The sequence below is a fragment of the Abramis brama genome, assembly GCF_963993115.1.
Source record: "Abramis brama genome assembly, chromosome: 17".
In the NCBI taxonomy this organism is placed as follows: Eukaryota; Metazoa; Chordata; class Actinopteri; order Cypriniformes; family Leuciscidae; genus Abramis; species Abramis brama.
The window spans coordinates 11,038,544-11,110,632 of record NC_139979.1 but is presented as its reverse complement, the minus strand read 5'-3'; the positions used below and the strand labels follow the sequence as shown (position 1 = coordinate 11,110,632).

The window sequence follows — 72,089 nt, the reverse complement described above, 5'->3', positions numbered from 1 at the left end:
TAAAACTCATGGCATAAACTCTGAACGATAGAGTCAGCGACGGGATATCCCGAAGGAAGCCATGCACGCTCGATATGCAACGCTTTGGGATACTATGGAATTCTCTAGGATTTGGCTTATTCTCAGCATGGAAACGCTGGTGTTGGTATGCGGTCAAAAGGGTAAGATTGTGCATACTACTAGTACATTAAGGAAGGTATTACATACATAATTAAAACATGTTTTTAAAAAGTATCATTTATACAATATTATAATAAACAATATTTTATAAACATTTTAGAATATTAATAAAGTCAACAAAACAATGAAATAGGCTAACACAAATGGACGCAGTAAACAATTTTAAACAAAACAAAAACCTTGATTTTAAAACTATTCTTATATTTTAGATTCTTCAAAGTAACCGCACTTTTTTTAAATTACAGTTCTGAATACTGTCGAAACAAACTTTAAGATGTAATGGGATGCTACATTTTTTAAGTTTAGTTCCCATGATGTAGTCTATGCTGAGCACTTATTGGCTGTTTTTCCTTCACTCTGTGGTCATCTTGCCCGTTTAAAAATATGAACTTATAACTAGGATCATGAGCAACAGGTCATGGAAACCTGAAAATATCTGGTGCAAAAAGAAAAATTCATGCGATAGTAATTGGTAGGGAGTTCAATTTATATTATGCTAAGCTCAACAATATTTCAGAATATATCAGCTAGAAATCACCCTTGACTGCATTCTCTAAAAATTATTTTGAGAAATATACACAAAGAATAAAGTGTGCATGTTTATAGTAATATTTGTCCATATAAGATCGCAATCATATCAGCATCCAGACTGCTGGACCAGAAGATGTCCTCAAGCTCTGCCTGTGTTTAGAGAGTCTGTTAGGAAGGATGACTTTGTTTATGGTATTTCTCAATATGTGTGGGGTCAGCATGAATCACTACAGCCGGAGTCATAGACTATGAGGACTAAGGAAAATGTTTTCCAGTCAAACGTCTACCCCCAGAACTACGTGTACAATACTTCCATTCCGATGAGCCAGATGGGATGCTGACTGTTTTTTGGGATGTTATTGTAGCAGAGTGGAAGCTTACATGTTTTTGAGATTGTACTATAGAAGAGTGTCCAGGATTTGCCAGAACACAAAAGAGCAGGAAAAAACAGCTTGTCCACAAATATTTTTGAGTTTACAGTTGTAATATATGATTGATGTAGAGGAATTGTGATGTGACAATCTAAACAGCCGAACATCCTGTCTGCCATGGGCTTAGGCCTGCTGGGACGTGCCTGCAAATCTCATGACGAGAAAATAAAATTACATGCTGCCTGATAGTGTAGCGCTGATGATGGATTGGTATCCATGGTCCAGTGCATTCATAGTAGCTCAGCTGTAAGGAATGTTATATTGTGTGTCAGCAAGTGCCTTAATTATACCCAGTCTATGCATCCTCAATCACTGCATGTTTTAAACACCTTGCTGTAAACTCAACTCGCAGACAGCGCACAGATGTCATCAAAGTGTCTGCCTGCTGTTAAATAAGGTCTACAGATTGCCTCAGGCTGTGCTTCATGAGGTGTTCATTGTGAATTTTTGAGCTGTGGTTACAAAAAAAAACTGGCCTTGTTAAACTGTGGCCAACCACTGCGTCTAATTTCTGAACACTAGCACCACCAAATGGAATTGCAGAAATTATTGTTTTCACACAGGTTTTTCTACACACTCACCCTGCCTGCCATTGGTCAAATAAAACAGATAGCCCCACCCCAAACTCGCATCATTGGTTGAGCCAGTGTTGCTGGGTTGGGCTGGATCAAACAACAAGCAATGTTTTGATAGAAGTGACAGTATTTGCACTTATCAGGGCAAATTAACCTATAAAAATGGATTACTTGTAGTTGTTTTGGAGAAATCACGCACTCAGGGCCAGAGCACACAGAACACGTTTTTGCTGTTAAAAATGTGAGATGCAGGTCAGTGGAACGAAAAAAAAGTGCAAGGTCTAGACTAGAGAAGCGTTTTTTTTTTTTTCTTGTTTCTTTTTAAGTTGCTTATTTTAACTTAACAAAATGCAAGATGCGAGCGCAATGGTTAAAGACGTCCATCTAGCGCGTTTACAAAGAAAAACAATGGAAAGGTAGCTTAGTGGAATGGAAAAACGCATTCTGCCTGAACGGCCCATTAAGCTTTAAATATTAAAACGTCATCACTTTTTCACAATTTATAGGCAGAATCCATCTTTTTAATGAATTTATTTTCTATCTGTTTTGTACATTTCTGTTTCTTAACATTGTTTTTTTTTTTTTTGTATTGCATAAAAATTTTTCAGTGCTGTAAAATAAATTGCCCTTTGGGGATACTTCAAATTGATTTGATAATTAATTAATTATTTAAATTTATCAACATAATATATTGTGTTATTATTTGGTCTCCAAACTTTAACCAAACAGATTACACACAAGATAACAACGTGATTCGTACACTGTTGATCAATCTGATTATGCCCCATTGATGGGTAGGTTTAGGAATAGGTTTTTCAAAAAAATTATAATTCCATAGAAATCACACTGTATGAATTCATACAAAAACGCCACCTTGTAAAATAGTTACGTTTTTGGATGAGATTGGGTTGAAATAACATCTAATTGCAAGAAACTGCTTCATCCACAAATCTTAGCTGGGGTTAAATACTGACTGAAATGTATCTGAAAATGTATAAAGAGTGATTTGTAAATCAAATCATTCTCACCCAAGTCAAAAAGTCAACTCTTTAACCACACTGAGTGAATTGTTTGAGCATTACCAGTTAACAGCCTGACCACAAATCATGTTTGTTTTCCTATGCAATGATTAAGATTGTTCATAGCAACAAGAGGTTCAGTAGATTTGGAGATAAATTGCACCTAAAGTGGAAAGAAGGGGGCAGAGAAGCTTTAACCCCAATGAATCAGAGGTGACTGAGAAATTAGGAATGAAAGACGGACGATGGACTCAGACCGCTCTACTTTGTCACACAGCGTCTAGACAATAAATGGAGCAGGAGACTCAAAAACATTAGATACATTTGGCAATTCATGTTGACTCTGGGATTTAGTTGAGCTCCAAACTAGTTGCCAATTGTTTTGGGGTTATGTTGCGCCGATGATGTTTTGTTAATGAACTTGGTAGGGCATGACTGTGGAAGCTACCCTATAACACAGCATTGCCACCAACTAAACCCTACTGTAATTATGGCTTAAATGAACATCAGTTATGGAAAGCCCCTCAAGTGTGACTAAAACTGATATTGGCAAGACCCCTTGCCACACAAGCTTTAGCGATCCACTCTTCAATACGCAGCCAGCGACCTGCCAATACCCACAATTCTCATACTACTGTAAATGTGCCCCGTCTCATTTTCCCATGGGCTAGAAACATGCCAAGAGTGAAACTAATTAGCACATTTGATGATTAATGGAAGTTAAATGAAAGATAAAATGTCTGGTTTAATTATGTGTGGAAACAGACCACAAAACCACAACATGAACCGAAGATAAAATGCCTTTTCAACTACTTTCGCATTAATATCATTTTGATCTTTGATTTTTTCCCTTTAGGCAATGGGTGTGGACACACAGTCCTCAGTCCCACCAGTGGCACACTGACCTCGCTGAACTTCCCGGGAACCTACCCTAACCACACCCTGTGTGAGTGGAGCCTAAGGGTAGCGAAGGGCCAGACTCTGCTCTTGACCTTTGGGGACTTTGACTTGGAGTGGAGCCAAGACTGCATATCTGGCTCTCTTACCATCACAGACACCAGTGGAGCCACTAGAGTGGGTATGACCCTCTTCACACAGACGTTATGGAATGACAGATTCTAGCCCAGTTGCCTGTATGCACCAGTAGTATGACAAAAAAAAATGACAAAAAACTTCAAGATTTACTTTTTACATGCTATGGATTTCAAATAAATTATTTAAAATTATTTAAAAAAAAAAATATATATAAAAAAAAAAAAAAAAAAAAAATATATATATATATATATATATATATATATATATATATATATATATATATATATATATATATATATATATATATATATATATATATATATATATATATATAATAATAATAATAATAATAATAATAATAATAATAATATATATATATATATATAATTAAATCTAATTTAATATTATAATATAAATACATATCAATTGTTTTTATAATGATATTAAAAGTATATTGATATTAAAAACTCATCTAGGATTTATTTTCTCATATGCAATGGAATGGATGTCATACATTTTAGTTGTTTTTTTTATAATTATGAATTATAGAATAAGTTAATAACATAATTCAATATAATTGAATAAAATAAAATAACTAAGTATGAATTAAATCATTTATATTAAATATGTCACAGATTTAAGTTCTTAAATGCTATGAATATCATATAAATGATATAAAATATTTAAAATTATACATTTCAAAATAAATAATATAAATCAATATAGTTTAATAAAACAATATAATTAAACAAATTAAATGATATCAAATATCATCCAAGATTGAATTTCTTAAATGCTATCATATAAATTATAATGAAAAACAGAATACTAATAATTATTAGATTATATTATATTAGATTATATAATTTTAATTAAAAAAAAGTGCATTTAAAATAAATAATTGATACTAAATATCCATCTTTAATTTACTTATATCAATTATATTAAATATTTAAAATTGTAAATGAAAAATTAAATATAATTATGATAAAGTTAAATATGAATTAAATCATTTATATTAAATACCTTCTCATCCACAAAAGGCAACATTACAAGGGAATTTACAGTTTTTCACCACCTTCAACTATTGTAATTTAATAGCCACCTCATTTACAGTATGTTGTTATTGAGAAATTCCAGAGAGCCAACCTCATGCTGTTCTTTAGTGCCTTGAAGTCATGTGACCATAAGCATGACTCTAGCTTGTATGCTGCATTCCACTCTGCTGTAGCATGACAGTTTCGTAGTCACGTAAGTCTGCATGAACATGTCAGCCTTTTATGGCAGTGAAGGTGTGCAGGATTGTGTTGCATTAAATCTGCTGTGCTTATATTATGTGGTCTGTGTTTCACAGGTCCTCTGTGTGGGCAGTTGTCCGCCACAAACAGGAATATATCTGTGAGTACTAATGAAGTAACAGTGCGTTTCATCTCCGGCACTCACCGTTCAGGACGGGGCTTTGTCATGTCCTATTCAACCAATCAGCACTCAGGTAATGGCTCATGTCCTGCAACACAACACTTCCCGCTCCATCCCACGTCACCTATAAACAGTAGAAAAAAAAACAAAAAAAAACGTATCTATCAACAAAATAAAAGCTAATGGCTACATGTTTTTTTTTGCTCTGAGCATGTTGTATATGATCAGAGTAAACACACCAAGGACTGTTTGTACAGCTTACTCCGTAAACAGGACTTCATCTGACTCTGGGAGTGGAAGTAGTTACCATCCTAATCTCAACTACTGTTTACACCCGTTTCCAACAAATGTAAATTGTTCTACCGGAGGTCGCACACAAATCGCTAAATAAACACCCTTACATGTGTCAATGTGGTAAACTACACTAAAATAATGTCTTTAAGTGTCCGTCTTTACTTATGTTAGTAAAAATGTTTCCTATTCCCTGTTTTTGATATATTTTTATAGTGGGACCCATTGTGTACACTCCTGGGTAAAAAAAAAGGGCCAAGCCTAAAATGGCTAAACACTAAGCTTTTAATTGTCTTCACCACAAATTATTGGTCAGAAAATGTGCTAAATTAAGCAAATGCACTACTTAATAAGCCATTGCTGTCTCAGAAAAACATCAGAGACACTAAGACAGAATTACGTTTTTGGCAGAATATGGGAAGATGTGTGTGGAGTGATGAATCACAATGAAACATGAGTGGCATGGTGATGCTCCAGAGTGGTGTCTTCAGAAATCTGCTGAGAAATATAATAATAAATGCATCTTTGACACAATGAAGCATGAAGGAAGAGGTGTTGTTGTGTGCCTTTTTAGCTGCTGGGATTGGTGAGCTACTGTGAAAAGTCTCATTTTAATGTTTTGGAGTACAGGAGAATATTGCAGAATGGCTTGTTTCCCACGAATGAAAAGTTGTTATCTAAAGAGGAATGATCAGATGTTATTTTCAACAAGACAATGCTCCTGCCCAAATTGCACAGACAGCAAAGAAGTAGTCTCAGACGTTACACCCACAGACTGCTGGCTGAACGTCTGATGCACACTTTTCGAAGTCGTCATTTGATTGGTTGAATTCTACAGGATGTCCTCGTGTGTCGCATTCTTTAACGGTACGCCTGGAAATAAAGATGCCATGATGCCAAATCCCCTCATGGAAGAAGAACGCCGTCGTGTTTACAAGTGTGACAATGAGCGCTTATCAGGATCAACTCAATTCTGGATTTTCAAAAGTATGTGAAGTATGTAAAGTTTGTGGCATAGAGTCTTTAAAATACGTCCGAGAGTTTTCCTGGTCTGTTATTGTAGGGACATCGACGTTACATGTTCACACCTCTAAACATGATGTGGAAAAAAACTAACTGTGATTGGTTGCTTTATGCCAAGTTCACACTACAGGATTTTAAGCCCGATTTAAGCCTATTTGCAAGTCAACGAGTTTCGACAAAAGATCGGGCTGTGATCGGGGGGTGATCAGCGCTTATCAGTCTTTATGTGTGAACTACTCAACAACGCATCAAAGAGGCTCGCTGACACCTCGCCGACGCCTCATCGACGCCAGACAAATATCTAGCGTGTTAAATATCTGGAGCTGTCGGCCAACTCGACAACCTGGAGTGTCAAGTGTCACGATGAGCTACAGCCAATGAGAGAGCAAGGTCACCGGAAGAAAAACAGTCAGATTCCAAACCGCAACACGCGCAGCTACTTTTTTCAATTATAAACCTGTTTTACTCTCCTCCAACTCTCTATGTAGCACAGACAATCCCTGCTGCCAGCATGTGCTGATCCATTCTTTCACCCATATTCTTTGTTTTTTCCATTTCCTGGGTTTTTCAGAACAGATCATTGCGCAAATAGCTTGCTGCGCTAATTTCTTGCCGACGCCCATTTTCAAATAAACAACTCCTGTTTCCCATTCCACTTCTTGCGTGCGTTTTCATGACAAAACATGGTTTGGGGACTGAATAGAGTTGTTGGGAGACAGAACAGCTTTTTGTAAGTGTGTGACCCCTTTTGCAGATCATTTACGTAGTGTCATGTATTGTGAACACCACAATGACTTCAAGACTCTACAGCAAGTCATGTAGTCTGAACAATATAGCGATCTACCAATGTTTAAAGTCATGTAGTCTGAACCAGGCATTACATGTCAGTCAGACGGACTCTGGGTGGTCCTTGGCCAATGAAAGCTGCTATGGAGTCCAGACCTTCTGCCATCAGTCTAAAGGTCTGGCTATGCGAGACCAACCAAGAAGTGGCTTGAGAACAAGTCCATCAGGCTCATGTTTTGGCCTTGTCAGAATCCAGATTTGAACCCTATAATGAATATTTGGTCTCTTATTGAACTTAAACGAACTGGGAGACATTTTTCAACTACTCGTGAACTGTTTGAAGCCATTAACATTAAGTGGAACAACACTGACTCTTCTCCCTGTAAAAATCTGTCTGCAATTTGGGGGAGGCTATTCCGTGCTATCTACAGCATAATCTACAATTCCTGACCAGTGATTTGTGATCAAAATGGACCATTAAAAGACCTTTGAATATTTTGCCATTTGGCCCAATTTTTATATATTTTTTTTGTCCAGGAGTGTAGGCTTTAGAGGACCTCAATGGGCCGGCCCTGGATGTAGGGATTTTAAAAAGTGTGTTAAGATGACCGACTGGAATGCGGCTCTCCTCCTTGGCTGAGTTTCAGAGTGTTTGCTTTGTAAGCAGGGTAGCAGACTGCCGCTCCTGGCCTGAATAAGGAGAGGCCCCAGTGCTTGGGCACACACTGAAGTAGATGGAATGCTGTATGCTCACTCCTCCTGCATAGACAAGCACAGCATGACAGCTTAACCATCACCTGACCACACAGTAGCAGTCACTCATGGCAGTTTCTTACCGGCTGCATCATTTCAGAATCTTTTCTTTAGAAGTTTTAAGCTTTTAACTCTCATAAAGTGAATCTACTCTTTGCTTTGTAAGCATAAAATATATTGCTTTTGATATTTACAGTAGGCTACCTGTCAAAATCTTGGACACATATACTAATTCTTTCATATTTTAGATGTGTTATAATATATATTTTTTCTATATTTGTATAAATTAAAACAATTTTGTAATTGTAAGAGTCGTTAGAGCTATAAATAAAACAAGCGGGGGAAAGGGGAGTAAGCAAACTTTTTTATATTCATGCATTTTTAAATATTATTTCTGTATTATTATTATTATTATTATTATTATTATTATTAATTCATATATTCTATGAATACATTTTTTTTTACATAGAAGCAACTTACACTACCATTCAAAAACTTGATTTTGTAATGCTATTGAACGAAGCTTCGTATGTTCACTAAGGCTGCATGTATGTGATAAAAAAAAAAACTGTAAAAATAGTAATATTGTGAAAAATTATTTAATTTAAAATAACTTTTCTATTTTAAAATGCAGTATATTCCTGTGATGACAAAGCTCAATGTTCAGCATCATTACTCCAGTCTTCAGTGTCACACGATCCTTCAGAAATCATTCTAAAGCTGATTTGGTGCAAAGAAAACTTTCTTTGTATTATCAATGTTGACAATGGTTGATCTGCTCAGTATTTTTTGGAAACCGGAATAAAGAATTTTAGGATTCAGGATGAATATAAAATTCAAAAGAATAGCATTTATTTGAAATATACCTTTTTTGAAACTATGTAAAAAAAAAAATAATAATAAAATAATATATATATATATATATATATATATTAAATGATCCCATTACTGAACTCAAAGTTAAAAGATGTAACTTTCCAGAAAATATCCCTTGAAGTCAATGTTTTGTCAAAAGTTCGCACTTTGCTCCAGAGTTAACAGAAGTGGTTCGTAACATCCTTCCTTTCCTGTGTATTTAGTTGTTTGTGTAAAGCCCTAGACAACTTGACTGTGCTATGCATCAAATACTGACCTTCTCCTGTGAGTATACACTGATACATCAGATTCGTAAGACACCATTTTGTCAAGTCAGTTTGGGAAATGTAGACTACAAAAAGCCAGTGTATATGAGCACATGTTCCGAATTGTAACTGTCAATGCTCTTTCTATCCCATAGAGCTCGTTTCATGTCTGCGTCGAGGGACACATTTCTCCTCTCAGCAAATTAGGTAAGAAAAAATCCTCAACAATGACCCGACGACATTACAGCAAAATAAAAAAAAGTCATCACTCTGAATAGTCCCACTCTTTCTTGTAGGTTACATTTTAATGTTTATTATCTGAATCCTGGACTCACTTGTGTTCCAGTGCATTCTGTCCCGCAGGCTGCAAAGGTGTTGCAGGAGAAATCTGGGGCTGGCATGGACAAGGCTACCGTGATGTAAGCTGGGTTTTTAAATGTGTGCAACATAGAGAGATTATTAGTCATGGCATTTGAATTTACTACCATATGTGGATTGATACCAGAAACTGTGTTTTTAAAAACTCACAACAGTCACTTTTCATTAAGGTCTTTTGAGAAGAGGAGTATGTAATATTCTAACATATGCGTGTGTTCGTGTTTTTTAGACCTCTGTATTATGCAAAGCTGCAGTCCATGCGGGGGTTATTTCAGACAGTTTGGGGGGCATGATCAACGTGTCTCTGCAGAGGGGCATTACCTTGTATGAGTCGAACTTCGCTAATGGAGTACTGTCGAAAACGTGAGTGTGTGGCATGTTGTGCAAGTTATACTGACACCTGGTGGTGTGGATGCAGCATCACACAAAAGCAAAGGTTTTTTTTACTGACTTGGGAGCCGTTTACACGACACTGTTTTCAACTAAAAATGGAAAAGTTTGTATGCGTTTTGGCCGTTCGTTTACACCACAACTGCGTTTTGGGGGCCTGAAAACAAACTTTTGAAAACGGGTTTCAAAGTGCAAGTTTTTAAAAATGATACCGTTATTATCTAAACTACAAAAACGCGAATTTGTGAAAACGGTAATATCATGGATATGCGTATTACGTGTTCAGTCTATAGGCACATAGTTTTTCTTTACAAAGTAACATTGCCAACAACTTGCCTGGCAGCATAATACAACAATTTTTTATAGTTTTCGCGGATCCATGTAAATGAGGATCGTTTTGACAGTATTGTCGCCTACATGCGAAAAACGCGAAGGAAAAAACCTTTCCATTTTTAGTACATCGTTGTCGTGTAAACATACCCTTAGAAATGTTTTAAAGCTCCAATAACAGGAGGGCCACCAAGATAAACTGAGTTGCATTCAGCTGGTCATTTGATTGTATCATGGTGGCCTCCATGAGACAACCCAAATAAATAAAGAAATTTACTTATTATTTTACAATAATTAATCTATTATATATATATTTTTACAGCGGCTCCTTGTCAGATAAACGGCTCGTCTTCCACAGAGGTAATAACGGTTATTTTCCTGTATGTTAGATATGATTTCAACAGATATTATTTGAATTCATAGCAAATGTAATCCAGTTTTTTGGAATACTTATTGAATTTTGGCTTTGCTCTTTATGAATTTATTTGTGATAATGTTTAATTTTGATTTGATTAATCAAATCAAATGCAAGTTGATCTCATTTTAAAATATACATGTTAGTTAAATTTATTCTCACACAGTGCTGTAATCATAAAATAACACTAAATATATAGGATTATTGTAATTTATATTGCACAATAAGTTTTTTTTTAAAAAACCCTGACATGATTATGCTTTATAATAATAGATGTAAATAAGCTGGTTCAAAAACATCAAACGTTTACTACTTTATTCTCAAATGTCTAATTTTTAATTGCATTTTAAAATAGAGAGTTCTTGGTTTAATTGGATCCTAATACCAGGAATAAGCCTGTGTGTGAGTGTTCAGGAATAAATACAGTTTATCTAATACACAGTTACACCTGCTACATGATACTTACACCTTAAACATGCTGTTAGTGCCTATTTGTAATTATACATTGCTAGAAGATAAACACTAACAACTGAAGACTGTATATCTGAGGTATGAGAAAGTATAATCTTTACTTGTCTGAACAAGTTCTGTGCCCTTTCCATGCGTGTCCAGAGTGTGACAGGGAGCTAACGGTGGTGGCCTACAACACTTCTTCAGTGTGGGATGAGGTGAACAGACTGGGTCAGAAGGTCTCCTGGGCTCCGGGACACGGGGGCTCTCTGTGGGCTGCGAGCTCTGGGGACCAGCAACCGTGGATGGAGCTTGAGCTGTGGAACAGGAGTAGTGTCACAGGTCAGAGGTCAACCTCTAATAATCATTGTGCAAACATCTGCTGTAATATTAGAGCAAAAGGGAATGTTACAGAAGCTTTCTGCTTTCAGGCATCATAACAAAGGGTACAATACATTACTACATTGAATCGTACTCCCTCATGTTCAGCAAAGACCGCAAAAACTGGAAAGTCTACAAAGCGGCATCGAGCAAAGACAAGAAGGTACATAATGCTGCACATTAGAAAAATACCAAAAGAATTTTCACTTAGAGTTCATTAGTAAATTTCACAATTAATTATACGAAGGAACTGGAAGTAACACATTGAATTAAACATGAATTTTTGAAGTAGAAATACTGAAATAGTATTTTCTTGTAAAACATGCTCCAGTAATCTTTGTTTTATTTACAGCTTTGAAAAATAATGTTTACAGTGTGCCTCAGTAAACCAGTTTAAGGTGTTAAAATATGCGCATATTTACATAAAAAAGCTAGTTAATAAACAGCGCAAATGGACATTGGACACAAACACATTTTGTGCGAATGTTACCTAAACAGTTACTATTTTATATACATTACTAGGTATAATCTCTGTCTTGGCTTTATTTTATAATATAAATAATCCTTTATATTTATACCAATTTTTTCTCTATGTTAAGGTGTTTGAGGCCCATTCTGATGGTCATGTGACCGTACTCAACAGTCTGATTCCTCCAGTAGTAGCACGCTACCTTCTTCTGAAACCCCAGAAGTGGCATATCAGGGCCTGTGCACAGGTTCAAGTACTGGGCTACCCTTCTACCCCCCTCAGACCGCGTTCCTATGGAGACGGTAAGGTCCTGCTACAGAATCTCTTTTAAGTTCCCTCAAGCCACATAAACTTCAGTTTAAACATTTTTATAGTACATAAAGGCAATAAAAGACCATTGTATTGGTCGAAGTCCAAGCACGCTATGGTAAATTAAGAATTTTAAGAATGAAATGAATTCTTAGTCTTTTGAACCTGTGATGAATTCTTTCAATTTATTTTATTTAGAATTGAATACTGGGAAGGCAGTTGTCACAGAGACTGTGCCTCTACAAACTCTGTCCACTGAGAGTCCTGTCATCACAAGAAGCTCAGGTGAGGTGAATTTGTAAGTTGTTGACATCATGACGTGTAACTGGTAGTAGATTTGTTTTGAAAGGCTAAATCTTTTCTTCGTATTTCCCTACAGGCCCCAGTCAAGCAGTGATATTAGTGGCAGGCATGGTTTTGGGAGCCGCTCTGTGTGTGGGTTGCCTTTTAGCTGGGCTTATTTGGTGGAGAAGGTAACACACTAATTGTTCCTTATTATAGAATAATAGATAAAAATACCTTCTATAATTTACATGAATATTAAAAAGCAGGCGTCACCATAACAAGTATTTATATGAATTTTAACTCAAAACTTATATTTAATATAATTAATAAATATTGTATAGTGTATATACATTCTTTTTTAAATACAAAATTAAATGCAGTACAACAAATATTACCATGATGTTTAAATATATATATATAGTTTAAATATATAAATAAATATATATATAGTTTTTTTTTTTTTTTTTTTTTACTGGACCTAACAATAATGAATATGATTAATGAATCATATGAATATGGTTAATTGTTTACTTCAGTTGAGGTGTCTAATATCTGTTAATTGTCATTTTCTTTTTACATTTAAAACATCAAATATGCACAAATTGGAAATGTATTCTATTCCATAAATTGGGGATTAACTTTAATTTAAATATAAATTATATATATAAAATAGGAAATAAAATTAAATGCAGTACCATGATTTTGACATTACAGTAATACATTTTTTTCACTGGGTCTAAAAATAATGCAACAAATTTGAATGATAGGTTAATATTCATTAAGAAAAATATTAATCCTTTTTTTATTATTTGGGGATGAAATATGACCCAGACATATTCTTGACAGGTTTTGTAATATTTACGTGGGTTTTTTTTTATTTCAGAAAAAGAAATGCACAAATAAAGAAATGCTGTTTTGACCAAGGTAACCTATTGCTCTGTATCTCTAGACTCTAGTACTGTTTTTTTATATGTCTCCTATGTGTTGTTGGTATATTTCCTGACTGGCTTTCTTTGTCTCTGCTTAAGGCTGTCAGGGTTTCCACGGGAAGAAGCTTCCGTGCACAAACCCAGAGCTTGTATCTTACCCTCTGGTTCGGAACATCCACGATGCTCTCCCCAACCCTCCTCTCAATGGTAAGACATCCACAGAGCTTTTTAGACAAGTATAGCAATGAATACCGAAATTCATAAAGGAATGTTTCAAACGGCAAATGAGACAAGGCAGTGTTTGTCGAGAGGACGCCGCTGGGTACAACAGTTCTTAGAATCTCAGATCAACAGCCCTCAGACATTGCGGTAATATATAGCAGTGAATAAGAGGGTTAATGTGGCTCAAACAGCAGGACGGAAACAGAGAGAAAGCCAAGTAGTCATTCTGACCCCTTTGTTCGCTTGTCCCACTCTGTGTGCTTTTGCTCAGCTGAGCAGCCAGTGGAACTCAGAAGAGACATGACAGGCAAATGGCTTTCATTCTGAGCTCATTCCTCCAACAGTTGCTCGGTGGCAGCATAAACATGTCTTTCTTTCGTACGGCAGTGCTTCCCTGAAAGGCTTCTTTAATTGGAGCCCAAATTAGGGGCATTCAAGTCAGAAGAACACCCTCCTCACCACCCACTGGCCAACAGACCCTTCAGTAAGGGGTTCTGGGATGAGGAGGACAGAGGGTCAGTGGCCAAGACAATCAGAGTCCTTTCTAAAGTCGCTTCAATTAAAACGGCTTCGCCCTCTTAGCATTCCTGCTGGGTGAGTGAAGGACTGAGAAGGAGAGGGGGAACCGTGGGACCCTTTTCATAGCCCGAAAGTGGGATCATGTTGGATCTTAATAATGCTATATCTGTTCAGTCAGATTTTGCGATGCAAACATCCATGACAGCTTATCAATGCTGGCAATTGAAAAAAGAAAGAAAATGTTATGTTAGATTAATGTTATTTTTCCTTAATTAGGGGTTTGCAAATATTTTTTATTATTTTATTTATTTTAAAATCATATTTTTTATATCAAACAACAAAATAATCAATATAAATATTAATAATAAATAAATAAATACTTATATCAATATCAACAGGATTACATATTAAATAAAAATTGTTATTTGTTTTTTATATATATAATTTCATTTAAAATCATTATCAGATTTTAAGAAATCGTAAATGTGTCAAATAAAAACAATCAAAATATAAAAATTTACTAAGGCATTAAATGCTTTATTCAATTAATATTTTCTAAGTGTATTTGATCAAGTTTATTTACTTGAATTAAATAATTTACATCAAGAACACTTAGAAAATATTGATATAATTTTAATAAATATAGTATTTAATGACAAATTTTTAGGTTGGACAGGTCCAGATGACAAGAAAGGTTGGAAATGCCTTTATTATATTGTGTTCAAGTCATGTCAGAATGATCATATTTGCGATTTGAACACACATGAACATCACCACAAAGTCGAAATTATGAGTGAGAAACTCAGGATTTTCTTTAAGACCAAACTTTCTGAGTTGGGGGCTTCACTGGGAAAATATGTTGGATGCAATGAATAAAATAAGTTGCATGTAAAAAATGCCATAGTGTTTTACAATTAAAACAACGATTCAATTAACAGCACCTTCTTAAATTGAATTTATTTATTTTTTAATTGAATTTTATGTAAAAAGGGAGATCACTATCTTGCTCCGACCAAAGTGATTTGAATACACTTGACGTCATAATTAAGACTTCCTAACTCGTAAACACGAACTTCCTAGGAGGACTTGAGCACACCATTAGGACATTTAAATGTGATGTTTGTTCTTGGCATCAAATGTCCAATGATCAGGAATATCTACTTCCTATTTATCTACAATTCCTAATTCTACTTCTATAACATTTCTCTGTTGTTTCCAGACTATGCTGAGCCTGATGTAGGAGCAGGTGGGCAGATGATGGGACTCACATTCCGACCCCCAATAGAGGAGGGCTACACCATCCCTTACACCCTCAACCACTACGACACCCCCGGACAACTTCCCGAATACGCCAATCCCCTGCCACCCGAACCAGAATATGCAACACCCTTCGGCGAAATGTCCACAGACTCAACATTGGACAGCCGACAGATTCTACCTGCGTGTCGATCTACACAGGGCGCAAGAGCAGAGCCGGGCCAACAACAATATGACTGCCCCGCACACAGAGTGATCTCAAACGGGTACTGTACTCCAGTCTCACATGGTACTAGCCAACATAATGCTAACGTGATCTACTTTGAGCCCCACACGGTAGAGCCACTATTGCATACGTACCATGAGCCACTTTGAGCCAAGATGGAATCTCCTACTGAAGCCAATTTGTGACTTTGTGCTGTTATAATGTAACCTATGATACAAAGAAGAATGCTGTGTTAAATAGCATCAGGGATCAGCATGTAACAAGATATTATTATGTGGGTGTTAACAAAAATGTAGGAAATGGGAGAAGTGCTTTTATGAGGAAAGCTGTATTGTTCAAATGACCAGTGAACCTGTGTATTTTTTATTTAATGTAAATGTGGTCGTTTTATCTTTAACTAATCAGAATATAGTCCAAGAGGATCTGTGTCTGTGTGATTTCAAACCACTGAAGTATTAAAAAATATATTCAATTTTTTTTATAGTTGTAAAATAAACCAAAATTCAAGTGATATATCTTCTGTGCTATCTTTTGCATGCTTTAAAACTAATTTAAATTTAAAGGTGAATTAAACTTTGCATCTCTCTCTCTCTCTCTCTCTCTCTCTCTCTCTCTCTAAGTGTCAGGGCATAATAAAAAAACACATCTGGGACCGTATGTATAAAACTTCTCAGAAATGCTCTTAAGAATATCTTAAGCTTTGACTCGCGTCAAAAATTCTTAGTAAAACGTAGGACTTGTCTAAGAGGAGGAGACTTATCTTAAAAGATAAATCTTTACTTGACTTTACTAAAGGTGCTGTATCTAACTTTTTCACTCTACTAAAGCATAAAAATGCCATAATATGTTCACATACCCGTTTCTCTGAAAAACACTTCTACAGCCAGTCATTTTACTTTGAAATGTGCGTTCCGTGTTGGAATGTCTTTTTTTGTTTTGGTCTGTGTGATCTCGCCCACGGCCAATTCACCCAATAGTATTTCGACACCCCAGGATACCAGTCGGCAGGAAACACAGCGTATTGCAGCCTTGGAAACGAGCAAACAAACTGGGTCAGAGATCTCAGATTCTACCCAACCCAAAAAGCCTCGTCATCCATCTAAAAATCTCTATGAACAAGAGCATATTAAAACGTGGATAAATCAACTCATCAACTTACGCAAGTCACCTCGGCTTTCATTGTCAATTGCGCTCGTTCCTGTTGTGTGTTCTCAAACTGGCTACCCGCGTGAGCGTGGGGGGGGGGGGACAACGATCTCCGATATTTAGAATTTTGACTGCAGTGCCCATTTCGACCACTAGCTGTTATTCTTACAGACTGCTCCTTTAAGTGTTGTGAACATGGTTGTAAACTAAGGACTACAATGATGTCAACCCAAAATGGCCGACCTCTGAATCAGCCAATAGTGAGCCTGCAAGGGTTTAGTCACAGCAGCATTACACCAATCATGTAATTTAATTATAATAAAATCATTTGATTAATCATTTGCCACTGAAACATTTCTTTTAATATTTAAAATCGATATGCATTGTGCAAAATTATCACAAATTTGTGTTGGTGCTACGGAATCCTTCTCTATTGATATGTCTCCTCATTTATAGTTAGAGCAATGATGCAAACATGAGTTCCATCAACAGCTCCAACAACTCCAGAGAAGCTTGCAATCCTCATAAAAGTGGCTTGCTTTTGCCGCATGGTTTGAAGATCAGTTGGAAAGTCAATGAAGTGCCATACGGTAGTGGCCAAAAGTGTTGACCAGCCTAGGAAAATTGACATCTTCACACTTTATCCAAATATTATTAAAGATGCATTAAAGATTTTGTAAGCATATTGCGTAGTTGTGCTTGGAGTCAATTATGAACGCATGCAAAAACAAGAGAGAACCAGTGAAATATTAATAACTGATTATGCTGTTGTCGATGTATTCTTTTTCCTGTGAGCTTTTTTCTAAAATATGTAGCTGTAGTTTGCTTTTTTGCCAAATAATTTTGTCAGATAAATACCTTCACTAAGTTTAGTTCTAGCTAAACTAAACTTAGTGAAGGGGGTCTAGCTGCTCTTTTTAGAGATATCTATCAATGTAAGCAAATATCATTTGGGAATTACTTGTCTTTCGAATATCTGGGTATTGTGTTAAAAGGTGCTCCACGCATTTTACTTGTCATTATTTACAGGCCTCCAAAATACTCTCCAGCCTTTGCTGAGGACTTTACAGAACTGTTATCAACAATTACCTCAGAGTTTGACTGTTTTGCCATTGCTGGAGATTTTAACATCCACATAGATAGTGCAGAAAATAATATGGCAAAAGAAATCAATACTGTTTTAAAAACTTTTGATCTGACTCAGCATATACATGGACCCACACACAATCGTGGACACACTCTAGATTTTCTTATCAGTAAGGGTCTAAACATTTCACTGATTGTTATTAAGGATGTAGCACTGTCTGATCATTTCTGTATTTTCTTTGATATATTGATCTCTCCTGCCACTGAAGCTAGATCTGTGTCTGTCAAGAAGAGATGCTTAAACGAGAACACTAGTGTACTATTTATGAAGGCTATATCCTTAACACCAAGCATATCTGCAGACTCTGTTGATTTTCTCCTTGATTCTTTTAACTCAAAAGTTAAAAGTGTGATTGATGATATTGCTCCTGTGAAAGTCAGGAAGAAGAGTGGCAGACAAAAAGCACCTTGGAGAAACTCAACAGCAGTGCAAAATATGAAAAGACAATGCAGAAAAGCAGAGCGCATGTGGCGGAAGACAAAACTTGTAGTCCATTATAACATCTACAAAGACAGCCTTCATGCTTTCAGTATGGAACTAGGCAAAGCTAGACAGACTTTCTTCTCAAATATTATAAACAGCAATTTAAACAACACACGCACTCTTTTTGCTACTGTAGAGAGACTGACAAACCCCCAAAGCCAGATTCCCAGTGAAATGCTCTCAGACAACAAGTGCAGTGAGTTTGCTTCTTTCTTCTCTGAGAAAATCAATAATATCAGAAAGGTGATCAGCACATCCTTGAGTTGCGCTGGGGTCAGACAGATCAGACCACCTGAGAAAATAGTTACTATGTCTGATTTCAAAGAAATTGATGGCAAAATTTTGGAAGAAACCGTACAGCACCTTAAAACATCAACCTGCGCCCTTGACACACTTCCCACATCTTTTTTCAAAAGTGTGTTAAACAGTTTAGAAGCAGATCTTCTAGAAGTGGTAAATGCCTCACTTCTCTCTGGGAGTTTTCCAAACTCCCTTAAAACTGCAGTTGTCAAGCCCCTCCTGAAAAAGAACAATCTGGATAAGACCATATTAAGCAACTATAGACCGATCTCAAATCTTCCTTTCATAGGCAAGATCATTGAAAAAGTTGTCTTCAATCAGCTGAACAAATTCTTAAGCTCGAATGGATACTTTGACAATTTTCAATCTGGTTTCCGACCGCACCACAGCACAGAGACAGCGCTCATAAAGATAATAAACGATATTCGCTTAAATACTGATACAGGCAAATTATCAGTGCTGGTACTACTCGACCTCAGTGCTGCATTTGACACTGTCGATCATAACATACTTCTTGACAGGCTGGAAAACTGGGTGGGGCTTTCTGGGATAGTCCTAAAATGGTTCAGGTCATACTTAGATGGCAGAGGTTATTATGCGAGTATAGGAGATCATAAGTCTGAGTGGACATCCATGACATGCGGAGTCCCTCAAGGCTCAATTCTTGCGCCACTCCTGTTCAACCTGTATATGCTCCCAATGAGCCAAATAATGAGAAAGAACCAAATTGCCTACCACAGCTATGCAGACGACACACAGCTCTACTTAGCCCTATCGCCTAACGATTACAGCCCCATTGACTCCCTGTGCCAATGCATCGATGAAGTCAACAGTTGGATGTGTCAAAACTTTCTTCAGTTAAACAAAGACAAAACTGAAGTCATTGCGTTTGGAAACAAAGATGAAGTTCTCAAGGTGAACGCATACCTTCACTCTAGGGGTCAAACAACTAAACATCAAGTCAGGAATCTTGGTGTGACACTAGAGTCAGACCTTAGTTTCAGTAGTCATGTCAAAGCAATAACTAAATCAGCATACTATCATCTGAAAAATATTGCAAGAATAAGATGCTTTGTTTCCAGACAAGACTTAGAGAAACTTGTTCATGCTTTCATCACCAGCAGGGTGGATTATTGTAATGGACTCCTCACTGGCCTTCCCAAAAAGATCATAAGACAGTTGCAGCTCATACAGAACGCTGCCGCCAGGATTCTGAGCAGAGCCAGAAAATATGAACATATCACACCAGTCCTCAGGTCTTTACACTGGCTCCCAGTTAAATTTAGGATTGATTTTAAAGTATTATTACTGGTATACAAATCATTCAATGGCCTTGGACCTCAATACATTGCAGATATGCTCACTGAATATAAACCCAACAGATCACTCAGATCATTAGGATCATATCAGCTAGAAATACCAAGGGTTCACTCTAAGCATGGCGAATCTGCTTTTAGCTATTATGCCAGCCGCAGCTGGAACCAGCTTCCAGAGGAGATCAGATGTGCTCCTACAGTAGTAACATTCAAATCCAGACTCAAAACACTTCTGTTTAGCTATGCATTTACTGAATAAGCACTGTGCCACTGTTTCGTCCGACTGTTTGTACTGTACTGTATTTTATTTCTATTTTTCTAAACCGTTTTTAATTATTCTTATTTCTTTTTATTATTTTAATTTCTTCTATGTAAAGCACTTTGAATTGCCATTGTGTACGAAATGTGCTATATAAATAAACTTGCCTTGCCTTGCCTAGTTAGTTCTACTGTATGTTTGGTGTGGTCAGTGCCACAATAATGCTATTTAAGACCCTGCTTACGATGTACTGATGGGCTGAAGTCATCACTGCTGCATTTTTCCAGTTGCCAAAAAATGTCATTATTACTTTTCATACTGCAGTCACAGTTATTACATTTCTTACAAGGTCAGTTACAAAAATGATCTCTTTACAATCAAGCCTTCATCGTTTTATCAACTCTCTGCCATGATATCATAATATTCAACATAATATTCATATACATAACTCCAATACATTATATCTTTGTTTGAAAGTGTGTGACCCCCAACTCTCTGCTGCCATCTTGTTACTCCAAGGTTAGGATACCTGTCCACCTCTCGCTGTCTTTAAAAATGTAGGAGCTGAAACCTAGTCTTAACACTTAGGAACCTTTATGAATCACACTTATTAAGTAATAAGAGTAAAATTACATCATTCTTAGAATTTTGACACACTTAAGTCTAAAATTTTATACATGCGGCCCCTGGTCTTTAGCAGGTCTTAAAATTAGGCAGATACAACCTCATGTGAACAACAACACATAACATATAGCCTAAATGAGAAGCCATGTGTAACCAAGTACACCCTATGATTCAATTGCTTGTAGAACCATCTTTAGCAGCAATAACTTGGAAGTGATCGTTTTCTACATTTCTTTATCAGTCTCTCACATCGTTGTGGAAGAATTTTGGCCCAAACTTCTTTACAACGCCTCTTCAGTTCATTGAGGTTTGTGGGCATTTGTTTGTGCACAGATCTCTTAAGGTCCCACAGCAACATTTCAATAGGGTTGAGGTCTGGATTTTGACTGGGCCAGTGCAGCACCTTCATTCTTTTCTTTTCTGTTGTAGATTTGCTGATGTGCTTGGGAACATTGTCCTGTTGTATGACCCAATTTTACCCAAGCTTTAGCTGTCGGACAGAGTGCTTCACATTTGACTCTACTTTGGTATGAAGTCTGATCTTGGGCGTCCACTCCTGGCAATACTGGCAACTGTTTTGAATGTTTTCGACTTATGAATAATCTTCCTTACCGTAGAATAATAGACTTCAAATTGTTTGGAAATGGCCTTATAACGCTTCCCAGATTGATAGCAGCAACAGTTGCTTCTCTAAGATCATTGTTGATGTCTTTCCTCCTTGGCATTTTGTTAACACACACCTGAATGCTCCAGACCATGCAGCAAACTGCCAGAACTTCTGCTTTTATAGAATTGGTCACACTTGCTGATGATCAATTAATCAAAGACATTAGATTAGCAGTGCCTAACACTTACCCTCTTTATTTTTTTACCCTCTAACTTAGTTTGTCACCAATGGCTTCCCCATTTTGTTAAATAATGACACGCTGTAATTTGTCATGCGTTGTTGCATTTTAAGACCTGCCAAGGACCAGGGGCCTCATGTACAAAGACTTGCGTTGAATTCATACTAAAACATTGCGTACGGACAAAGCTGTAAATGTGCGTACGCACAAAAACCCCCAGATGTATGAATCTCTGCGTACGAAGGATCCCACGCATATTCTCTTTGTACATCCCAGTTAACGTAAAATTGAGCGCACATGCACGAGCACAACGCCCCACCCAGTCTCCTCCCTTAATTAAATTAATTTAAATATGGTAATGAGTCCACTTTGGCAAAAGAAAGCAGTAAGAAAATGGCGGCAAGAAACGAAACTTTACAGAAAGTGAATTGGAGGTGCTACTATACTATAATTATTTATTTGGAACTTTGTCCTCCGGAATTAATAACAAAAGGAAAAAATATGAGTGGGAGAGTTTGGCTGATGCTGTCAATGCGGTGGGATCTGAAAGTCGCACTGTAGAGTAGACTGTCACTGAGTACAGTTGAGATTTGATTTTTCACACAAAAATAGACACTGAAAAGAAGTGAATTTCCACATGACATGCCACATGACATTTCATTAGCTTGTAGACTAAGATATTATCAATCAATAATACCCTAGTTTATATTTTCCACAATTAGCTCATAAAAATAAGGTGCTTTTTGTCTCAACTTTGTCTCAACTGTACCAATATGTGGTACAGTTGAGACAGTGCATGGTACAGTTGAGACACCCATTTCTAATGATGTGAAGGTAACTAACCATTCATTGTAAATATAAAAAATAAAGACAAATAAAGAAAATAACAATTGGGCAGCATTTTTGTTTATTCATCCATTTATATTCATTCATTTTATTTAAATTAACACTGGTTAAAATGTATAAAGCAGGAACAAGATATGTAACAATATTTATTAATAATACACAGTTTAAATGTCACAAATATCAACATTTATTTTCATTTGCGTCCTATGCTGGCTTATTACGACGTTTAACCTGTTATCATAACTCTGAACAACTAAACAGTGTGTTTCCTAATAGAGCTCTATCGGGGGTACAGTATGTGTCTCAACTATCCCCCGCTGGCCACCTCGCACATTTCTCTAGATTTTGCAATTACCTTGCATGACACAATACCATGAAATATGCCAGTTTTTAGGGCACAGAATAACGTTTGTGGTGATACCAGTTACGTTTAACAGTCACATAAGGATAATAAGCTATTCATTGTGGAGAGTGCATGGTGAAGTGAACGTCATATCTTAGAAAAAAAAAACTTTTTCCGATTTCTTCGGATCGGAGATGCGTCCGTTGTTCAAATTTCCCACGATCAAAGAGGACACTAATACGCACGTGCACAGCAAAAATCACAACTTGTGCTTGCTGCGAACGCAAGTTATTTAAGGTGTCTCAACTGTACACATGTCTCAACTGTACACAGTCTACCCTAAATGACCTTAAAAAGAAATGGTCTGATATAAAGGTGGACATTAAACCAAAGCTGTCATTGCCATAGACTAAGGGTTGTATCATTTTGCATATGCTTTTATATGTTCTTACTTAATTGCATAATTGATAGAATATTTCCATAAGGCTCGTGTGACAATATATGTCATTTATTTTATAAATTGCAAATTAATAGCAATGCTTCCCACAGGTGGTGGTGCGATAGACTTGTTGAACCATTCGTTGTGTAATGTTTGCAACTTCACTTCATTGCCTGTAAGAGTCGCCAACGGACAAAAACAATGAGAAATGTACGTACGCCAGACATGAAATTGGCGTGGAGGAACGCACATTCTCGCGTTAATTTCACTGTTAGTACATACGACCGTGAGCGTGAAAGCTGGCGTACGCAAAGTTTTTGTGCGTACGCAAGATTGATACATGAGGCCCCAGATGATTTTTTATTATGTCCTGATAAATAATACCGTAGAATTCAATAGGGTGTCTTTTCTTTTTCACATGACTGTATAATACACACACACACATACACAAAGTTTTCATTTTATCATGAACTTCTGTCAGCTATCATCAGAGTTTGAGAAATACGTCCTATACTCGTATAAACCCGACCTGTTACATAAATACCTCCCACTTCTGTGTCATATGATCATATGAACCTGTTGGACAACTAACTTACTATAAACAGGAAAAGGTTACATCAAATCAACAATAGAAATTCCAACCCCTTCAACATTCAAGCTGGAAAACTGTTCAAAAACAAGTACGTACAGATCCTGAAATTTAAAACTTGAATTGCAGACTTAACTCTATCTAAAACTTAAATCTGAATATCAATTATAATTTGATGGGTTCTCAGTTTTTCTGGTCAGATCTTTATGGATCCTGGAGCAGTGTCAGCAGTCATGAGTCACACTGAGTGCCTGTACCGTTTTAAAATGATCATGATCGGTTACAACAACGTGGGAAAGTCATGTATGCTGAGGCGCTACAAAGAGGGCCTGTATGAGATAATAGGTCGTACTATTGGAGTGGCCTACTGCATTCACATCCTAGAAGTGGAGCCTGGGGTGAGAGTGAAACTACAGATTTTCGATATAGCCGGTCATGAATCGTATTGGTAAGCAGTGAGAATACACAACATCTTCACGCTTTCCAAAAATTCTTTTAGCCTCTTTCTTTAAAGCCCAAAATAATATGAACCGAACTGACAAAATTGGGTAACACAACACTTTACAATAAGGTTCATTAGTTTACATTAGTTAATGTATTAACTAACATGAACTAACAATGAGCAATACATTTGTTACAGTATTTATTAATCTTTGTTAGTTAATAAAAATCCAGCTGTTCATCATGTTAGTTTACAGTGCATTAACTAATGTTAACAAATACACATTTTGATTTTAATAATGTAGCCTGTTAGTAAATGCTAAAATTAATATTAACTAAGATTAATAAATGCTGCAGAAGTATTTTTCATTCTTAGTTTATGTTAACAAATGAACCTTATTGTAAAGTGTTACCCAAAATTATCTGTTTCCTGTTTATGCTCAAAGAAAGCAATTCAGATTAAATTAAGGAGGGCTATACAATATATATTTATCTATATTTTTACTCTGAGACTGCTTAGGAAAATTCCTTTTGTTACTGATACCCATATACTGTAAGTCAAACTCAACACAAATTTTGGATTTGGCTGTGATCGGTGGCATGTACATTACTACTGAATCATTGATGTCCAGTTGCTCATCAGGTGGTTGGTAGTGGTGCCCAACTGTATATCTAAAAAAAAAAAAAAAAAACGTGTTGTTGTCATTACACTAAAAGAAAGGTTAAATTAAACATTCAGGTGTTAGAATGTATAAATTGTATTTATTAAAGGGGTGGTTGATTATGATTTCACTTTTCTAACTTTAGTTAGTGTGTAATGTTGCTGTTTGAGCATTAACAACATCTGCAAAGTTACAACGCTCAAAGTTCAAAGCAAAGGGAGATATTTGCTTTTAAAGAAATCGCTTTTTAAGGACTACAACAAACGGCTGGTAGGGACTAAACGACATTCCTCCGGGTTAGTGACATCACCAACCATAGAATTTACATAAACCCCGGCCCTTGAAGATTATCAAGACAGAATATGCTAATCAATGACTAGAAGATAACTACACATAAATTCATCAACTAACCATTCAGAAATGTCCTGTTGCATTCTACATGTCGTCACTTCTTCTAGAGTCTCTCCATCATTGTCTGAATCCGGTTTCAACATAAAAGGCTAAAAGTTTTTGAAATTTTCAGTGCATGTCTGTGTAAGCGCAAGCTTTTGAAGCTCTGCCCTCTGTGCGAGAGCAGCAGCTCATTTGCATTTAAAGGAACAGACACAAAACGGTGCGTTTTTTGCTCACCCTCAAAAAGTAACAATTTTAACATGCTATATAAAAATATATGTGGGGTATTTTGAGCTAAAACTTTACATATACACTCTGGGGACATCAGAGACTTATTTTACATCTTGTGAAAAGGGCATTTTACCACCCCTTAAAAGAAAGTAAAGGGTATGACGAAATAGCTATTTAACTTTGAAGAGGATTCTCATATAGGCAAGCTAAAATTCATGTTTTAGTACAATAATTTACAGTATATAATATATATATATATATATATATATATATATATATATATATATATATATATATATATATATATATATATATATATATATATATATATATATATATATATATATATATATATATATATATATATAATATTATATATTAATATATATATCAACACAAAAAAAACGTAGCACTTAATGTACAATGTAATGGTTGTTTAACATTATGAACTCTGTTTCCAGGAGTATTATCAAATGCTACTTTTCTGGTACAGCCGGATGCCTGCTGGTGTTTGACCTGGGTAATCGGGAGTCTTTCAATTACATTAAGGATCGGCACAAGGAGGTGTGCAATATTGTGCCGCCGTACACTGTGTTCATGCTTGTGGGACACAAGTGCGACATAAAAGAGCGGGAGGTGAATCAATACGAGGTGGAAGAGTTTGCAAATGAATTGGGAGCGCCATACATCGAAGCCTCTGCCAAAACAGGCCACAATGTGGCAGAAGCTTTTGAACTGTTGACCCGGCGCATTTATCAGGGTTATCTGAGTGGAGAGGTGCGCTTGCATGAGAGCTGGGGCAAGATCCATAAAAATAAGCCAGCGGAAAACAACAAATGAAGTCAACATGAAACTGCATGTTTTCCATTTTATGGCCTTTCAAATGTAATCATGTACTTAAAAAAAAAAAAGCAAGACATATTCAATATTTAATTACAAGTGCCAGTGACTGATTTCTGATTGTTCTTTAACTGATATCTACTATATTTAAATGTTTGAGGTACAAATGTTTAAATATCTTTTTTTTTTCATATGTATAAAATGTATATTTTCAAGAAAATATCTTCATATTTTCATATATTTTTTCCTATACTTAATTTAACAGGTTCATTTAATTCAAGTGCTTTTTCATGCTTGCTTACTTGTGCAAGGTTTTTTATTTATTATTTAGCTTTTTTGTTTATTCATGTTTGTTTATTAAATATTTGACTAATTTGATTTTGCTTTTATGATGAATGTAGCCTAGTAGTACATAGCTTTTACCAAGTTTGAATACTTTTTTCACAGATTTCCCATCAAGATCACACAGCAGAAAACACACACAGCAGAAAACACAACACAGTCAGCATGAGCCCCAGTAAAGCTTGAACTTTCTTTTACGGATGATCTTTTTTTTCTTCTTTTTTTTTCTTTTTGTACGGATGTTTAGTATCATAGTCATAGAGAAAGAGCGTCCCCTAGCGGCCATCAAGAAAAATGCATTACAAGCACTGATCTCTATAGATCAGTGATTACAAGGTGTTTTAATGAAGGAAACGCTACAAAAAATATGCATAAATTAATTTAATAATAAATTATTTCCAGCAGTATGAGGAGCCGTGACTCGTGAGTAAAACTGTCATGTTTTAATGGCCATTTTAGTACTTTTAAGTTTATTAGACTAACTAAATTACGAGTGTTGTTTAAACGTATGCTTTCTCGCTTCACTGGATCCCCACCCTTGCTAACCTGGTATAAACTACTTTCCAAGTTTCTTAAGTGCACTTAGGCCTATCGGTGGCTTTTTGTGTTTCAATACATACAAAAACGGATAGCAGTAACACACTGTTGATAGTTCTACAATTAAAGCCTCATTGGAGTTATAAAGCAGTCCACTAAACTAACGTAACCGAAAACAAACCAGCCTAAATCGTCTGTCTGTCTGTCTGTGTCCCAAGGGAGTCAGTTCCATTGTTGTTCACCTCCTGTTTGGAAAGCCTCATAATAATGGAAACTAACCTGTAATGCACACTGGTGGTGAGGAATAGCCTATTGTGGGCTTGATTTCATCATGACATTGGAAGTCTTCCAGCCATCTTCAGAGGTTATGACCTGGGTGGAAGCATTCTCATGGTTGGCCTATTGAGAAAGTCTTAGCTGAAATGTTTTTGCTCATTACATGTGCTTTTATGTGATGCATGCCACTAGCTGGCCTCAACAGGAAATGCTGGGCTTGTCCTGATATGATACTGCATGCTCATTCCCTCCAGTCTTTGAGAAATTCCAAACTTTCTGCTGGTATTTATAAACTCCGCCCCTCACATAAACCCTGCCCACTAACAAGTATGAACAGAGATTAAAGAAACAGATCAAGTAGACACTCCCAACCCTAAAACGTTCACACAGATGCTGCTCTTTGCAGAAAAACACAGGGGAACCTAAGGAACTATGGGTTTGTTTCTACCTATATTTAACATGAGAACTTCAAGTACTCTAAGGTAAAGGGTTCTCTGGTCAAATATCCAAGGATCCTGGTGGAGTGACAGTTTTTAGTGAACTCTAGCCTTTTCATTTATCACGTTGGTTTTAGCTCTCGGTGAGTCATGGATCTCACGTTGTGGCAGTACCAGTTTCGAATCATCATGCTAGGAGACTCCACGGTGGGCAAGTCATCCATGTTGAAGCGATACACAGAAGACCTGTTTCTGGAGTGCATCAACCAGACTGTCGGAGTAGACTTCTATGTACACTTCCTAGAGGTCGAACCTGGAGTGAGGATCAAACTGCAGTTCTGGGATACAGCTGGTCAGGAGAGGTTTAGGTAAGTCCAAACATTCAAGCTTTTGAAAGTTCTACCATGAATTGAATGACTCCGTCCCAGATTATTCTGTAGAACACAAATGGAGATTTTTGGAAAATGTATCCATCTCTGTGAGTCTATATAATGCAAGTGGATAGTAACCCAAAATTTGACGCTTCAAAAACCACACAAAACAAACACGATGGTAATCCATACAAGCCCAAGTGAGGAACGAATGTCTTCTGAAGAAAAACGATTGGTTTGAATGAGAAAAATACTGATATTTTAATATTTTTAAAATATAAACTATCGCTTCAACGCTTCATTTATATTTTATGTGTGTTCACTTGTGCGCCCTCTGTAATTCCACGTTACGTCAAGCTAGTCTCAGCCTCAGACATCACGACGCCCACGGACCGATGGCTGAACATTTGATGCATATGGCACATGTTTCTGGAAACACTTCAGGAATTTCGAAGTCATGATCTGATTGGTTGAACTCTACAGGATGTTCGGGAGACACGTGTGTCACGTTCTTTAACAGTTCGCCTGGAACCAAATGCCGTGACGCCAAAACCCCACGTGGAAGAAGATGTTTACAACTGTGACAATGAGCGCTTATCAGGATCAACTAAACGCTGGAATAAAGTATGTGAAGTTTGCGGCTCCATTGTTGCAGTAAACTTGCACAACGTTCTTGAATGAATAATTTATAGATGCACGCCAGTCTGTTATTGCAGGGATATCGACATTATATTTTCACGCCCCTAAAAATGATGCGGAACAAAACAAACTATGATTGGTTGTGTTTCATGTCAGTGAAACGTCCTCGTGGGCAGTCCTTGTCCAAGAAAAGCTGTGATAGAGACCAGACCTTCTGCCATCAGTCTGAAAGTCTGGCTACGCGAGACTAACGTCAAGCAAACACATATATGACAGCTAGCCATGGTAGTTAGAATTTTTATAAAACATTATTTTCTCACACAAACATTTCACTTCAGAAAACATTACTTCATCAAAAAGGTGCTGTATGGATTACCGTCATGTTCGTTTTGTGTGGTTTTTGAACTGTCAACTTGCATTATATCAGGGATGTCCAATCCTGCTCCTGGAGGGCCACTGTCATGCAGAGTTTAGTTCCAACTTACCTCAACACTCCTGCCTCGAAGTTGGTAGTGTGCCTAGTAAGACCTTGATTAGCTGGTTCAGGTGTGTTTTAATTGGGGGTTATTTTACAGGACAGTTGACCTCTGGGAGCAGGGTTGGGCATCCCTGAGACTCACAGAGTCAGAGTATTTAAAAAAAAAAAAATCTTTGTGAAAAAAAAAAGTTTGTGTTCTACAGAAGAAAGTCATATACACTTGGGACTGCATGAAGGTGAGTAAATGATAAGAGAGAAATTTAACTTTGGGGTGGAGTATCCCTTTTAAGGTGAACAATCCACAATTGTCCAAATGGCGATAGAAGAAGGACTGTTTTCCCCTCAAAGTATCTTCTGTACGTTTAGTCAACAGTTTAAAGAAGTTGCCTTGCTTCTGTAAAACAGAATTGTGAAACATATTACTCATCACGACAGCAAGTATTCTCATGATACTTTCAGGAAGTATGTGTTCAGTCTACACTATAAATGGATTCACTGCCAAGCGCGGCTCCATAGGGCTTGGCCCACTTAACTGTCCCACCCATGCAACAGTTTGGCCCACCTGGAAAGGTTTATAGCCCATCTAGCATCTTTGAGCTGGAGTTGGGCCTGTTCACTGGTATGCATAAATGACTTTCAAGAGATAGTTCACCCAAAAAGGAAATTACTCACCCCCATGTCATTCCAATGTCTCATGGGTGGCTAGCCTTGTGATGAGGGGGAGGAGGCACTTTTAACAATACTTATTTAACAATAAATATTGCTTTGAGTTATCAAAAAAAAAAATGTCACTGCAAAAATGACATGGATGACTTGTAAAGGTGAGAGCCACCTCTGAATTGGCTTGTAAGGGTGTTTAAACCCCTGTTATTTTATTGATCAAAGATTCTATATATACCAAGATGGTTCACTCATAATAGTACTATCATCCAGTTTACCTATTGGCCAGTTGCCAATTGAAGCTCCAGTTCTCATAGAAACAGTGTCCTGAGATGAGCACCTTTCCATGCACGTTGGAGGGACCAATGCTATTTTAATGCTATTTGAGGGTAAGAAACAATGTTTATGGGGCAGTTCATGTCAGATTTTATTGCTGATTTGATGTTATTTAAATTTTAACTTGGCAAACAGTTTTTGAGATTTCAGTATTTCCCCATTCAAGTAGATAGGAGTTGGTCTTGCATGCCTGAAATAGCTGCCTGGAGGCATTGCAAAAATGGCAGTAGAGTGAACTGACTTTCCTTGAAAAGGCCTTTGGAATGATATAGAATATCCAATGAGAAAAAAATGTTGGATTTTCTCTTTTGGGAATTGATTGGCTGGTAAAGAGGCCAAAATGGAGCCAGAATTAATGTAATGTATAAATACATGATTGATTATCATTGTACAAAGGTCTGGAAAAAATGATCTTTCAACTATGGTACATTTGCAGGTCTGTGACTCGCTCCTACTACCGGAACTCAGTCGGAGGTCTTCTGGTATTCGATCTGGGCAACCGCAAATCTTTCGAAAATGTGCAGCAGTGGCACGCGGAGGTGTCAGAACGTGTGCAGCCCTACACAGTGCTCTTCGTGTTGGTGGGACACAAGAGTGACCAGGACAAGGCCAGAGAGCGAGCTGTGAACCGAACCGAGGCAGAAAAGCTTGCAAGCCAATTGGGAGCGCCATACATCGAGGCCTCGGCCAAAACGGGTCACAACGTGAAAGAGGCCTTTGAACTCTTGACCCGAAGGGTTTACCAGGGCTTGAAAAGTGGAGAGATCCAGTTGCGTGAGGGGTGGGATGGTGTCAAGAGCTCAGCTCCTACAGCCCAAATGTCCCAGAAGACACAAAACAATGAAGCTGCTGAGAAAAACAAGAGCTGTGCTTGTTAACTGAAAATATATCGCAACCTTTGAGTTCAGTTCTTCAAATAGGATGGATCAGTCTGACATTGCCAAATACACCTACAACTAATCTCTAGGACATTAAAATGTAAGATTGTAGGTATTAAATTTGAACAGACAGATCTTTCCTCATGGCATGGATAATATATGCTTTTCTGCAAGATTTCAGCTTTTGTAAACCACACTGAAACACTTAACGTCATTTACACGCGTGCACATTTGATTTCCAAATGTTTGTTCATATTTCTAGGCTTAACTTTGGATAAACGTGTTTTTAGTGTGGCATCAGTGCAACTCCATCAGTTGAAAAAATCGTTTTTATTTCCACATTACTTTAGCACATGAGCACATAATTCCATAAACATGGATTTGTTTTAGTTGATACAGAAAGGGCTGCCTTAATTACATGACATTCCGAAGGTTTTTAAGAGCTAATCCTGTAGATTTGTAAATGATTCACTAATATTTGACTTTCAAAGATAAAGGGAGATTTTAGATATACAGCTGACACAGTCTAGACACATTGCTGAAACAGTTTGTCTTGGTTATTACTTCTGATATGAAGTCAGTCCAACACAATGCAAGTGAGTTCATTGTGAATAAATCACAATTAAGTTTTTTATTCATGAAAAACAGGAGACTGTAAAACACTGTGATACACGGCCAAAAACCAAAAAAAACAAAACAATTCAGTTTATACTCAGTTTAACTCCACAAATTATTTTTTTAAATCTGCCCACAACAGGTGGGGTTTATGCACCATTTCCCACACGTCACATATATAACCCCCTCTAACAATTAACATCTGCATTATGTCACTAGTTCCAATGCAATTAATTACATGGGGAAGTGGTATTTATTACTCTGGTAAAAATGACTGTTTACCTTTAGAAAGTCACACACTGAGGATTTCTCTATAATACTTAATATTACTTAAGTGACGAGTTCTACAACACCGAACATTATAAACAAATCAGACATATGGTGATTGTAATTGTGCATAGCTACTAATGCCAGCTGAGCAGAAGTTGTGCGACTGCATGATGGGTCAACTAAACATGTAATATGAATAAAAATGTGGTTTGTGGATTAAACAATAAAAATAAAAAAAATCTGATGTTTTTTTTTACAGAGCTCTGTGAGATTCTATCATATAATAAAACCCCAGTATAGCACCAAGGTGCTCAAACAAAATGTTCACATGGTGATTTAACACAAAGTGAACTGTACAGACAAATGACGTCAATTCCTGCACACCTTTTGAATGGGAAATGTCAAAAGAAGTGTACTGCAAATAGTACAATGCATTCTTCCTCTTTGATTAACATAACATGTATAGGTTCAAACCCTATCCACTTCCAAAACTTCCAGGGGAAAAAAATGTTTGTTGGTACTTCCGATCTTGCTACTTTTTGGTTGTTTTGCGGATCAATGCCATTCTCTGAAAGAACAGAAATAGACATTTAGGTATGCAAGTCATTTGTTTTTCAAAATCATCTTGAGGGATCAGTTTAAGTGCATGAGAGCGATGGCTGACCTGTTTGTGGGCTTCTGTGGTGCATGCTTTCTTATACGGTCGGATCTCATCTGAGCCAAAACCAGGAATCCACATGTTCCACTGTCGTTCTGTAATTCAAAACAATTACAGATTATGGACTATATTAATGCAATTCCGTAGATAGTCATTCAAACAATCTGCAATTGGCCTTGATTTAACAAGATACATAATGTTTGCTGTACCTTTATTTTCTATAAAATTACTATTATAGTAAGAAAATTCATGAAAAACATTAAGTTTATTGTAAACGGATGCATGAAAATAATTTTTTATTTTTTTTTTAAATCAATTTTTAAAAAGGCACTTAAACCACTGGAAACTGTATATTCAAGACCCTCACCAAGGTGTAGCTGGACATCTTTCACTTCAAGAGTATTTGACTTCCTGTGTCGTGCAAGTTGGCATGCAGCAGTCACCACGCTCTCAATGAAATCATCAGCAATCTGCAAGAGCATCTGAAGGGAAATGACTCAGGTCAACAGACAGCAGTGTAGTGACAGTCACAGCAAGTCATTTTGCTGTCTGTCAGCAAAGCACCAACACACACACAAATATATGTGTGTGTGTGTTTATATATATATATATATATATATATATATATATATATATATATATACATACATACTACCATTCAGAAGATAAGGGGTTGGTAAGATTATTATTTCTCTTATGCTCACCAAGGCTCTATTTATAGGATCAAAAATACCATAAAAAACAGCAATAGTGTTAAATATTATTACAATTTGAAATAACTGTTGTCCATTTTAATATATCTTAAAATGTAATTTATTTCTGTGAAGCAGAAGCAGACTGTACTCCAGTCTTCAGTGTCACATGATCCTTTAGAAATCATTATATGCTGATTTGCCATTCAAGAAACATTTCTTATTATTATCAATGTTGAAAACAGTTGTGCTGCTTAATATTTTTGTAGAAATCATAATACATTACATTTTGCGATGAATGCAAAGTTCAAAAGAACAGCATATATTTTGTAACATTTGTAAATGTCTTTCCTGTTATTTTTTGTTCAATTTAATGCATCCTTGCTAAATAAAAGTATTACAATGCTAATATAAAATAATTCTAAGCACTGAGCTGAAAAAATGGGAAATGGATATGAATAAATATAACTTTTTTGTTTTTCGAATTTTTATTTTAGCAGTGGATATAAAGGGACATTTCTCATTTCAAAATGGAACAATTAACTATTATAAAACGCTTCCTTATGACTGAGTAGTTCAGTCAACCTACTGACTTGTCAATTATGAAAATATCACTAATAATACATCATATTATTAAGTACCTCCTCCACATCCTCATCGAGCTGCTCATTAGGGTCAATTTCACGCACAAGGTCCTGCAGCTTCTTCTTGCTGAGCACCTGAAGGGAAGATATTAGATCATAAACGTTATGAGGAATACAAATGGAGTAAGAATCTAATACATTTGATCTGCTATAGTGTCTCACCTGAGTGCCTTCAGGACTCAGTCTTCCAGCAGGTCCAGGGGTGCCTGGAACTTTGCCGGGGACGACGGTGCTGTTGGCCATGTTGGTGGAGAGGGGAGGTGTTGAAGAGGCTTCTGCTTTCACAACAGCGTAGAAGTTAGAGCGACTAGCCTGTGGAGGGTACTGGGTCATACTATGATAGTCAAGAGATATCTGTCACGAGCCTCTTCAAAGCCAGCGTGAGGTCTATTCAGCTGCAAAAAAAAAAAAAGGTATTAAGAGATTATATTGAGTTGAGTCAATGCATCCCACAGATAAACGATCTTAAATGTTATTTTTGGTTCACTAACAAAACCAAGAGCTTTTAGAGCTAACGTTACTCAGTGCACAGTGCTCACTAGGAAAAACATCACAGAACTGTCATTCGCCCTGCAGGCTAACGACTTTAGCTTTTTAGCTTTGCTGATGCCTTCTGAGATGATTAACTTAAACTATTTGGACAAACTGGGATGTAAGGGTGCTATTAATAGATTTAGCAATACAAATTAGCAAATAAATCTTGTTTTTTGTCCGAATGTCTTCGTGGTTGCTGTTATTCATCACCGAACACCGATCATCTTCAGCTCAACATATTAGCAGCTAGCGAGTAAACATTGGTGCCAATCCACGTCTCGTGATGCTTTCCTTTGGTTTCATGTAATCCTGTTAGATGGTAAAGTAGTGTGATACCTGATCCAAATAATTTTGTATTATCTTCCCATCTTCGACATTTATAAATTGGAATTATTCAGAAGCCCATGTAATTTGATGTTGTTCCTTCTACAGGCGCCTCTTCTGGCGAACGGAGCTCAGCCGAAATATCGCGAGATCATCTGAGGTAATAGAGTTTTACAAAATAAAAGCACAGTTAGAAAATAAATAGCCCTTCCTCTGAGGACAAATAAGAGTTTTCTTCCAAAGCACGTTTGTAATAGTAAAATAAATAAATAAATAAATAAAATTTAAATTTACAGCAGCCTACTGCATTTGTTTTTTTGGATCTGTCAATTTCCAAATATTTTCCAGATGTGGGATTACCGTTTAAGGTAGATTAATGTATTAACTGGTTTTCTCTGTGTAAACATTGACACAATGTTTAATTCTGTTGAATATACTTTTAAAGCTGTGTACTATTCTTCTGGTGTATATTTCTTCTGGTCTTGCCCCATATGATTTCACTGTAAGTATATCACTGTACACAGACCACTTAAAAATGACACAAGCCTTTTTTATTCATTTATTCAAGTTCATCATTTCATGTCATATATATGTTTTTTACGATTATGTGGATATTCCCTTTAAGAGAGTGATGGAAATTTCATTTCAGATATCTCCGAGTCTGGTGAACTACTGCCACTTCGGTCACTGTATGCGTCTCTGAGAGATAGAGAGAAAAGAGAAAACAAGATAATGAGACAATCTATATGCTAGTTGTCTCCACTTTAAATAGTTAAGCTGATATGAGAGAATTTACTAGGCAACAAACCGTGGTGAGAGCCGGCATCCTTTCTGTAGGTAGTTCTGTAGTTTCCCAGATGCTGCCAGTAAAAGGCCAAAATAAGGAGGCGAGGGTTTAATGGGGCGAGAAGTGAATTCTGGGTGGTACTGCACTCCGACAAAATAAGTTTGATCTGCTGTGACAGAAGAAACGAGCTGAAGCGAATACTGACTGACAACTTCTCCATACAGGTTCAGATACTGGACATGCACTGACCTTCAAGTTCAATGATCTCCATCCGCTCTCCCTCCAGGTCCTGACCCACAAATCGAAAGCCTCTATCCTCAAAGTGGTGCTTCAGTTCTGGATTCACCTGGGAAAATGCAAAAGGAACTGATTGAGCTAATGGGATTAATGATTAACAATTTTTGCAATTATTACTATTGTGAACCTCAAAGCGATGCCGATGCCTTTCGTCCACATATTCAGCATCTCCGTACAGCTTTCCTACAACAAAATTCAAAATTACGTAAACATATTTATCAGTTTCTATTTTTGTGATATGTGACCTTCACATTTTACAATGGCACAAAAGATCACAACTTACGGAGAACACTGGAGGTGTTTTTGAATAAGGTACGCCTTTTTCCTAACCTCATGGTTCCTCCCATCTGCCCAGGATTGTGCTCAGGCATTTCAATCACCTGGGTTAAAAAAAAGATCTCAACACACCACGCAAAAAAAGGAATCATTGTGCAGAAGTACCAAACCAACACCTACCACTGGATGTTTTGTTTCAGGATCAAATTCTGTAGAATTGGCATCTGTTAGGAAAAAAAGAGTTAAAATAAAAAATGTAAACACATTCATTTAAAAGCATATGCAATGTTTGCTTTAATAGACATATCAGAAAATCTAGTATAGGTGTTGTTACCTTCCCAGCCGAGTACATTACGAGCAAATTCACACACTGCCAGCTGCATGCCCAAACAAACACCTGCAGAACAGGGTTGATTTCAAATTTAACCACAGGATTGCTGTGATTATATCATATTTTGTCACTAGCACTGAATCGCTAGCTTTCTGAACATAATTTGTTACCTAAAAATGGCTTTTTTTGTTTCCTTGCCCAGTTAATGGCTTGGATTTTTCCCTCCGTGCCTCGCACACCAAAGCCTCCAGGAACAAGAACCCCACTAGCAGCACAATGAAATAGTCAAATATACATTCAATAAATAAATAAATATTCAAACTAACAACCTTAACAAAGTCTGCTTATTACACACAAGTGTATTCTCACAGATTACACCAACATTTAAAATCAAAGTGAAATGCAGTATGTAAACAATTTTATTTCCATAATGTGACATTTTATATTTAATGACAATACAAGTAGTAAAAGCAGGACCTGATTTCATTCATAGAGTATTGATTGAATTGTGAGAGTTTGCTTAAAACAAAGCCTAAACAGCTTTTGGATAATTGGTTAGCATAGTCCAAGAGCCCATATAGTTGAAATGACATCAGCGGAATGGAACTTAGAAGTTTGAGGTAGGTAAGAGTTTTTTTTAAAAGAAATTAATACTTTTATTCAGCAATGATGCATTAAATAAATAAAATGTGACAATAAGGACACATATAATGTTACAAAAGATTTATATTTCAAATAAATGCTGTACTTTTGAACTTTCTATTTATCAAAGATCCTGGGAAAAAATTTATCCATATTTCCACAAAAATAATATGCAGCACAACTGTTGTCAACATTGATAATAAGAAATGTTTCTTGAGCAGCAAATCACCTTTAGAATGATTTCTGAAGGATAATGTAACACTGAAGACTGGAGTAATGGCTTTGCCATCACATGATGAATCAATTACATTTTTAAATACATGATATGTATATTATTTTAAATTGTAGTAATATTTCAAAATTCTGTATTAGGAATTTTTAAGGCCAGACAAGTAATTTGTTGAGGCCTGTGCACATATATATTCAAATGCGCATACCTATAGACTAAACACGTTATACGCATGTGCATGCCGTCTGCGTTTTCACATATTCGCATTTTTGAAGTTTACGCGGAGATGTGAACGTTTTCCAAAAATTTTCAACGCATGCAAACAAGGTTTGCATTCTTGAGCCACCAGGCACTGTTGTTGTGCGAATGAGTGGGCCGGAGCGCATTAATGGTTTTCTGTTAGAACGGTGTCGTGTAAGCGGCCCCTAAGTTAATAACTAATGATCTTTGCAACGGAAGGGAATCAATCAATTAACTTTAGCTGGACAATAACATTATTCTAGAGCTGCTGTAAAGCCAAAACAATCTGTTACTTTAATTTCCTATTACCACTGTAAAGCTGCTTTGAAACTATCTATATTATTAAAAGCACTATATAAATGAAGGTGACTTGATTACTATACTTGGCTTGTCACCTGATCTGGTCAGTCTTGACTACTACTTTTATTTTTGATCAAATAAAAGCAGCCTTTGTGAGCATAAGAGGCTTCTTTCAAAAGCATTTAAAAACCGACCTCAGACTTTGGAACAGTAGTACATGTTGTTAGTTGCATCATTTTCTAGCAATTTGTCAAGTGTATTTTGAGAACACACTCACTCAGCACTGCAGAGCTTCTGCCAGGCCTCATGGTATTTAACCGGCTCCTCCTGCAACGCTGCCGGCTCCAGGTCTGCTGAATCTATGTACTGAAATAAGGTACCATTTTCAAGTATTAAACTTACACATTCAAACAAATATATGTAAGATGTTTAATGTAAGCAAAGTTAATCTTTTTCTGCAAATTATTAACATGAATGAACTAAAATTCATAAGGACACACTCAAATGGAACAAAACTATCCCATCCATCATAACAGCACAGGATATTGCTACTAGTTGCTGTCATTTCTTACCTTGACCTCTAGCTTATAGTTGATGGCGAGGGCAGAGTGCTCCAGTGCTTTAATAACAGAGGCATAAGAATCTGATAGTTTGGTGTACTTGCCAACTAAAGCAATGGAGGTTTGCTCCAGGAGTCGGTCAGACCTAGGGAGCAAAAACACAGGTCGCTCAAAACAGCTGCAACAACCTTGGAATTGTCAGAAGATTGCAGTTTTTTGGGACTGTTAGGCGGATGCAAACAGTACAAACCTGTCTGACATCTCCTTCCACTTTGTGAGCATTTTTTGAGGTCTCGTCACAATGGGAAAGTCCAGCCTGTGGTAGAGGTAGTCAACGATGCCCTGATCCTCCAGGAGTAAAGGTACTCTGTAGATGGAGGACACGTCATGTACACAGATCACCTGTTCAGGTTCCACATGGCAAAACATGGAGATTTTCTCTTTGACAGCAGTGTCCAATGGAGTTGAGCAACGACAAACAATCTGCAACAAAACAAAAAATTATATTCTCAGAACTAGAGTGACTTGACATGGATTGGCTCTTTACAACATATAAAGAGTAAAGACTGACCAGATCAGGTGACAGGCCAAGTCCACGAAGCTCTCGGACACTGTTCTGTGTGGGTTTGGTCTTCTGTTCTCCTGTTGAATTAGGCTGAAAATACATCCAAATACCACAGTAGTTGCTTTTTTTTTTGCAAACTCAAATAAACTATTTTTTAACCACAAAGGTTTAAATATAAAAAAGTAAGCTTGTTTCCTACCTGAGGAACCAGACTGACATGGATGTTACAAAAGTTCTCCCGTTTCACTTTAAACTGAAACTGTCTAAAAGCTTCAATAAAAGGCATACTCTCAATATCTCCAACTGTACCTCCAAGCTGTGGAAAAAAGTAAAATACAATTATTTTTTCATTTTTTTCATAAAGCTTGAAGATATGTAATATTCCAGCTAACCTAAGTAGTAGTACAATATAGGGGACTTAAAAATTTACTTTTTTGTATTGAACACTCTTCCATGTATTCAGATTTTTCTTTTGCATTTAATAACTGTCGCACTGTCCTTAGTAGCAACAATTTTAACTGTTTCCTCTCAATGTACAGCATAAAACAGATGGATATACCTCAATAACACAGACTTCTGGTTCAATACCGTCATCGTCCACCGAGACCTTAGCCTGTCGCATGACCCATTCCTGTATAGCATCGGTAATGTGTGGTACCACTGTAAAAAATTATTCACCTTAGTGACACCATAATATGCCATTGTTATCTCCAAAGAAGCAGGTATAGTGAGCAATGTTTGTTTAAACTTTTGTAATACAATCAGAGGAGGATTAAGGCTGGTGCCATCAAATACTTCACGATACAGTAAACATCACAGTACATCTGTTATGAAGCAAATTATTCATGAGAAAAGCAATTGTTGTATATTGATATATACACTACCATTCCAAAGTTCGGGGTCAGAATCTTTTTTATAAAGAAATGAAAGCTTTTATTTCTCAAGGATGCAATAAACTGATTAAAATTTTATTGACAGTAAAGACATTTATAATGTTACATAAGAAATGTTTCTTAAGCACCAAATCGTCATATTACAATGATTTCTGAAGCATTGGCCGTGAGACACACGCAATTCAACCAGTTCACACGCTCACACGCCACACCATGTATTTCTCACGCTGAAAAGGCAATGCCAACCAAGTTGTCCTGCAAGCTTTATATATAACGTTGTGTACGAGGCACACGCACACGCACCATACGTTCGTTACTAGGTAACCAACAACATCGCGCAAACGCGCTGGGTTTGTGCTGGTGTAATGCATTGGTCAAAAAAAGTCAGCGTTAGTTTTTTTTTTTTCTGACAGACCAGCCCATGAAACACGTAGATCAGCGGCCCATTGGCTCTTTCCTTGATTGACACTGGGCTGGCCCAATCACAACTTTAAACGAGTGAGCGAGCGTGCAGCAGTGTCAGTGTGTATCTGTCAAAATAGTCAGCGAGATGGAGAAGAAACGCAAGGAATGTGCAGAGAAATATCGTGAAACAATAGAAACAGGCCCTTAAAGCAGACACTGTAAACTGTGTCAAAATATACAGTATGTTTTCTGCCCTTCATCAGCTCCTGTGATGATGATGATAGTGAGGAGGATCTGGATCAGGAGAGAGATGAGAGAGTGTAGAGTCCGCGGTAAGCAGAACTACTTTCAAAACGCTTAGGCCATGTCATGAGTGTAGGAACCCATAACCCAGTTACAGATTATTTCCACATCTGCATAGTTGACGATTACTGCAATTCACTAGAAATTTAATGAGAGGCGTTTGTAAACCATGTTTTCCGCCAAAATAAAAGCTTGATGCAGTTTGCGTCAAAATAAAAGATCATGTGCTTATCTCTTTCAAGTATAGAAATAGGTACAAATCTAATTATGAAAGTTTCCTTTATTTTTTAGTGCATTTGTTTTTACAAAATATGGCTATTACTGTCATTGGATTAATATTATAACATTATTATGTAGTGTAATGTAAATAGACACTGGAACTAAAAGAGGTTTACATTTTTCTTTGTTTAATTGGCATGCCATGCCCCCAACCCCCCCTAGAAGGACCGAGTTCCACCCACCACAATTTTACCAAAAATCCTGTAAGAAACACGGGTATTGCTATGCCAATGCAGCTTATAGCTTGTTTTAGGATTCATCACTGTGGAGTATCTCAACTGTATTAAGAAATGTCAAATTTTTACTTATTTCATCTGTTAACTCTCACTCGTTCCTATACTCACTCATTACATGGCATTAGTGGTTTTAAGGAATAGGAGATGGTATGCATATATTTAAGGGCGTGCAAAGATGGGTGGTGTTTATGATCATATAGTGGGCCAGTCTGGGCCAAAATGCCAGGGCCGATTTTTTGTCCCAGTCCAGCCCTGCTCTTGTGTACACACACACACACAAACACAAACACACACCTTAATACTCTAATATGTCATTTGTTCACAATGTCCCACCACACAATAAATCATTATACCATTTCGACTAGACACATTCAAAATGCAAAAAGATTTGTTTTTCCAAACTGTTTGGAGCAATTTGTTATATTTTTGTATTGTAATTTGAAATATAACATTAAATAGTATATTTGATGTGATGAATTGCTCTGTCATTTATCAGATTTACCAATTGTTATAATTTCAATTTGTGCTGGTTAATTATGAACAATGGGTAAAATTGGGGGGCGGGGACGGGCGGGGACAGGCGGGGGCGGGGCTCCATTAGGGCTCCTCCCCTAACCGCATGTGATCTCACTCCAAGCTTTTGATAAAACTTGAGAACCCTGAAATAGTCTTTCACGTCTTGCACTTGTACGGACGAATTCACACAAAATTAAGTAATAACGCCCGTCTTGGCGAGTATCCTATAGTAAACAAAGTCGGTTATATCCTATGTATATCAAATGAACGTAGCCATGTTCAAATGCGGTCCGTGCGTTCGGTCTTAAAGGGGCAGCAGTTTGATAAACCTGCTTCTGTTTTAATGTTAATCAAACAAAGGACAAAGAAATACTCACTGCTCTTGACTAAATAGGCTACCCTTTTCAACTTTACAAAAATATCTATCTATATATAATTTATACAGTAATGAATATGCTTTTTTTCACATTTAATTATTTTATTCAAATTTCTGTACCTGTTAGATACCTGAAAAACTCTAAAAACACTGTTTATTTCATTTGTAGCCTTTCTTTGTTCTATTGTATTTATTTGTCCTATTTGTAATTTGATTGTTTGCTCTTATTTTGTTACTGACTGCTTACTTGTTTTAAATTCACATTAATTAGGCTGGTAGTTTTTGTTGTAGTATCAAAATTGGATTAAATAATTGGGATCGGTTACGGTATCGGTATCGGCGAGTATCATAAATGAAAGTATCGGTATCGGACTCGTTCTGCAAAAAGTGGTATCGGGACATCCCTATTTTAAAATATATACAAATAGAAAATGTTAATATATTGTAATAATATTTCACAATATTACAGTTTTTACTGTATATTTGATCAAATATATGCAGTCTTGCTAAGCATAAAGATACATCTTTTCAAAAACATTTAAAAAATCTTACCAATGCTAAACTTCTGAATGGTATTAAAATAAAAAGGAAGAATATTTGTACATCTCAAACACATATAAGAAATACTGTAATCCTGTTTCCTTGTATAAATATTTTATATTTATGTTCCAAAAATCCTCATGACTGTTGTGTAACTCACCTTGTACAGTTTTGCCCAAGTAATCCCCTCTCCTCTCCTTGGTTATAACAGACTGATAGATCTTCCCCGTCGTCAGATTGTTATCCTTGGTTAGCCGGATGTCCAGAAAACGTTCGTAATTCCCTAAATCCAAGTCAACCTCACCGCCATCATCTAGTACAAACACCTCACCTGGTAAACATAGTGTCAGAGAGATTGAATGTGACATGTAGACACAGATATAAACAAAAGACAGCTGTCAAAGCCATCAGTAATTATGCCCTATATGTGTTCCAAAGCAAACATCTCATGTAGCAGTTCATATTTCTGTATCGTCAACAAAAAAAATCTAAATGAGGTGAATCTCTTTTCAAGTAGTTTACACTTACCATGTTCATAGGGAGAGAAAGTGCCTGCATCGATGTTGATGTAGGGGTCGATTTTGATAGCAGTGACATGCAGGCCACATGATTTGAGTATAGTGCCCACACTGCTGGCTATGATCCCTTTACCAATGCCAGATATCACACCACCGGTCACCAGTATGTACTTCATTACTCTACAGCGTCTGTCAGTGGAAGAAATACAGTGATGTTTATTTCAACAATGATGCAATACAATCTAACAAGCCACAAACAGAATAACAAATGTAAGTGCATCAATAACATAACTTTTTTATACTGGAACTGTAGAGTTAACCAAAAACACACAGAAATGCAATTCATAAAAATGCCTTGAATACACATCTTCTATGATGAACAAGTCAATTTATGAACTAAATTCTATTTTATTGATTTACATTTTAATAGTTTTGTGGGACTTAACTTCTAACGTTGGTGTAACGTTACCTGTCTTGACTCTATGTATGTATGTATGTGACACTAACACAAGGAATTAAATCATTAATTGTATTGACAGACCAAATAAAAAAAGTATATTTATACATATACAACATTTAAATATTAACATAAATATATTTACATTTATAATGACCATGCCAAATTCTGCAACATCCACGCACTTAATAACGTTCAGAGGACAAAATGTAAACCACGCTGACCTTGTAAACAAAAGCAAAATACGCCAAAGCCCCATTCACCAATGAGTCTATAGCATATATATGCTAGTATAGCATAATATAGCCTTTTTCGGAGTGTATTTTAATAGGCTCAGAATTGAAACCTATTGAGGACCCTAATACATTACATAACATTGCAGTGAACTTCCATGTTGGTACAAGTGACTCTCTAGGTGCACTGCAATGAAAGCAGACACGGAAAATAAAATGAACGTTTAACTGTACCTGAAATCCTGCCGTTCAAATGAATAAAAACCGTAGATTAAAAACGTCAACCGATTCAATAAAAACGAGCCATCTTCACGATCACGACAGGTTTGTTTAGGTGTCAGCGAAATGCGCGCGCGGTGAAGCGCCAAAACAACACGTGGTACGAGACATCAGATACCGAGCTTTTAACTCTAGCTTTGCCAACTCTCGCAGCATGGCTAGAATTAAGGTTATAACGTAGAATTAACGCGTTATGATAGATATAATAATGTATTGTGTGATATTGTATCGCATAATTTCTGTATCAATTACATCGATCTAGTCTATTTATATTTTAAATGTGTTTAACGTTACCCTGAATGAAACTTGTCTAAATGCAGGTGTGGGCTCACATTCCACCTCTACTGGTTTGTACTTCCTTCTACGTTTCAGAATTTTTAGAATTCCGTAAGGAATTGAAATATATATCTACAATATCTTTAAAATAAAAAAGAAAGGAATTTTCTTTAAAAAAGTAATAAATTAATTGTAAATTTAAAATGAGAGGAAGGGTCTAATTTCAAAAGCCTAAACACAGTCCCAAAACAAATAAATAATTGTTTCTTTAAACTAATATCTATGGTTACGAGGTGTCTGACGCCACGTAGGAGTTGGAGGAGTCGCGCCTCGCGCGGGAAGCGGAATAATTTAGTAAACTAAACATTTTGGTGGTTTACATTACGTAATTACATAATTATTTATTATTATTTTATTTGTTTTTTTAATCTCGTTCTATCCGATACATTCAGTAATATGGCTATATGTATAAAAATATAATGTAGTAGACTGTCAATATTGAATAAGATATTGGTAGGCTATTGGTCATATTGTATAGTTTTTCAGACGAAATCTGCTGTTTTATTCATTTTATAAATATAAAAATCCATGTTATCTGAGAAACATAAAAAACTAAACTTTAGATGTTCTCTAAATTACCATACAGGACTCCATATATTTGTAGCCACTAGATGGCGCCAGATGACGGCACGAGAAACATTAGAGATGCCGTGCAATTCATAGTCCTACATAAACTGGAGATAGATGCTTATTGACAGTTTAAGATTAAAGGTTACATGAAACGTGTGCTGAGTCATAAAAACATGTTTTTAAACATGTTTGGTTAAAGGTTTCTTCTGTTCCAATTATAAACAGCAACACTTAGATGAGAACTCGATTAAGGGAAACTGGATATATTGCAAACACAGCAAAGATGATTAGTTTTGCCAGGTATCTCATTATAAATGATATGTGGTTGTGAAACATGACAGCCGTTCACATTCCCTCTTCCCTCCAACTTAATAATTAATTAATTAGAAATTAATAATCAAATAATGATTAGCATCTGAAAATGAGTCATCTATGATTATGACTGAATATATCACTGGTGCTTTATTCAGAGACTATACAGTAATTAATCCAATCCTTTATATAACATTTCAGTCAATAGCTGAGATGTGTCTCTCCTGGCGACAGCTGGGTTTAGGTTTTATTATTATTTATCTAATTATAGTGCACTGTCCCTGCATGGTTTAGTCTGTACCGGCTCCTAAGGTGTGTTGCACAGGACTTACATAAGCGAGGTAATTATGCCAGAACAAACTGCATTTGTGTTTGCTGAGCTCCATCGCTCTGAATGAGACTCACATGTAGAGCTGTCAGCATTATGTAAGATCACATCAAGTGCATCTAATGGGCAAATATTTAAAAAGCGTGGCTTCAATATGATTTTGTGTAATACTTAAGAAGTATTTTAAATGCACTCAATCATTGGTTTATGCATCGCTCAGAGAAATGGCAGTCATGTTGGACATGAGACCTGCTGATGTGGGCGGAGTATGCAGAGTTTTCATTTACCAAAGCCATTATATATATATATATATATATTTTTTTTTTTACAGAGGCTACAGATACTGGTTGTTTTTATTATATGCAGATGATTTTAATTATTCTTTTATGTCTATTTTTTATAGTAAATTATCTTTATTTATTATTAATAAATAACACATAATGCATCTTATGTTTTCTGTTATGTATTTATTTATAAAACAGAAAATTGCATAATTTTATTATTATTATTATTATCTAATAAAATATAATGCATCCTATGTTTTCTATTATGTATTTCTATTTATTTTCTTATTTATTTATACAATGATGGAAAACAAAATGTATTATATTATATTTATTTATACCACTATTAAATAAAATATGACTCATCTATTGTTGTATAAATAAATAAAAATAACTTTTCATAATGAGTTAATGTGGACTAACAATGAACAAAATATTTTTACAGCATTTATTAACCGTTGTTAAAGTTAATTAAAATGTTCATGTTCATGTTAGTTGTCAGTGCATTATGTTAACAGATGCAACTTTTGAAATGTATCATTAAATGCTGAGATTAACATTAAATAATATAAATACATGTTGTAGAAGTAGTTCATTGTTAATTCTTGTTAACTAGTGTAGTTAATTAATGGTAACAAATTAAAACTTTTTGTAAAATTTGACCTGCTTATAAATAAAAAATAAGAAGAATTATAGTAGCAGTATTTATGCAACGACATTTATGCAAAGTTGTTTTGTATCTAAATTGTAAATTTAATATCTTTTATCTCAAACTGTTAAGCTTAAAATGCTATGTGTTTCAGATTGTTTCAAAAATAAAGCACTATTAATTTCATGTAAACTTTTTTATAGAGGAAAAAATGACTGAATGCACCTTTAACTTGTACAGTCATGCCAAGGAACCCCCATTTATTTATTTATTGGAAACTGTGTGTAATGCATACAAGTTACTATGATGATGACATCTATTTTGCATTTGGAAGCAGATAAACGGGTGTCTTACTGGCATGACACAACGAAGACAATCTAATATCCACTTTTACAGGCCTGTGAGCTCAATCCACCCACAACATCCTCTCAGTAAAAGCCACAATTTACCAGGAAAACAAATGCAGTTGGAGGGCGTAGTCGACTGTGCGCCTGTGCACGACGAGAGTCCTCTGCCTGGAATGAGCCCTAATTTGATTATGAAGGTGGGTGAAATGAGAGAGAGAGAGAGAGAGAGAGAGAGAGAGAGTGTTGTGCTGAAGGAATAATCTCCGTTTTAACCAAACAAACACTGTATCCCTAAATCATTGTAATAAACCAGTATTATTCTGCTCTCCTTTTTGAGATATTATTGAGCAGTGCCTGTACACCTGTGTTATTACAGACAAAAGTGTGCTGACATAGACCACACTTCACCATAGTGGTTATGTTAGGGGAGGTCTGGAAATTAAAGGATTGTGCAATTAAGTGAAAACACATGCACTACTACAGTTTGTTTGGTTTGTCTTATGTATTTATCATAAACATGCAGCTACAAGAAGCAAATCCTCGATCACTGTTTAAACAAAGGGCTGCACATGTATATTCTGAAATCTACAGTGTGTTCGTGTTGAGCGAACGAGATTCGACTTGTGGAACAAAGTCAAGCATCTTCAAGGAAGTCTTTACTGGTCTTTAAACCAGTTTTAAGGTGAAGTCCTGTTTAGTATACACTGCGATGACTGAACATTGCTCTCGGTCTAATGAATGTCATGTATGAAATCCGGATTTGGTGAAACATCTAGCATGTGATCCTGCGCCGGCAAACCTAGAACACACACCATTCACAAGTCAGATGTTAAATTTGTGGACAAGAGACTCTTTGTCTCCCGGTCTCTTATCTAATCATTTTGTTATGTACATATGAACAAACAGTACAATCCCTTCCTGAAGAGTAGACAGCATGACAAAGGCAGTAAGGATACCCACAGTATTTCACAAGCACTCACAAGATACTTCATAATACTCATACATTTCAATCATTACACAATTTTGTAACAAAAACTCCCTATATTGCGTTAAGACTCGTTTTGGTGATTAAGGCACATATAGCACTATTAGTTCGCTTTAGTTATCTAGCACAAATAATACTAGTACATGACTTTCTGAAATACATTGTGATTGGTAAATGGCTTCATTCAGTGGTGGGTTCACCCATGTCCACCGTTCATCCAGTTAAATCAAAACCTCAGAGAACTTAAGTATTAATATTACTGTAATATTGTAGCAGTGTTCGTCTTGCTAGGCCAGTTGTTTTATTCATTATAAAAGACAAGTTTTCTATATCGGCAGCTGTTGGATAATAGGTAAAATAAATGGTAAATAATTTCAACTTAATATTTCATGTCCACAAATTTAGCTTTTTCTGAGTAGCTGTGCAATAAAATGCCAGACAGTCATTATCACTTATACATACTTACAATTTTGAAGTCTCTTATTGTCACATCCACCAGCTGGAGTGCTCATAATCTCCACCAGAGGACTCCTGGGCTATGTCCGAAAACGCATACTCTCTTGAGTGCTTATTTTGAATAAGCAATTACTTCACGACCACTAAAAAAGTATGTTCTATATAATATGAATGTGTGTAGTATGAATGTATTCTGGACGTACTACATTCACCATGGTGTCATTATCATGTGACCTACCAGCGTCAGTTACATCGCTTCACTGCCATTCATGAATCCTCTCCCGTGGCCTCATGGGATATTAAAGTGTCCATCGTATGCACACTTCAGAATCTCGCTGGAAGAAGTAGGTCATACTTTTGCCTACTCTTTTATGAGTACTGTGAATTCGGACATATACTTCTTTTGTAACATACTATTTTTCGCCTACTATATAGTAGGGAAGTATTCGATTTCGAATGCAGCCCTGGGTTATCTCATTATGAACTTCAATACCCATAATCCATTGCCTGGACTCATTATGTTGTGATTAGGTTCAGCTGTGTGTCATTAAAGCCCTGCCTATATAAGCCCTGTGTTTGCACTCTTTCTTTGTGAAGTCTTGTTTGTGTCACCACTGCATTTCTGAGCACTCTTTCTTTATGGTACTGTGTAATGTAGTGATGGGAAGTTCGGATCATTTTACTGACTCTCTCATTCGATCTCGTTCATCAAAATGAACAAATCTTTATTCGAGTCATTTCGTTCATTTAAGTGGCTTTAAATGTTGTACTTTTAACGACCAAATTCCCCGAACACATCCACCTACGTGATCTTGATCATATTCTGCATTAAGAAATCATTATAATGCAGCCAAAGATAATTTACAGGGAACATAAATAATTACTTTACCTTCCGAGTCTTTTGTTCAGTTGTCACGCGACAGACACAATGGGTCTCATTCATGAAACACGAGCAGAACAAATTTTTGTGTAAATCGTGTGTAAAGTGGTTCGGATTCATTAAAAATGTTCGTATTTTCCAAATGTTAGTTGGTACGAAATAAATCTACACCTGCTCCCAGCCTCCCGCGTAAATACTGCGTTTAACATCCGAACGTTTTGCTCATTAATAAGGCTGCATTTTAATTCACCTTAATCGGGTTTATCTGACGGGGTTACATGTCGAACCATTTTCTTTTCACTTCTGGGACTGTTCGATTAACAGATGAAACTCCATTAACTGCATCTGTAATATGCTGCCAAGCTTCCTTTTTTTTAGGACCTGATATGCCACTATGTACTTGAAAATAAAATGTGGCATTTTGAATGAACTTCTGATAATAAAACTTAAATTTCTGCATCTGAGAAATTTCTCTTTTTCATTCGCTTTTGAGAAGACATGTTGAAATCCTTCATTTGGTGTCATAATGATGCCGATATATAGTTGTCAGTCGGATTTAATGGGCGGGATTTATGGTAATTGAGAATGAGCGTGCACGCGCGTCCCATTTACGACTGATTGGAATTCATTAACACACACACACACACACATTTCACTATCACATCTGACGTTTACGAAGTATTTGTGAATCAGGAGAAGAGTTTTCGGGAAGGTCTCTTTACGCGCAAATCACTCACATATTTACTCGTATATTTACGAATGTTTCATGAATGAGACCCAATGAATGTATCATTCATGAATGACCCATCACTAGTGTAATGGTTCTATGACTTTCTGCCTTGTTTCCTGGGTTTCCCTGTTCCCTGTGTTTTCTGTCCTGTTATTGTTATATTGTTATTTGCTGAATAAAAGTATTCATTTCTTTTAAAGAAATCGTACTGCAGCATATATATATAATGTATATGCTGTCACCCTAATTGATATCCTTATTGTTTTCATGATGGATAAATAAATGAATCAATGTATTTTACTACTTTTTGTAACTATATTGTAGTACACAATATTGTAGTACTACAATATAGCTACAGAAAGTAGTAAACTACATATAAATTATGAGGATGTAAAGCTTTAAAAAAAAGTACTTAAGGTATAGCACATGCATTCCCTTGGAATCAAACCTTTGGGGTTGCAAGCACCGTTTGAGCTGCATGATTGCCATTCGTTTCAACAAGGGAAATATAAAAATTATTGCTCTGAAAAATAATTCAATTTATTGATTAACCATAAAGATCCACATACCACATTTTCTTCATAAATTAATCAGAAATGTAAAAATGATGGGCTAAATTTGTGTTCTAATCTGCCTCGCTGTTATGCACACACACACACACACACACACACACACGTTATGAGGAGGGAAGCACTGCTGATTCACCACCTGTCGCCCAGGTACCGTCCAAAAGACTGTGTCCTCACCCATGGAGTCAAAACAGCGAGGGAAAACGACCTACAAATCTCTGAAGCACACTGCACCTTTGCATGATTTAAATACATAGAAATCTAGTGTTGTAGAGGGATTTTTGTCAAAAAACTGACAATGGAGATGCCACAAATTTGCTTTTTAAACTCTCTCAATATGTATTGGAAGACAATTCATTGCTTCCAATACATAGGCCTATTTGAAGCAATGTGTATTGCTGTTGCTTTTTTTATCGTCACAGATGTAGTTACCAGAAGGAATGGATTATAGTTGCATCAGACAATTCCATGTAAGCAAAAGGTTAAAAGCCTAAAAACACACATTTAGTTTCAAATCCCATACTGTGCAAATGCATCTGAGATGTAAGCTTGTGTGTTTCAAACGAACTACAAAAAGGATCAAGCGTGCACGTCGTGGTGGAGGTTGCAGGCTGCCCTTTTGTCAAGTGTTAATCCTCCAGTCGGCCATACGCAGATGTCACCGTCACACGGGACTGACAGATTGCTGTGGAGAACCATGGGAAGGGTGAGGACGTCTGCAGCCAATCGACGTGCAGGCAGACTGAGCTTGCTGTACTCAGAGAAATGTGTAAAAATGACATGAAGGTATTCAAATAAAATAACATACGTTTTTGAACAGTCACATTTTGAAGTTGTTCATTTACATGGGGAAAAAACAACATCAGCTAACATTCTACTTTGCTTCATGCAACTTTCTGTCTTCATGTATATAAAGTTGCACAAGCACACATCTTATGCGCTGTGAAGATGTGTTCAAATCCTCCTACCATGCATATTGAATGCATTTATCATACAACTGCACAAAGCACAAATGCCTTTTGGAAGCTATAGCATTCACATTGGACAGAAGCGTTTATTCAGTGTAGTTAGGTGCCAATCCGCCTGCTGTGTTCTTGCGAATGACAACTTTGCCAATAACAGTTCCATATTTGACCAAATAAAAGTGAGCAATTCACTTTCTTTAATAATTGGGTATCTGACAAATAACTTGTCCACATTTTTTTGTGTAATATTTTTCGAGTCAACATTTTACATTGCATATATATACGGGAGAGAGTTTATTTTGGATGCTATATTGGTCATAATTTTTAATCACCTTTATAGCAGTTTATTTAAGTGCTAGCCACTCCAAAGTCTAAAGTCTTTTGCATTTTACATCTTCCGCCATCAAATTGATAAGTTTAATTATATCAAGTGCTGTGAGAAAAGGCTATAAATCTCCACCTCCAACATCCTCACACGCAACATAGCCTACTAGCCGAGACACCTCCTTTATGTGTACAGATGTGACGTAATGATGCAAAAACATGCTCGAATTTCCCGCGGAAATCCACCAGTACCACTGGAATTAAAAACATTATTACGTTTTGAATCGAGCTACGGCAAGCAGATAGTGTTGAACACTGGCTGGTTATGTCTTGCTCAAAAATTTAATTTGGATAATTTTTAATCCAAAAAAGTTACGGACTGCAGCTTTAAGTACAGCATATTTAAAAGTTTTATAAACAACAACAACAACAAAAAACTCCACTTTCATTGCTTAAACATTTTTATGTCAACTACCCATGACGGTTTCTTTTAAACCCTGTATATTGTATGCCGGCAAAGGTAACTTGTCAATGAAGCAACAAAAATCATCAAGAAAGAGGAAGAAAGATTTACAAAAATATAAACCTTTTTGTTGTCTAAGGCTTTCTCATATTACACTCTGATCTGATCTGAATACATACATCACAGCTTTTGAAGCTGACCCAATCTCTCAGCTCAAGTACAGTATCAAGCCTGACAGAGAGTTGGTGTGAGGGCCTAAAAAAAGACACAGGATCATTTCCATAATCCCTGACTGTGGCACGCTTCACCCTGGTGCCTCTCTCTCTCTCTCTCTCTCTCTCTCTCTCTCTCTCTCTCTCTCTCTCTCTCTCTCTCTCTCTCTCTCTCTCTCTCTCTCTCTCTCTCTCTCTCTCTCTCTCTCTCTCTCTCTCTCTCTCTCTCTCCACCACTTTCCACTTCTAAGGCACAGAGCTCTCCAGCTGGGCTGTGCGTTGCAGGCATGTCATTAGCATGTCAAAACCGCTCTCTGGTCTGGGTTAAAGCAGGAGGGAGAGTCAATGGAGATCGACAAAGCACTGACAGAAACAGCTGATCCACAAAAGGTGCCTGTTTAACGGATCTTCCTGCCCCGAGCCCAGCTGCTCCCCAAAACTGCAGCGTCACAATGTGGACCTGATGCTCCACCCAAAAGAACAGAATCAACAAACCTCCAGCAGACAAAAGATATTCCTATATCAAACCACTCCTCCAACGTGGCTGTTTTCACACTGCACCTGCACACGCAACAAACAAAAGACCTGCTCTCGAGTCTGTCAGTGGCACAGGGGGTTTAAACACTACATGTCAAAAACAAAATGTTTAAGTGTTCTACTGCAAAGTCGACCCAAACATCATTTTCTTTATGTTGGCTAGAAATGCCAATTGCATATAAACAACCACAGCTGTGATCTTCTCATGTACGCTTTTAAGTACGTATCAAGGCCAAGCTTCCAGACGGAAGAAAACGCTTCAACAATAGACATGTACAAACAATATGACCGAAAGAAAAATATGTGGCATAAACAGGCAAAGTGGTGTCAATCAAGTTAAAAGTAAGAAAGCAAATATATATTATGCGGCAGATATAAACCTTATGCACCAGAGAAACCAGTGTGCAGCCATTTTTTTTTTAGCATTTTGTGTTTGAACTTCCGATTTTGCTTCTATGGGATCGCTGTCAAAAAATAATTCTCTGGTGAAGTGGATTTACTTACTGTAGTGTTAATGAACGTTATCTGCATTGTAATGTTTGCAGCGGATGATGTCATAACAAATGTTTATTCATAAATCCGTAAGATCTCGCCTTTGTGCTGTGGAAATACAAAACAGAAGACAAAATACAATGAGTGCAGCGCTGAAAAGGGGCCGGGCTACGTAAGGTAAATAATAATATAATTTAACAAATTAGATATCTATACTTCATAAAAAGCTGTATTACTCACCACTATAATGCAAAGTTTTTCTAGGTAATTTCTAGGGTGTTGCTAGAGTGTTCTGGGCGGTTGCTAAGGGATTGCTACTTGCAACTAGTATTACTAGTTGCAAGTAATACCCATACACCAAAACATATATTTTTCATGGCCAAAATATATTTCAAATGTATCTGTCACAGGTTGTTTGTAGTTGAAACCTCAGAGAGATCAATGCATTCTCATCCAATGTGGGCCAAGCGTAATATCATACAGGTATAAATTCCTTTTTAATCGATTTATAAATGGTTTAATTAAGGTTTATACATGCTAGATTCCATAACAGAGTTCAAGATCAATCTTTTCATCTTTTTACTGGAGCTGCCAGTTTGCCAAGTTTCAAATGATTATTAAACATCAAGCACAAACTATACAAAATCAGCAGCATTTCCGGCACACTCAGTATCTGAATTTACTCACTCGTTTTCATTCACTCCTTCAAGTGAACTATATTACTAGACTAATGCAGGGAATAGTATATGAGGGAATAGGGGGCGATTTTAGACATGCACAGCCTAAGCAAATGGTGATAATGAAAACTACGACTGAAAACTAAACAAGTGACAATATGTTGCAAATAGTCCAGCTTAAAGAAATATATATTTTTAACTTAAACAATAAGCAATTTTTTTTTTTTAAACTTGAAATGCCAAAATATATTACAAAATGTACTTCAAGGGGCAAGTAAATATATTTCCAAATAATACATCTGAGGAAACGCCAAATTATAATTATAAAATATATTTTGGACAATGTAAGTATAAAAATGGTTCTTCAAAAAAGAGAGAAATGTATGAAGCTAATCCTTCTCAAAATATGTTAATGTAAATATATTTTAAATTATTACTAGCAATATATTTTGGCCAGTTTTTAATATTTTTATTTAAGATTTCAAAATATATATTAAAATATATGCTTTTTGTAGTCTGTGTGTTTAAATAAGATTGTATTATTGAACAATGTATTGTTTAATTATTCAGTTTCTGATTCGTCGGGTTATATATTCTGATGTTGTTTACAAAGCTCCAAACAATATTTATAAAAACAAAAACAAAAAACACTTCTGTACACTTGGCCAATGGTGCAGGTGTTTGAGTGCTGGTGAAGCTGATGAAAAACAGACGGAATGGATAGTTCCTATCAACATCCCTCTGACCAGCGACTTCACACAGAGGACATTGTCCCTGGTAATGAGAATTTAATCTTAGATGGAGTCTCAGAGCCCAGCGACACAACACAGCTCTAAAAAGCTTTGGAAGCTTCTCCAACTTCCCCTGGTTCCATTGTACTCAAAAAATGACAGGATACAGAGGGCGGCCTCTGGGTTGCACCCAGTTTGTTTTTCCTAAATTTGCTCTTCGCATCCAAATGGAAGCAAACAACCTCCTACACTATCATTTCTCAAAACATGTGTCACAGACAAATGACCTTGTACTGGCAGCAGCACGTAAATAAATGCAGGGGCCCAAACAGAATGAAGCTCCTCCGAAACAAAGAGGGAAGGTGGCATCTGAGATCGGCCCCAGATGGTGAGATTGAGCTGCTCTTGAATAAGGACGACATTATATAAGTGGATTTGAGCCCAGGAGCAGGAGCCTTGTTTTGAGTGCTTGATGGGGAGCTATATTTGGAGCCTGATCTAAGAGAGACAGACACGGGTGACTTAAAATAGCTCAAATACCCCAGTTTGGTCACTCGGTTCCTTTCCACTTTTTTTGACACACAGCTTCTGACCAAACTGACTTGCACTGTAATAGCTCCTCTGGTAATGGAGGATATAATATCAGTTTGTTTATAGCCTCAGGGTGTGAGGACACTAGATACGAGATACAAGATGGCAGATATTAGGCATTCAACAATGTCTTGTTCTGATGAATTTGGAAATATTTATTGTGTGATTTAAAAGCTTGTGTAAGTCTCATGAAAGGCTCAAATAAGATACATTAATAAAATATATTTTCACCAAGTCTGACCAAACACTAAATTAAATTATAAAATGATTTCAAACCATTTCAAGAAGCCACAGCTATTCACTCTGACTATAATGTTGAATTTATGTCCAATAGAAACAAATAAATGTCAATATCTAAATTGTTCCTCATGGACAGAAATAAGATTAAATTGAGATTAAACTATGAACGTGAAAATCATATATTCAGTTCTCACATATGTGACCATATTTCTCAGTTGTGATTTTTAAAAATTTTACAATTACCTTTTTATTTTTACTCTTAGAAACAGCTTGACACAGTATCTACTGTTCAAAAAATTTGGGGTCAATAAGACATTTATAATGTTAAAAAAGATTTCCATTTCAAATAAACACTGCTCTTTTAAACTGTCTATTCATATTAAAATGATTTCTGAGAGATCATGTGACACTGAAGACTGGAGTAATGATGCTTAAAAATCAACTTTGCCATCACAGGAACAGAAACACTCTAAAATATTTTAAAAATAGAAAACTGTTTTTTTTGCAATAATATTTGCAATGATAATTTGGAAAAAAAACCTTTTGAACAGTAGTATATATATATTATTTAGTAGTATATATATATATATATATATATATATATATATATATATATATATATATATATATATATATATATATATATATATATATATATATATATATACTACTAAACTACTAAAAAATGAAATATCCTGGACTACAAAAAGAACAACCTCTGAGCAATTCAATTTCAATATGGGATCACTCTCAGAAGCATACCAGAATGAAATGTTCAACATAAAAAAAGTAATAAATAAATATAAAATAACTCAGAATAAATAAAAAGTAATTCATCTCAGTACAAATGTTCACTGTTCATAGAGATTCATTGTTTCATTTTATAATCTTTTGGGGTTTTCCATATCGAAATTCGGGCATGGTGTGAATCGGCCTCACTGATGTTCAGCCCCAAATATGAAAAAGTCTTTAGTCATGCCATACATTCCTGAGCCTGTGGCGCAAACCCTCGTCATCTGCTCAACAACAATGTGTCATTCTGAGAGACCCAGACAGAGAGAGAAGCAGAGAGAGGGAGCCGTTCTCTCTCAATAGAGATGAATGAGACGGGAAACACAATCCCCTGGTGCCGGGTGCCCTTTGCCCCCCAGTGAGGGAAGAAGTAACAGGGGGGCCAGCTGTCTCCTACAATGGATGAGCTCAAAGAACCTCATTCAGACCTGCCTCACCGAGACTGCATCATTGCATGCGTGCAACTGACAATGCGGGCACACAGAGAGGCCACACTTCTGCTCCGACGTCCCAGAGGAAGTAGAAGACGTGGACGTTCAATCTGGAGACAACTAATACTCAAGCATCACATTCAGAAGTAGCAGCTGCTGCTGCACATTTATGAACTTAAAGGGGGTCGCACTGCCTTTTTTTTTCTTTTTTGGCTTTCTCTCCATGCTGCACTCTCGTTTCTTTCATCCTCCCTTTTAGATATGCTATTTCCTGTGTCTTCCCGTTATCCTGCAGTGATTAGGCCTACTTGTCGTTTACAGTGTGTGCCTTAGGGACAGATCCCAGTAGTAATTACCCCCAGTCACCTGAGTACACAGAACCACGCTCACCGCAGGAACCCTGAAATCTTATCATGAGAGCGGTGAATCTGTGGCTGACCAGTAACAGTGGCTGTGGTGGGTGCCTCTGAAATGGCCCAGCTGTCAATACTAAGGTTTTTTTTTTTTTTACTTTTATGTGTACTTTTAAATAGCTTTCAGACAAAAGAAAGTGAATCATGTCACAGAATATTAGACCAACTATATGCTACATACTATAGGATGTTATATTTGACAAATGCACTTAAAACGTTATTCTGTTTCATATTTGATGACATCAAATCAATGGCGTACTGATTGAATGTGAAGGAATCAACACAGATTCACATACATGCATATAAAAAATCTATCTATCTATCTATCTATCTATCTATCTATCTATCTATCTATCTATCTATCTATCTATCTATCTATCTATCTATCTATCTATCTATCTATCTATCTATCTATCTATCTATCTATCTATCTATCTATCTATCTATCTATCATTAACTAAAACTAAAACCATTAAAAAAAACATTCCGTTAGTTGAAACAAAATAAACTTTAAACTAAAATAAAATATTAAAAAACAGAAAATTATTTTATTTTAGCTAGTTGACAAGGCAGCATTTTTTAAATTGTTGCTTAGTTTACCTTAAAAAAATAAATAATAATAATAATAATATATATATAGCCTATATAATTTAACAATGAGCACAATGTACATGAGAAATAAAGAAAGAAAGAAAGAAAGAAAGAAAGAAAGAAAGAAAGAAAGAAAGAAAGAAAGAAAGAAAGAAAGAAAGAAAGAAAGAAAGAAAGAAAGATATAAACTTCATATAAATCTTTTAATGATTTGTTTTGCCTTTAATACAATCACAAAGAAATGATAAATACTTAATTAAGGAAACAACATGTTTTTATAATATCATGGCAGTAGTATAAATGTGTATCTATTACAGTTTTTCTCAGTCGCTTTGGTGCATTTCTCACATCACTATTTACATTTGCACAACAGTTAGTTCAACCTCCACAACATTTAGTTATTTGTGCACATCATAGTAGCAGTTTCTCATTCCTTCCAACAAATTGCAAATGCTTTTGGACATCCATCAATTGCTTTCATACAACTATCTGCTGTTTTATAACATTATCATTTGCTTATGTCATGTCAGTCAAAATTAACTATACTCGGAATGCTGAATAGTCATTCCATATAAAACTAATAGTCTTCATTTCATTGCTTGAGTCATTACATACAAAAATGTTGAACTAGTTGTCAAAATCTGTCAAGCAAATTTTACACATTTTTTTAAATCTTTTTTTTTCCTTAAAATGTCTCCTAAATTGAACAATTTCTCTCAGGTGAATCTCAGCTTTCACTGATGAGGAACGTCTGGATGTGCATGAATGATTACAGTACTATGTATGTTGTATGTTCAGTTCCAATATGTACTGCAATATTGTTTACAGTTGTGCACAGCTCTACCCAAAGGGAGTTTATGTTTGTTGTAAATAAGGGTGTATTTTTTCTTTTGCACAATGCTGTGAACAAATTAGAATTGCAAAGAGCATATTCAGTAAAAATGTGAAACATACATATTCAGTGTCTTGTACTCAGTTACCTCACTAAATACAGTAATGTGTAACTTTACTGTATTTTTCAAATGGCTGTGCAAATACTGTAGTATATAGTGCTGTCTTGAGCATTTTCAGGTAGTGTCACCAAGATCTGACTTTTTTGCATTGGAAAACATTTACAGAGTAAACTGTCATAATGAAAACATGACAAAGCCATTTGACTATCTTGTTCATAAACAATGGTGTCAGGACTTTTCATCTTGATGACACTGACACTTTCATTGACATGAATACTTGCTTTTGAGGAATGAGCTATCCATTTTGAGCAAGTGACACTTTTGCAGGTTATCAACTAGGTTTTGCAGTTTGTACTAATTGTTTTGAGAACTGCATTAACTGTTGTGCAAATGTAAATAGTGATGTGAGAAATGCACCAAAGCGACTGAGAAAAACTGTAAAATACATAGCTGATGATTGTTATATTTGGATGTCCTTGGAACTAAAAAAAAGTTTGAAAACCCCTGATTCAGATCACCAAAATGTCTAACCAAAGATAATGTTTCTGCTAGTAATGGTAGTTGTTTTGCTGATGACGTCAATGTGCGTTAGTGTACGAATGCATTCTGTATAGACTAATTATTTATTTGGATATCCTCATTGATGCGACCAGTGGCGTATCCTCAGCTTTTGATGTCTGCTGCTGTTCAGCAGTCATCGGATGCCACATTCTTCATTCTGGGATGGGACTGGATGTTTTGTGTAAGGCATCTCTCTGGGGACTGTCTCGCTGATACAATAGGCAGTCAGCCCTGGCTTGTGTCCTGCATGAACCCCCTGCATTTTATTGAGGCACACCAGCACCAGCTTGCTGGCACACTCCTCCTCCCAGCTTTATTTTCTTCTCTCACCCCTCCTCGTCTCTTTCTTTCTTTCCTCAATGAGGCCCTTCCTGTGTTTACCCAACACAGCACTTCTCAACTATGTCATTATATCTCAATATCATCACCCCTGCCCTCTAATAGATCTCCTTTAAGCACAAACCATTACGTCTGTCTACCTTTTAAACACCAGTTTTATATCTAAAAGATTGCGCCTAAAATCTAGTTCTGCTGATATTGCTCTTCACGTGAATCCTCTACGGACCAATGAAATACATAACCTTTGAGAGTCTCTCGCAAATTAAAACTGTTCAGTGTTTATTTTTCTCGATGCTAAATCTAGATGCTAATCACTCCACTGTGTGCATAATTTATGTGCGCCACGTTTGAATTATGCAGACAGAAGAATGATTACACACTTGCCAAAACTGTTGGCTGGGTTTCGTAGACAAAGGCCAGGACTGACTAAGGAGAGCTGTGAATAATGGGTTTGTGTTTGTCGCCGCTTCGTTTATGTTCATCTATCAGGCCATATTTTGACCTAGATTTGTTCAAATAGATTTGTACTACCAACTGAAAATACATTATCTAAGGTTTTCTTATAATTGTGCATGATACATAGCATCACAAAGATCAGTGGCTCATTTTTGTCAAATAAAAACATTTAAAATCAATTAAAAATCAATAAAATGTATTATAAGCAAATGTATTGCGTGTTTTATAAAAAAATGTATTTATAAAAATCACATCATATATATATTTTTTTTAACTAAGAATATGCAAGTGATTCACTCTCCCAACCAATCCTCACTGGTTTGTCTCTTGTCCAATGTCTTCCACATTCAGACACGCAGCAGACTGAACAAGCCTTTTGTTTGAGAGTAAGGGGATACTTTGAGGAAACAGCCCCCCACAAAGTCCCCCTTTCTGCTGGCTGTTTTTTTTTTTTCCTGGTCAGAGGCTGTGTAATGACTAATAGAAATGATGAGGGTAAGTGCCTGACCAGAGAATACTCCACTCCAACTCCACTCCAGGTTTTCAAGAACGCCCAGTCCTGTTACTAGAGATCTACCTTCCAGCAAAGTTCAGCTCCAACCCTGATAAACAACTAAAGCAGCTAATTAAAATGTTCAAGAGCACTTGATAATTACAGACAGGTGTGTTGGATCAGGGTTGGATCAGAACACTGCAGGTAGGTAGATCTCCAGGAACAGGATTGGGCACCCCTGGTTTATAGGCACATGTACATTTATGCTTTTGGCAAATGCTTTTATCTAAAGTGACTTACATTCAAAGTACATTTTCTTTCATGCATTTCTTGAGAACCAAACTCATGTTCTTGATGTTTCTAGTGTAAAGGACGTAGTCCAGTAAGCTTTGCGTGTAAACCTCACTCCCCTTGCCTCAAGAGGCGCGCTATAGCGACTGACGGTACATACATTGTATTCAAGGTACACATTTGATTAAGTTCATGCATTCCCTAGACATCGAACCCATGATCTTGGTTTTGCTAGCACCATGTTCTGTTTGAGCTACAGAAACACACAAGATGTAGGCCTATTAGGTGAAATTGCAATGCATTGTTGTTCCAAAAAAATACTAAATTAATAGACAAATTCATCACAATTTCATTTAATACATTTCTGTACACTGTTAGAAAAATCTGTAGAAATTACAGTATTACTGGCAGCTACTTGCCAGTAACTTACTGTAGATTTAAATTGATGTTATTTACTGGCAACAATTTGTTCAAAATTAAATGAACATTAAACATTAACAAGTCTTTATCTTTACAGAATAAAACTAAAATAACAGCCTCATGCAAAGCATTCTGGGAACCAAAATCTGAAGGAAAAAAAACAGAAAAAGGTTGATGAAGATTTCTGGTTCCCAGAATGCTTTGCATTAGATTGTTATTTTATAGTTTTATTCTGTAAAGACAAAGACTTGTTAATGTTTAATGTTAATTTAACTTTGAACAAACTGTTGCCAGTAAATAACATAAATTTAAATCTACAGTAAGTTACTGGCAAACAGCTGCATAACTACAGCAAATTTTTTACAGTGTAGCTTAAACAGAGCAAGGCGCAAGCCACTTAAAAAAAAAGAAGAAAAAGATTCAGCATCATGTGACTTACATGACACATTTTTCAAAATATATTTTTTTACATTCCAAGATGAGCAACAAGGGGGTGAGTAAATGATGACAGAATTTTCAGTTTTGGGCGAACTATCCCTTTAAGCAAAGATAATTATATTTGTCCAATGGTAGAAAATAAATGTTTATGGTGACAAGGATTAGTATAGTTTCAGTAATTGTATGTTTCAAATGCTACACCCTTCTTTTTACTTTTCGAATAGCAAAACGTCTGTTTTGTATTAAATGAATCTGCCCATTTAATGAGTAAATCTGGTAGAACAACATATCCATTTAAACAAAATAGCAGTGGTGAGAAGAAAAGCTGAACATGTCCATGCCAAACTGTTTCTAAATCAGAAGTGAAGGATACAGAGAAGGTGTGTGTGTTCAGTTAACTGTTCATAAATTTCTCACAGCATACAAAATAAAAGATTTGACCTTTTGAGCTACAGTTAGGAGAGTCATGTCATGTCAAAACGCTTTTGCATCTTTGTTCTTCATCGTGAATAAGAAATATCCACTATGGTTCCTAATGGCAATCGAGGGCACACTATGCATTTCTCCATTTCCCTGTCTTGGCAAATTGCTCCTACTGATTTCAGGTCTCACAATCAATAGAGCCGATCAATATTCCCTCACAGACTGTTTCTATGACTATCACAATTACTTTACAGTCTCAGGATTTCCTGTCCTAACCATTCGGTTAACTGGCACCTAAAGTGCACACAGCAATACACCCAACCAAGTGATTTTTAATTTTTTTTTTTGCAAGAAAATAACCTGTAGAAAGAGCGTTCTTCTTGCACTCCAATAATTTACTACAGTTCCCAAAAACTTCGAGTTGGACCTGCACAACCTTCTGCCGAACAAAAGCACACTAAGAAAAGAGACGAACACCCTGTGAGGTTGTCAGAGAGTAACAAACTGTTTTTTCAAATGAAAACAGATCGCTTCCACTCCCTTCCCTCTAACACACAATGACAGGAAACGATTAACGAGAAGTGCTTTGGAGAGCAGTGTAGGGTGTTGGGTCACTGTCTTGTTTAACAACACAGTGCAGTGAACCCATCCTTTCCTTTTCAGTCATATGATAAGCACGTACACTGCCTGCACTAGGGCACCGCAGGAACCCGTATCAATCTTAGTTAATCTACAGTTGAAAGTTGTGAATGATCGTAAGCGTACGCTGCTTTACGTCGAGTCAGGAACTTAAAGCTGGGTCCAAAATGATGATTAAAAAGCTGCTGCAGTTGGATCGCAGCGTAAATGGCCTGAATCCAAATGAGAACCAGTCCAAAAACATTAATTAGAGACATTATGATTCTTTATTATTATGCAGTATTATGAGGCTTGTGTTATTAAAATGGAAAATACAACGTTCATGTTTGGCTCTCACTTTCTGTGCGTGTGCGTGTGTGTGTGTTTAGGGATAATGAGAATAATGGATATGACTTTTTCAAGGATAATGACTTGTCGTGCCTTTCTTTAACTAAACTAATCCAAAAGTTATTTTTCAGTGAACTGTGACCACTTATTTTACCTTGTAAAAATAAAACTGAATGCTATTTCAACACACAAAAGTTCTTGTAATGTGACCTTAAAGTGGGGTATACATGAGTAGTTAGTTAATGCTCTTCATTCAAACTGACAGCACACTAATTACAGGAACGGCCCTGCTGGAGTAACCTGGGGTTAAGCACTTCGGTCAAGGGCACACTTGTAACATGACTGGATTATGATCTAGAAACTCTCCAGGGTCCATTACTGGCTCATGCCTTACTGGGATTGAACCTGTAACCTCTGTGTTAGCGACCTACATCCGGGTGATAATGCCATTTCCTACACGCTGTACAAGACTGTGTTCTATATATAAATGGTTAATGTGATTTCACCAAGTAGAACATGTTCCTATATCTATATATATGTATAGATTTACTGTATATACTACAAACACTTTTACTGACCATTTTAATAGGTACACCTTGTTAGTACCGGTTTGGATCCCCTTTTTCCTTCAGAACTTCCTTAATTATTCATTGCATAGTTTCAACAATGTTCTGCAAACATTCCTCTGAGATTTTGGTCTATATTGACATGATACAATTATGCAGTTGCTGCAGATTGCTGTGAATCTCTCGTTCCACCACATCCCAAAGTTGCTGTATTGGATTGAAATCTGGTGACTGTCGAGGCCATTTGAGTATAGTGAACTCATTGTCATGTTCAAGACACCAGTTTGAGAAGATTTGAGCTTTGTGATAAGCTGTGTTATCCTACTGGAAGTAACCATCAGATGGGTACACTCTGGTTATAAAGAGATGAACATGGTCAGCAACAATAGGCTGTGGTGTTTAAACTATATGCTCATTTGGTACTAAGGGGCCAAACTCCATTACACCACCAACAGAAGCAGTATGAACTGTTGATACAGGGCAGGATGGATCCATGCTTTCATGTTGTTTATGACACATTCTGACCCAAGCATCGTTGCAGCAGGATTCGAGATTCATCAGACCAGGCAATGTTTTCCCAATATTCTATTGTCCAATTTTTGTGATCCTGTGTGAATTTTAGCCTCAGTTTTCTGTTCTTAGCTGACAGGAGTGACACTGGTGTGGTCTTCTGCTGCTGTAGCCAATCTGCTTCAAGGTCCGATGTGTTGTAAATTCAGAGATGCTCTTCTGCAGACCTCGATTGTAACGAGTTGTTATTTGAGTTACTGTTGCCTTTCTATCAGCTGGAACCAGTCTGGCCATTCTCCTCTGACCTCTGGCATCAACAAGGCATTTTCGCCCACAGAAATGCCGCTCACATCCATTTTTCTCTTTTTCGGACCATTCTCTGTAAACCCTAGAGAGTGTGTGTGTGTGTGTGTGTGTGCGTGTGTGTGTGTGTGTGTGTGTGTGTGTGTGTGTGTGTGTGTGTGTGTGAAAATACCAGTAGATCAGCAGTTTCTGAAATACTCAGGCCAGCCCGTCTGGCACCAACAACCACGACATTTTCATAGTCACTTAAATTACCTTTCTTCCCCATTCTGATGTTTAGTAGATCGTCTTGACCATGTCTAGATGCCTAAATGAATTTTGTTGCTGCCATATGATTGACTGATCAGATGTTCGCGTTAATACGCGTACCTAATAAAGACCTAACAAACAAATTCATAAATAAATGAAATAACTTTAAAAAACAAAGCATTGCAACTTCATCTAGAGCAGGGAATCACGCAAGTAGAAGTTAATACTACAAACAAATGAAAATTTAGAGAACTTTTAGCTCAAAATAACACTCAATTTTCACACAGATAAATTATTATAAGCACTTCAACAAAAATCAGATCACATTCACTAACAACTGCATTATGAATGGTGTTCACCTTGGATACTCATTTTGGTAGCACTTTATTTTACAGTCTTGTTCCACATGTACATATATGTACTTATTATAGTGATTACAAGAACTCTGTAATAACTAGGTACTAACCCTGAACATACCCTTAAACCTCACCTTAACCCATGTAGTTGCCTTTTATTACCCAGTACTTTCTTAGGTAATAACGCTGTAAGTACATAAGTGCACATACTGTAAAATAAAGTGCAACCCTCAGTTTAATGGTTCTGAATCTGAAGTGTCTTGCTATTGACAGTCATTTTTTCTTCCTGAATAGGCTTGTTTGCTTGAGCCCTGAATAGGCTTTAATGTGTTGTGCTCAACTGTAGCATCACTGCTATAAAAAAAAACCCCAAAAAACAATAGCAGCGGCACCCTAGAGGCTTTTATCACAACTGGACAACCTCTTTTGAAGCCACAATGATTTACTGTTTTCGTTAAAGTGAAAGTTTGAAGTGCTGCAGATTATCCCCAGATCGCCTGCATGCTTGAAAGTATACTAGTGTCACAATATAAAAGTTGCGTAAACACAGTTCTGCCTCCTGTACAGTGTTTATGTATTCTAGTCAACATCTCATGACCTTCCGTTCATGTCCTCTAAGACAAAGGCAGGGTTTATATCAGTCTTTCTCAGCTGACCTTTTTGTTGTTTTCCTGTTTGAGTCCTATGAGTATTTAAGTGGACCAAACAAATGGAGGGGTACACATCCCTATTCTTGGATAACAAGAGATAGTCATTGTTTCTCATGACGTTAGCATCTGATTTAGGTAGCTACGGCAGTCTAAATCGAGGAGAGAAACAAACATCTCATTCTGCTCCTTAACCATAATTATCCTTCATAATAGAGATGAGTCTATTAGTCACAGACATTCAGCAGGATTTTACATAAAACAGCCAACAGGAAGCACAAAACAACCACTACAGCGGCATTTTAGAGTTTAAAATAATAGTTGTACTTCGAGACTGAGGCACTAGACAATTAGATTGGATGTTCTCGGAAAAACGAAAAAAAATAAAAACAGAGAGAGTGGACACAGCGGCTATTATGTAAATTATGTTTGAGCATCTGTGAATATGTCTGGTCTTTCCCTGGAGGAACTCATATAATACTGAAGGAAGGTCACAAAAGAAAGAAGTAAAGTGTTTGAAAGCAGCAGCATAAGCCCGAGGTGTCGCCTGACTCCTTCATGATGTCTCAAATGCACAGCACGTGTGGGCGGAACGATAACCCCCGGTCTAAGTGAATTACAAAAACAAAGAGATGCATGTTCGCTGCCGTGTGTGCTCCCTCTCTTCCTGGTGGATGTCTGTTTTGGCGTTTTAATTGAATTTGCTTCTTGCTTGCGTCCAATGTGACGAAGAAGAAAAGGACAGAATTGTGATCTAATGTTCTTGCCAGTTATGTTGGCAATGATACGGTCGCGCATTACGTGCTATGCTGTAAATCAACCAGACATTCAGAACATATGGACATCAGCCTGCTCAATCACAAACTTCACATGCAATTTCTTCATCTATATTGTAGATGGGGAGCGTCAAAACTAGGAGGATGAGGAGGGTGTGAAACTTGAGAAAATACATGGCTTTTTACAATATGAATGAAAATGAGCCCAAAACAAGGCAATATCGAAATCTGTAGAAATTTGGCATTCAGTATAGATGATTGGACCTGAAAAATCAGAAAGCATCACGGCAGGTTTTGGGTCAGTAAAACTGAAAAATTCTTGAAAATTTTATTATTTGATAAAAAATACAGTAAAAACTGTAATATTGTGAAATAGTATTACTTCAGTGTCACATGATCCTTCAGAAATCATTCTAAAGCTGATTTGGTGCTCAAGAAACATTTCTTATTATCAATGTTGAAAACAATTGTGCTGCTTCATATTTTTGTGGAAACTTTTGCAATAATTTTTTTTCAGGCTGCTTTGACTTAAGTTGAAAAGAATAAAATTTATGTTTAAAATAGAAATCTTCTGTAAATTGTAATTGTCTTTATGTCTTTATCAATTTAATGTGTCCTTGTTGGGAAAAAAATTGAAAGAAAATCTTGCTGAGCCACAAACTTTTCAATGGAATATACATATATGAAAAAAACTAAAATCTATTTTTCACCAAAATGTTATCATTGTAAAATCTACAATTATTCATACAGGTCTTATATCAGACATTATCAAGCTAAAATGTTGACAGAAAGTGTGCAAATATTCATGATCAAATTGTCATGGTGAGTAAAGATGGATGAAGAGAGATTGCAGCTCTATGGAACCACATTTGTGACAAAACCAATGTCATTTTGTCCACAGAGGAACTGGGTCTGAGTGACTAGCTCAAAGCCAAAGGGGTGAAGAAGAGAGGACAAGATGTATCAAAAAGCAATACTACCAAGGCCATTAAAGAAATAGTTCACCTAAAAAAGGAAAACACATTTACTTGTTTTAAGTCTGTATGCTGCATGTTAGTTTTTCTGTGGAAAACAAAAATGGTTTACAGCATACCGATTTGGAGTTATATAAGAGTGTATAAATGTTGACATAAGTTTTATTTTTGAGTGAACTACTCCAATCTTATACATGTTCCTAAGAACATTTGTTATTAAAACTGGTTCTTCATAATGTAATTATACAATTTCAGCAGGTGGATTCAAAAGTGCATGGTGCATAGTGCATGGTGCATAGAAAAAAAACCAACCTGAGGTTCAACCATGACACAGCTAGTCTCTTCTCTCCCAGTCCAGTTGTTTCAAGTGTAAACAGGAAGCGTGTGGCACTTTGTGCAATAGGGGGGGAAGGGCAGGCCAGAAGAACAGAGAAAGCCAGAGCGCAGTCTTTCACGGCTGGCTGAACAGCAAATGAAGTGTCCAACTAAAACGCAATAAAAAAATGTGGTTTCACTTTTGTACAAGCATTCAATTGAGCTGTGAAGAAAACGGTATCATACAAAGCGTAAATCTTTAGATCATAGGCAGCTAACACTGCCATATTAACATTTGTTTGATTTGTGGAGTTTAAATGAACAGTGGGTTAATGCTACTGTTTTCTTGACGCAAGACAGCTTTGGGGAGTGACAGATAGAGAGAGGAGGAAGGCTTGACAAAAGATAACATGAGAGAGGAGAGGAGGGGGTGCAGGGAAGAAAAGGGCAGAATTAGAGAGAAAAGTAAGTGGTATGCAGGGAGTGCAACTTGAGCAGAGTTGGGGGTGGGTGGGAGTTTGGAAGCAGATGAGCAGAAGGAGCTTCTTTTGTTGGGGGGAAAACGCTGACTGACAACAGGCTACTGCCTACGTCTCACTGACTCGTTTGTTTATGCGTTTATTGATCGTAAACCTTGTTAAGACTCCGGATGAGCACGAGTTGGACACCTATTCCTCTATTAGCATAAAACTGTGGTCAAGGTATTCACGAAATTAGGTATACTGGTGATGCCATCACTATTATTATTACTCATACTTTGGCTTAATGATCTGAACAAACTCTAAAGGTGCAGTCATATTAGCGAAATTTCAGAGAAATCTTGTGTGCAAAAACAGGTAAGCACTCCTCACACAGAAGTCGCTTTCAAATCAAGCAGGTTTTAGTTGGTCAACGCAGTGATTTTCGCTTGACTAACTTTAACACGAGCGAAATCTGCGAGGGGAAATCTTTCGCCCTCATGTGAAACTCCCGATTATGTGGATTCACTTTGGAGTGGCTGGTTTTTGCTGTAAATGTGATGGGCATATTTAAAGTCACAATGAAACGGAAATAGCGGTGAACTTTGCTTAGGTATTGTGACATACAGATTATCAGTGCAACAGATTATCAGTAAGAAAAAAATGCAGGACAAGGACTTGAGCTGCGTTCACTTCACACTGCTAGCGACTAATGTCATATGTTGGAGGTCAGCATATAGGAAAGTTCTTGATCGCTAATATTAACTTCTCCTCCATCTTGTCGTGACACTCCAGTACAGGATGTAGTGACGGATCACCTGCGCTCCACTGACTTCACTCTTCACGCCACTTTGTCACGTCGCCTACATACTGTCGTCAACGTTCACTGTTGCTTGCATCGCCGGAAATTGACAACTCTCTATTGAAATGTAATGTTTCTTTGTCACTGTGGTGTGAACGGGGCTTTGGTTCTTTAATTCAGTTCTTAATTGGATTTTGAGATGTGGCCGTTTCACAGGAAATTGCGTTCAAAATTAGGAGGTCAAAGGAATTTTTAAAAATGAAACATGCACGGTTGATTCATTCTAAATAAAAATAAAAAAATAAAAAAAATATTTTTTTATTTCATGCTGACTAAATGGTTGAATCAGGTTGAATGGGCACATATCATATCACTATCACATATCACTATTCTGAACGTCTAAGTACGTAAGGAGGATTTGAGACAGCAATTTTACTACAACTTTTGAGGGAAGAAAAGTAGTGTATTGGTACCATCAATAAATAAATGAGATCAAAGTTTGCAAACATTTAATCAATAGAAATAAGAGGGAATACAGTCAGGCCAGTAGTTTGGTATGACAAATAAAATTAATATTTCCTCAAACACAGTTCGAAAAGTCTTTTCCTTGTCCTTATATAAAGTCTGATCTGAAGTAGAAGCTGTCACGTGACAGAAGAAAGAAAAATCTACTACCTGAGTAGTTTTAAATTCTGTCTCACTCGAGTTATAAGTGTATGGTGTGTTGTATTCTCTTAAATAGACACTGTTGGCTCACCATTCAATCGTTCAAGGTCAACTCAGGAAGTACGCATCAACGGGAAGCACAAAAAAACTACATAACAGTTCCTCGAAATGAAAGTATTTACCTGGAAAAATTTTTTTTTTTATGTTCACGCTCTAAATTAATATTTTTCTCCTCTCTCTCCTTTGCAAAATGGCTTCTTCCTTCGTTCCTAATTATTTCACTCATCACGGAGAAATGCCCTCTAGTGGATAATAGTAATTACCCCCCCCCCCCCAAATTAAGTCTGTTAATTATCTTTAACGTTAGTAAGCATGAATACTAGCAGAAAATGGAAAACAAAAGTATACTTACAAATGGAAAACCGAAGCATACTTGTAAAACTTTGGTTGGTGCTTTGCACATGAATGTTACCTCAAATTGACCAGCCTAGCAAGGATAGATTTATAGAAACTTGAGCCATATCTAGGGACCAGAATATTATATAATCACCCACAACACCATAGCAATCATCTAATACCACCTTAGCAACCTCTCCAAAACAGCTTAGCATCGTGGTGGCGAGTTAACTGGCACATTTCCCACATTTTCTGCAGAATCTCAAATTACTACTGCGATTATGACATGCAAAAAGTGCTGACACTAAAGAGAACATAGAGAACAGCTCCTCTGGTTAGATTATCTCATGTTAACTAGGCTAGGTCTTTACAGGCCAGTGAGGAGTCTCCACTAACAATGACGCATGTAACAATGATGAGAGGCAATGTTACACATGTACATATCATCATACATGTCACGAAAACCCCATCTTCTGGGATGTTTTCAAACTCTAAAACATATCGAACTAAGTTGCATGTGTTTGTTGTTATCTAAGTGAATCCAGTCATTAGCATGACATTAACAGTCTGACCTCTGACACTGACCAGTGATTTGTTGTTCTCATGGGCTGAATGCATACGAGAACTGTGAATAACAGGCGTTGGTGGCGCAACAATAGCACACACTCACACGCACATTCACACAAAGAAGCAGACTCCTTTGTTTGGAGCCAAGGTGATGTCCCAGGTGCAAATGATAGTTGTGTGTGTGACTTCTGCTGTTGTAATTGCTGCCTGTCGGATTCTGCAGGAGTGTATTGTGGGTGTGATGGTGGCCACAAGAATCCGTTTACAGAATTCCAGACATGCAAATTCCAAGGAGTAACTGGAATATCAATATGTGTGAAATGTGGATGTGTTACCAAAATTGATCGGCACATAGAGGGAAAAAATAATTAAAATACACGGTGAAAGATTTAGGGCAGTGACAAGAAGAGGGAAAAAAAACGTGAATCTGTGAAACCAAGAGAGAATCCAAAAATAGGTTTCTGGGCAGAATCCAGAGCTCCTTTGCATGAATACTTAACACTATTGTCAGGGAAAGAGAAAAATACAATGAACAAGTCTTTAACTAGTGAGGTCCGAACAATGCGCTAGTGAGAAGGACACATATGCTACACAGACTAGCTCCTCAAAGCTTAAATGGTCATGAATAATTAGGGCATTCTCTTACAGAGCAGATGTCTTTTTTTGGACCGCACGTAA

At 36.6% G+C, this 72,089-nt stretch overlaps 5 protein-coding genes across 7 annotated transcripts in view; 3 read left to right on the top strand and 2 right to left on the bottom strand.

Moving 5' to 3' along the window:
- The window catches only part of LOC311067805 (discoidin, CUB and LCCL domain-containing protein 1), a 16,281-nt gene extending 44 nt beyond the window's left edge, over positions 1–16,237 (top strand). Inside the window, exons 1-15 of the mRNA XM_084089933.1 lie at positions 1–161; positions 3,593–3,814; positions 5,126–5,263; positions 9,320–9,371; positions 9,511–9,583; positions 9,772–9,905; positions 10,585–10,622; positions 11,290–11,469; positions 11,559–11,671; positions 12,108–12,279; positions 12,485–12,571; positions 12,666–12,759; positions 13,455–13,495; positions 13,600–13,707; positions 15,461–16,237. The exon at positions 1–161 is cut by the window's left edge and continues 44 nt beyond it. Of these exons, the coding sequence (XP_083946059.1) occupies positions 62–161; positions 3,593–3,814; positions 5,126–5,263; positions 9,320–9,371; positions 9,511–9,583; positions 9,772–9,905; positions 10,585–10,622; positions 11,290–11,469; positions 11,559–11,671; positions 12,108–12,279; positions 12,485–12,571; positions 12,666–12,759; positions 13,455–13,495; positions 13,600–13,707; positions 15,461–15,873 (1,965 nt within the window). The 5' untranslated portion in view covers positions 1–61 and the 3' untranslated portion in view covers positions 15,874–16,237. The remainder of the gene's footprint in view (positions 162–3,592; positions 3,815–5,125; positions 5,264–9,319; positions 9,372–9,510; positions 9,584–9,771; positions 9,906–10,584; positions 10,623–11,289; positions 11,470–11,558; positions 11,672–12,107; positions 12,280–12,484; positions 12,572–12,665; positions 12,760–13,454; positions 13,496–13,599; positions 13,708–15,460) is intronic.
- Positions 16,238–24,075: 7,838 nt separating this feature from the next.
- LOC311067806 (ras-related protein Rab-39B) lies at positions 24,076–27,170 on the top strand. The gene is made up of 3 exons (XM_084089934.1): positions 24,076–24,152; positions 24,249–24,509; positions 26,250–27,170. The coding sequence occupies exons 2-3, from the start codon at positions 24,268–24,270 to the stop codon at positions 26,626–26,628; spliced, it is 621 nt and encodes a 206-aa protein (XP_083946060.1). The 5' UTR covers positions 24,076–24,152; positions 24,249–24,267; the 3' UTR covers positions 26,629–27,170.
- A 963-nt stretch (positions 27,171–28,133) lies between these two features.
- On the top strand, positions 28,134–32,706 carry rab42b (RAB42, member RAS oncogene family). 2 transcript variants are annotated; one of them, XM_084089331.1, is made up of 3 exons: positions 28,140–28,265; positions 28,358–28,588; positions 31,141–32,706. In XM_084089331.1, exons 2-3 carry the CDS (start codon positions 28,371–28,373, stop codon positions 31,580–31,582), a joined length of 660 nt encoding a protein of 219 aa, XP_083945457.1. In that variant the 5' UTR covers positions 28,140–28,265; positions 28,358–28,370; the 3' UTR covers positions 31,583–32,706. The 2 variants fall into 2 exon arrangements, with proteins under 2 accessions (XP_083945456.1, XP_083945457.1); XM_084089330.1 differs by having other exon boundaries at positions 28,134–28,588.
- Positions 32,180–35,475, bottom strand: taf12 (TAF12 RNA polymerase II, TATA box binding protein (TBP)-associated factor). The gene is made up of 6 exons (XM_084089332.1): positions 35,332–35,475; positions 34,624–34,856; positions 34,459–34,536; positions 33,493–33,607; positions 33,132–33,220; positions 32,180–33,035 (listed from the first exon to the last, which is right to left on the bottom strand). The coding sequence occupies exons 2-6, from the start codon at positions 34,792–34,794 to the stop codon at positions 33,000–33,002; spliced, it is 489 nt and encodes a 162-aa protein (XP_083945458.1). The 5' UTR covers positions 34,795–34,856; positions 35,332–35,475; the 3' UTR covers positions 32,180–32,999.
- A 369-nt stretch (positions 35,476–35,844) lies between these two features.
- Positions 35,845–44,714, bottom strand: ctps1b (CTP synthase 1b). Of its 2 annotated transcripts, none has more exons than XM_084089328.1 (17): positions 44,537–44,714; positions 43,623–43,801; positions 43,255–43,425; positions 40,106–40,206; positions 39,746–39,862; positions 39,553–39,636; positions 39,232–39,464; positions 38,994–39,126; positions 38,699–38,787; positions 37,181–37,275; positions 37,014–37,076; positions 36,860–36,903; positions 36,687–36,783; positions 36,531–36,586; positions 36,356–36,452; positions 36,128–36,272; positions 35,845–36,018 (listed from the first exon to the last, which is right to left on the bottom strand). In XM_084089328.1, exons 2-17 carry the CDS (start codon positions 43,786–43,788, stop codon positions 35,940–35,942), a joined length of 1,770 nt encoding a protein of 589 aa, XP_083945454.1. In that variant the 5' UTR covers positions 43,789–43,801; positions 44,537–44,714; the 3' UTR covers positions 35,845–35,939. The 2 variants fall into 2 exon arrangements, with proteins under 2 accessions (XP_083945454.1, XP_083945455.1); XM_084089329.1 differs by having other exon boundaries at positions 36,128–36,275; positions 44,537–44,681.
- Positions 44,715–72,089: the final 27,375 nt, after the last annotated feature.

Bases quoted from the DNA above. Each gene is read 5' to 3' on its own strand.
- taf12 (XM_084089332.1), bottom strand. From the start codon at position 34,794: ATGACCCAGTACCCTCCACAGGCTAGTCGCTCTAACTTCTACGCTGTT. The intron at 33,608-34,458 runs GTACTTAATAAT...ATTTCCCTTCAG, and splicing joins TCGATGAGGATGTGGAGGAG to ATGCTCTTGCAGATTGCTGA. The intron at 33,221-33,492 runs GTGAGGGTCTTG...TTTGAATTACAG, and splicing joins AGATGTCCAGCTACACCTTG to AACGACAGTGGAACATGTGG.
- rab42b (XM_084089330.1), top strand. From the start codon at position 28,371: ATGGATCTCACGTTGTGGCAGTACCAGTTTCGAATCATCATGCTAGGA. The intron at 28,589-31,140 runs GTAAGTCCAAAC...GTACATTTGCAG, and splicing joins GCTGGTCAGGAGAGGTTTAG to GTCTGTGACTCGCTCCTACT.
- ctps1b (XM_084089329.1), bottom strand. From the start codon at position 43,788: ATGAAGTACATACTGGTGACCGGTGGTGTGATATCTGGCATTGGTAAA. The intron at 39,465-39,552 runs GTCAGTCTTTAC...GTTTTGTTGCAG, and splicing joins TTGGCCTGTCACCTGATCTG to ATTGTTTGTCGTTGCTCAAC. The intron at 38,788-38,993 runs GTAAGAAATGAC...ACCTTATTTCAG, and splicing joins ACTATAAGCTAGAGGTCAAG to TACATAGATTCAGCAGACCT.
- LOC311067806 (XM_084089934.1), top strand. From the start codon at position 24,268: ATGGATCCTGGAGCAGTGTCAGCAGTCATGAGTCACACTGAGTGCCTG. The intron at 24,510-26,249 runs GTAAGCAGTGAG...CTCTGTTTCCAG, and splicing joins GCCGGTCATGAATCGTATTG to GAGTATTATCAAATGCTACT.